This window comes from Ascaphus truei, unplaced genomic scaffold, assembly GCF_040206685.1.
Source record: "Ascaphus truei isolate aAscTru1 unplaced genomic scaffold, aAscTru1.hap1 HAP1_SCAFFOLD_513, whole genome shotgun sequence".
NCBI classification, from domain to species: domain Eukaryota; kingdom Metazoa; phylum Chordata; class Amphibia; order Anura; family Ascaphidae; genus Ascaphus; species Ascaphus truei.
In genome coordinates, this window is record NW_027456844.1 from 1,614 (window position 1) to 73,702 (window position 72,089).

At 43.3% G+C, this 72,089-nt stretch overlaps 1 protein-coding gene across 1 annotated transcript; it reads right to left on the minus strand.

The window, feature by feature from the left end:
• Nucleotides 1–17,549: 17,549 nt before the first annotated feature.
• Nucleotides 17,550–55,715, minus strand: LOC142485022 (cytochrome P450 2K1-like). Its single transcript, XM_075584252.1, has 5 exons — nucleotides 52,857–55,715; nucleotides 50,777–50,918; nucleotides 37,777–37,961; nucleotides 36,249–36,390; nucleotides 17,550–18,927 (listed from the first exon to the last, which is right to left on the minus strand). The coding sequence occupies exons 1-5, from the start codon at nucleotides 53,079–53,081 to the stop codon at nucleotides 18,746–18,748; spliced, it is 876 nt and encodes a 291-aa protein (XP_075440367.1). The 5' UTR covers nucleotides 53,082–55,715; the 3' UTR covers nucleotides 17,550–18,745.
• Between the last annotated feature and the right edge of the window lie 16,374 nt (nucleotides 55,716–72,089).

Below are 72,089 nucleotides of genomic sequence, written 5' to 3' on the forward strand. Positions count from 1 at the left end.
ACGCCCAAGTACTGCATGGGAGCCCCAGAGTACTCTAGCCATTCCAGATCACTTACCGAAGGGAGCACAGACTGGGAGGAAGGAGATACAGTAGACACTGAGAGAGTGAGCCTAGCCTGAGGTAGTGCAAAAACGAGTTAGACGTATGTTAGGTACACGAGGTGGTGCACAAGGCATGTTTATTGTACGGATGTGGTAGCTGCCCCGCAGAGCGGAGCTCCATGTACAGTAATCCAGTATACCGTGAGCAAGAAGCGACCGTCGGAATGGAGGATCTGCAAAGAGCAGAAGGTCCAGGATGCCGGGACGAGGAAGGAGAACAAGCTACAGGAGAGACTCTTGTGTGTTTGTTATGGAATGGCGTGAAAGCCGTGGCTGCCCCGTGTTTGTCATGCCTATGTTCTCGGGATGATACCCCTGAGAATAGTGAGGACGATAGCCTTGCGAGATGGGAGGAACGAAATGGACTTTGTTACACACCAATTAACAATCAGCCAGACGCTACCTCAAATACAAAGAAGGACAGTGCTTACCAAAATGGCGGTTCCCACATTCCCGGGACACCGCGTGGGCCAGCTGCAGAAAGTCTTGCAACTCTGCGATTTGCAAATTGTTGGCCGGGATTGGCGGCAACGAGGAGACTCCACCCAGTTGGGGAGTTTGGCGCGAAAGCTGGAGCCGCGCCCTCATGGACTATGACTCACTCTGCCCCTGTGCTGGGTCAGCCTACAAAGCGGTGAGACTTCCCCCTAGTTTCAACCAGGGGGAGTGGTCTAAAGTTCCACCGGATGTCGATGGAGGAAGTGGGGGGAAGAACAGCGCAACCCTCCTCTGCACTTCAGTTGCGAAGAGCCATTGATCAATACAGACCGCTCGGACGAGTGCTTCCGTTGGTGACCATGGCTGAGCAAACGGAGAAAATGGAACAGAGTCCCTTGATCTCTACCCATCCCTATTTGGCTCCAGGAGGCTTCCTGATTATCCGAGTAGAGGGTGTGGAGACAGTGGTCTGTCTCTGCATGCAGTGCAGACTGCCTGGCGGAGCTGTGGGCAGTGAGGCTCGATGCCCTCATTGTGGACTGCAATATATGTGGCCCATGACCACCTTTGTGCCGGTACAAGCTGGGGGGATGAGAAATCCTACCCCGACGTTGGCAGCGGATATTCCGGGTGCACTGTGGAATGCAAGTGCAGGTCCCGCGGAGCCGGAGTCAAGCCGACTTCTCAAGCAGGAGAAGCCCAGTCATCGGAGAGGTGACCGGAAAGGAGCCCATAGACGGTCCCCTACTGGAATACCCCGACCGAACTGTAAATTAGAGTCCTCGGACGAGGAGTGTGCCAGGCTGGCAGACGCACAGTACTTGTTAGAGGAGTACCATACTACTGGTATTCCGTGGCGAGATGCTATTCCTCGTGGTGTGGAGACACGGAGTCGAGTGTCTCCAGTGCCGCGACAACCCGATCGCTGGAGTCCCACTGCCGTGGTGACTAGTGGGTCGGAAGGAGGTCGATCCACCCCGACCCTGTGGAGCAGTAGGTTAACCCCGTGCTCACCGCAGATCCCGGTGGTGGAGGTGAGCGAAGAGCGGAACCAGGGTCAAGCTGGACCGCACAGCAGAAGGGCGTTGCCGGATATCCTCGTGGAGGAAGAGGTCTCGCTTGGGGACCCAACCCAAGATGGCGTCGCAGCACTTGCGGATCCAGAGGCAGTTCCGGACGACCTGAGCGGTGTCGAGTGGGAGGCGATTGTGCCTCTACGGTCGAGCAGTGGGAGTCGATCCTCTACGGACAGCCGACGGAGTGGGCGCTCGAGTCGGAGAACGAGAGGACCCACTACCGAAGGACAGAGCGAACATTGTGGCGAACGTGAGTCAGTTGTTGCGGAGGAGCAGGCCGTGACCCTGCTGAAACCTACCGTCCAGTCCCGTCCCCCAACCCTGTTCATCCCCAAAGTTAGCCCCAAGGCCCTAGTTCAATCCCCTGTCCCTGTCACTTGTTCCTTCGGGTCTACTTCTAGTTTGGGTGTGTCAGGGGATTCCCGGGGTCCTACCACAGAACGGACTGGAAGCCTGGACTGGGGAGCTTCAGATGATGGATCGGAGGGTGGAGGGAGGATTTCTCGACGAGGGTCGATAATTAGTGAAAGCTATAGTGCGCTGAGCATTGAGGGCGGACACTGGTCGCAGCGCAAGGAAAGGGTTGCGCGATCTGAGGGTACTTCAGGGGTATCCTCGGGCGGGCCTGATGATGAGGAGGAGCCCCTAGAACCTAACTCAGAGGAGGTACGGGAAACTAGGTGGTGGGCACCCTTATATGAGGGATATGTCGCTTGGATAGACTGCACCCGTTTCATTCTAGAGAGGGATGGGTTGGTTGACCATTGGTGGGCTCCTGGGGATTTTGACGATGAGGCCTATCTCAAGGAGCTACGAGTACGGTGGGACCGAATACAAGTAGGTCTTATTATCCCAAAGGGATCTGAAGGGTTAGATGATCCGGTGGAGTCAGATGAGCCCCAGTCATGGGTGTTGCCGGGAAAGGCTGGGCAAACTAAGTTGACCCGGGCCTGCCGAGCTGAACGGGCTATTGCAGCTAAATATAAAAGGTCACACGGCTGGAATACCCATATGTCCCTGAACCTCTGATGAGGGAAATAGAGGACAATAGAGAAAGGTGGCTTCGTAATGATATCGAATACTATATCATTAATAAGGGAGGAGCCATTAAGGGAGTTCAGGCTGAGCAGAGGGTCTCCCAACTCATGCGGGTCTGGAAGATAGGGCGCAGCGTGTATATGCACAAGGTGGTGTATTGCAATGAGCGAGGATTGCCCCGAGAGTTTAGTGTAACTGTCCATGATGCAGCGGGCGGGAGGTGAAGAAACCAGACCCTCGACACTACTATTAGGTCCGTCTACTATTGGTCTGCCTTTTCATTTGCTGCTTACTGCTGGTCAGTGAGCGTATGTTCCGTCATTATTATGTAAAGTGATAATGTTTAAACGTTAAGTTTGTGTGTTCTTTTTCAGTGTTTCCTGGAGCAAGGTACACCAAATTTAGGACCCAGCCGGGACAGTGGGGATTCACCAGGGGGAGTATATAGCCATGCATATAATGGTATATTGCTTTCCTCTCTGTTGGCAGTAAGTCCTGGTAAGAACAGGTATGCCAGCAGTAGTTATGGAGGTTTTCCCTCATCCAATGGTGATGTGCCCTATGTATGGAGGGGAGTGGCTGTATGCTCTGGGTCCCTGGATAGTGACATCAGGGATGCGCCTGCCTCCTGAAGTATATAAGGCACAACACAGTTAGTTATGTGTGTGTTCTAGCAGCAGTGGAAAGCTGTTAGGAAGTTGTATTGTCCTGCATAAGGGATTGTAGAAACACATTGTGACCCTAGTGACGTAACTAGCGGTCCAGGTTGACCAATCAGCCTGTCTAAGACACTCTGTGTCCAGGGACCTGGCACAGAGAGGATCTCCCTAGGAGAAGAGGGGATCCCACTCCAATTTGGGAGGGCGTACCTGGCGAAGGGACAGCACGGAGAGATGTGCGGCTAGAGCCGGCAGCGGCATGGGGCAGTCTGCTACATCAACGTCTACAATAAAGATGACCTTGTTAACGATACCCCCACTGTGTGAGTGTGAAATTACTCCACAGTGGATGGCACCACCAAGAAGGAGTTCCTCACCAGGACCATCTCCCTGCGGAAGCATAGACCCTGATGAGGTGGAGGCGCTGCACATGATGTAAGTTGAACTCGCACCCACTACCTCAGCTACCTGTTCTGTTGGATATCCCCTACTAACATCAAGCGGGAGACTCAGGAGTTCTGTTGCCTACAGGTGCACCACCAAACACACACGTAATGGGGGTTGGTTATTAAAGTACCCGGGCCAATGTGAGATTGGGTAGGGGGAAACCCGTTACATACACATAATATTATACCCCCCAACAAAACACAATATAATACTCCCCCACAATCCCACAGTACACTACCCCCCCTCACAATACACACAATATAATATGCCCCCCCAATTCACACAATACCCCCTCACAATAATACCCCCTCCACACACAATACAAACAACGATAGTACACAAACACTTACCTTGCTAAAGTTGGACCCAGCTTCTGGCACACACCTTTGGGAGAGGGGAGGCCATAGAGAGGCCTGCAGCAACTTGGGAAAACTGGGGCCCTGTGACAGAAGCCCGGCAGCCAGAAGGAGAAGTTGGGCCTGACCTTCTCCAACAGGATGGCCTGCCACAGCCGCCTGGCCCAGGACAAGCTCTTATCTGCTGTTGACAGCGCTGCTTCTGACTAACCTGTCTCTCTCAATGCTATCTGCATCTCACTGTGTGATTTCTGTGCCGCCCTCTGTTTCCCTACTGTCTTTCAGCTTCCACGTACTGCATCTCCCCACAGAGACGGCTCTGATCAGTGAGGTAGGCTTCCCTAATATGAACATATCCATATATGAACATATCCATATTAAGGCATTTACGTCACTGACCAAACCATATTCTGTTCGAGAGATACACGGAGATGCAGGGAGATAAGGAAACACAGAGACAGCAGGGGGATGGAGAGAGAGGCAGGGAAGCACGAAGAGCAGGGAGACCGAGGGAGAGGCCGGAAAGCATGGAGACAGCAGGGAGATATAGAGAGGGGCATGGAGGCACAGAGATAGCAAGGAGATTGATATGGAGAAAGGGAGGAATGGAGATACCAGGAAGATGGAGAGAGAGGCAGGAAGGCACGTAAACAGCACGGAGATGAAGAGAGAGGAAGGGAGGCATAGTGACAACAGGGAGATGTATGAAGAGAGAGTCAGGAAGATAGGCATGGAGAGAGACAGGTTAGTTCACTTTAGTTTTACATTCCCAATAATTCATATTGGTATGCAATACCGGCACATATTGTTTTACCGGTAGTGCGGACCTGACCAGCCTACTTTCAGCACTGCTTATGCCAATAATCATATCTCTGACTGTCCATGAAATATCGATAAACTGAATTGAATGTGTATAACTTATGTTCATTTAATGCAAACATTTATCACTATATATATGTTTTTTTTAATGTCTGTCTCTTGTCTAACAAAATAATTGTATTTAATTGTAGTTGTTCCCAAACTGACTGTAAAGAATTGTGATGCCCACTTAAGTGGAGGCCAGTATTTAACTTAAAAAAGATGATGATGATGATGAGAGTAGATGCCTCCAGCTGTCAATGAGTAGTAATTTTTTTTTTAAAGCAGCAATATGGGTTCATTTTTATATATATATATATATATATATATATATATATATATATATATATATATATATATATATATATATATCTATATATATATATATATATATCGCTATAGAAACACAGAAAAAACAGGCGCACTCATAGCGTAAAAAGGTAGAACAATATTTATGGAGTAAAGGATTTAAAATGCACACTCACAAACATAGCTTAATAAAAAGCAATTTTGAGTATAACTCAGCCATCCCGACACAGGAACCCGGTACCAGATGACTTCAGTGTCCGGTGTAGATTCACTGCAGCAGCCTCTATGGACGCCTCCGCAGCCCGGAGAACACGAGGGACGCCACCTTCCTCTCAATCCGGCGTCACACAGTGAGTTCTCAGCTCCAGGTATCGCGAGAACTCAGTGACGTCAGTGGATATAGCCGGAACAAGTTCACATACGTGTATTCAGTGGACGGCTGAGATAAATGTTTCCAAAGAAACAACAAATGCTATAGCTGGCTTGTGAGTGAATAATTATTAAAAATGGAACAATACACCTCCACCAAACACTCTCTACGCGTTTCGTCTCAAAAGAGACTTCATCAGGAGTAACAGTACAGATGAGGAACATAGTACATTGTAGGCTTAAGCTTGCTGCATGGTCACAGGTGGTTTTCGGGGCATGCACCTTAACCCTGGCTGTGCTCAAAGCTGTGACCATAAAGCAAGCTTAAGCCTATAGGGAACCATGTTAAAAATGGTTTTTGAGGCAAAAAGTGGCACTGTGTGCTCATTTGCATGTCATTTCCCAGAATCCCTTGTTGCAGTGGAAGTGCTGTATGCTGGGTGATAATGGTGAAAGGTGGGGTTGCAGACCTGCCTAAGACATGCAGATGAGCATACAGTTGTATTTGCATATATATAAATATATATATATATATATTTATATTTATATAGATATATATATCATTTAGCTGTAAACAGCACAGGCTATACATATCTTCCTCCTATTGTGGTAAGTCCTGTTAAGGAAAAGCACCAGTAGTAATCATGGGTTTTCCCCCCTTCCCCTGCCCTGAGTGATAGATGCAGGCCCCTGACTCTGTGGAAGGCATGAGACAGAGGGGCGGTCCTGCTGACATCATGGGGGTGAGGCTGAGACTATTTAGCAGCCCATTTCTGTATGTGACAGTTAGTCTACTTCTGAAAGTCTATCCTGGGAGTTGGAAGAGAGAGGAATACTGTAGGTCAAGCTCTCTCCTGGGAGCAGGAGAGACACTAAGAGGCATATGATCTTGCATATCTGGCATATTATAGTCAGCGAGTGAGCAGAGCTCCGGTGGAACCAATGCCCCTAACCCTGATGAGGGGGTGATGGGGGATGATCTACCCCCGCCCAGAGGGGACCCTCTGAGGTGGGCACTGGGGTATTGAGGCCCCGCACAGACCATCCTGTGGAGTACCATCTGGAGGATAGGAGAGGAGGGGTGAAAGGCTGTGTACCTTGGGATTACTGCTGTGTGCTGCTACTACTGCTGTTGTTGTTGCGGCTGTCAGCTGCAAGGCTGCTGTGTACAATAAAGAGAGACACTGCTGATCATAAGAGAGACTGTTGTGTGATTCTGGAGCATCTACCCTGGGACCAGGGGTCACTTCTTCTATACGGGTCCTACCCCATACCCTGGGAAGGTATAGAGGATGGAGGCGCTGCACCACAACTAAAAGAATGAGGCAACTACCCCAGAAGCCTGGTCCTGTCTCCCCCACAACATCGCGGGAAGCTCAGGCCCTCCTGTTACCGGCAGGTATGCACCACTCATACACGTGTAGCCAGCCCTCACACACCCTAGAGAAAGCATCTGTGTCTGGGGGGGGGGGGAAACAAGGGTTACATTTGGAGGCGAGCTGCTGAGATCCAGAACAGGCCAGGCTTACAGCAAGGCAGAGCAGAAAGAGTGATGTGCACTCTCCGGTCAAGTGCTGAAGGAAGTAGGGCGCAATTGCATACCGGGGGAAGTCAGGGGAGCGTGGACCTCCGCTCCCACACAGTACGCCCTGGGCGCCTTAAGCTGGGTGCATAGCTATAGCTAGCCTAGTCCCTTAAGGCAAATAGTGTGAGGCAACTCGGGGGGTCAGCCTGCTAACGTGTCCAGGGAGCATGGCCCAGGACCCGCACTATGAGTGGCCAAAAGAGGGATGCCCGTACCTAGGGAGATGCCAGGTACACTAGCTAGCACCCACATAAAACACACCCACAGAGCACTTGCCGGAATAGTCATCGAGTTCAGTGCACAAGAAGGAGTTCTGCCTAGCCTGGGGAATGCCACCTCATATTATTGGGTACCAGATTGAGCATGCAGAAAGAAGCAGAAAGTGTCAGTGGGTACAGTCAGTGTCTAGGTTCGAGTTACACCTTAGACACTGAGAGTAGTGTACAATTACATGTAGTGGGCGCATCGAAGATGGCGGCCGTCTCCACATGTGCTCCGAGGAGCAAAGAAGAAGAACTAAAAATGACGACAAAAGCGCCATCCATGGCCCAGCAGATAGCAGCCGACCTAAAATTGCGTTTCCCACCACTCCTGGAGCGAGCACGTGAATCGGGCAAAAAGACTGTACGAGGAAATGTGCAGGGATTTGGTGCCAAACCCATATTCCCTGCAGAGGAGCGGAGCGGCGTGAAAGCAGAAAGCCCACCCACCTGTGCTGTGACTGGTCAACAAACCAGGTCGCGTCACACTGAAAGAAGAAGGGCCCCGCCTCTGGATTCCACCAGAGGGAGGGGGCACAAGGAGAGCCAATCAGGAGAGCCTTCCCCAGAAAAGGGAGGGACAGGAAGCGAGAGCGAAGAGCTTCACTTCTGTCTGGCATTCGAGGAGCAAGGAGCTGAAACACTGAACTGTTCCACCCCTGAGCTAACAATGTCTGAGATGAGCACCACAATCTACCAGCTACCGGGAGGCCTACTGGTAGTGGAGAAGGCGGAGCACGAATACCTACGGTGTTTGTGTGTACACTGCGGGATACCTGGAGCGGTTCCAAGCACCAAGGCACGATGCCCTCAATGCGGCACGTTCTACCTGTGGTCTAACGAGCCATGGCCTCTAATCGAGACCCCGAGGGGTGCCTCTCCGGGAACATTAACGGAGGTGGCGGAAAGTAAAGGCAAGACTGCCCTGGTTCCCCGTTGCAACCAAACGGGGAGAACCAAGGCCCAGCCCGCTACAGAACCGAGCGAGCTGTCGACGGAGAAGAGCGCGACCGCAGTAGAGGTACCGGAGTGAGACCGTTTCGTACCCATACCCACTGGTTGTATCGCAGAAGAACCCGGTGACTCCCTTGAAGAGGATCCGATCGTGATCTCCTCGGAGGAAGAGGTTGGCATACCATCGGTGGCGATGCGCCTACCGGCGAACCACCCCAGCGGTGACAAAGAGAAGCAGTCGTGTCCGGACACCTTCCGACGGCGAGCGCTGGTGCGGCCGGAGGCCCGTAGAAGTCCCACGGCCATGGTGACTGCCAGTGCGGCGGAGATGGCATCAGAGACGATCGAGGAGGACACCCAGATAACCAAAAAGCAGCGGAGCAGTAAGGAGACACCGGATGCTCTGCCAACGCCCATGCCGGTCCTCGATGCACTTCCGGTGCGTGATCACGGAGCGCATGGAGATTCTGCGGGCACCGGTGATGACGTCACTTCCGGGCCCGACGGAAAGAGAGGCCCCGGAGCGCTGTTCTCCTCACGGAGAGTAGCCATGGCCACTGCAATGGCCACCCTGAAGAGCAAAGGCCCATTGAGAGAGGCGCGAAGTATGGCGGAGAAAGTGCCCAGGAAAGCGTCCCTTGGTCGTGGTATTATCCGCTTGCTGGACACTGACTTGAACATTGCCCCTGCCCCAATCTCTAGCTCCATTGCCCCTGCCCCGTCACGAGTGTTGTCACTGGGACATAGTGGGGATAAACTGAGCAAATATCCCAAATACTCCAGAGACTTGCGGGACTGGGAATTGAGCGATGAGGGGGCTGATGGGGAAATACCATATGACAGTGTGATACCTGTGCCTAACCTTGTGCCGTTTTCTCCTACAGCTAGAGGGAGAGCCCGAGGGTCCCTGTGACGATCGTGAGGGTTTGGCCTGGGAATAACGGGGTTACCCCCCCATTTGGCCACCCTTTAACCTCGCCAGGGAGACAAGGGGTTAACTGGGCTGAGGCCCAGAAATGTGATTTAACCCTTGTTATAACATGAAAATGCTTATTCCCCTGTTCCCCCATGTTTTATTGTTTCTGGTTTAATCAGTGTCTGCCTAACACACCCACTGGGACTTAAGGGGTTAATATTATATGCAGTGCTGAATAAACGGTTCCCTGAAAACTGGTAATTTGGGAACGGAGTGCGCCAGCTCCCTGAATCTGGGGGTGCAGCCTCTGGGGAACCCCCCAAGTACACACATATTAAAAATATAACTTTGTCATAAGGGGAACATATATTTTTGATAAAGTGCCTTTCTGGGGCAGTTTTTGAAATGTACAGGCAGAATGCTAATGGTGTGCTAATGCTAATGTACAGGCAGAATGCCTGCCCTTTTGTAGTGCATGAGGAACCAAATGGTCTTGACACCTTAAAGCTGGGTTACCTCTGTATGCTAGATAGGACATCTTGCTAGAATTTACATAAGCCCTGATCAAGGGGTAATTACCTAATTGTTTATGCGGGAGGCAGGCACAAGGAATAGTTAAAGTGTAACAATTCACACTTACAATGGAAGCCAAAAGCCTGCTTCAAAAGGTTTTATTGATGGGGCCAGGGTGGTATCCACCCAAGCAGGATATCTGAATGGGTGTCCTTATTAAATATAAGAACATTATGAGATGTCCTTGGCTGAAAATGTTAAGAATTACATATTTGTATCCGTGGGATTTAGCATATCTTTTTGAGTCTAAACACTGTGTATTTAACCGCTAAGAAATGCCAGATATTAATATCTCTTTTAATTTTCATATTACCCTGTAATGTTTGGTCTCTCTGCGAGCGTCAGGTGTGACGGAATGTATTAATATATCTCACCCGCTTGTATGTATTACAGAACGGGAGTTAGGCAATGATTTGCAGTAAATATGAAATTTTGGTTGAGTTCTGAAAGACTGCACCCCCCCCCCCCATGTTATGATAATGAGCAGGGAAGAGGATGTTTTCTGTAAACGTGGTAACTCACACTTACACACCAAGGTTTCCTGCAGGAGTGAACATGACAAATGTCCTCCCTGCTTCAAAGGGTTTATTGATGGGGGCGCTACCCCAAGCTTGAAGTCCAAAATGAGCTTCAAAAGCTTCAAAGGGACTTTTGCTAGACGGCACGGCGCCGTATCTGGGAAAGAGGGGGTTAAAATGATATATAAGTCAGAACCACCTTTTACCCATTGTTCTTCATGTTCTTCATGCAAATGTTCTTCATGCAAATGTCTTCATGCATGTGTCCTGCATGTATTGCTGTGATGTCAACTGAAATATGGGAGAAGTGGCCAGTCTGTATCCTGATGGCCTTCTGTCCTAATCTTTAAGTAAGTGTCTATATTTTGCTGTTATTTGTACATATCTGTTGTGTTCACCTATCCTAAGGAATAAATACAATTTGTTATATCTAAGTCTCGTCCCAGTTCAAACCCAGGTTTATATATATTTATATATAGTTTTGGTGTAAATTACAGCCTGTCACAAGCTACCGTGACAAGCTTGTAATTAACTGGTGGCAGCTGGCGGGACTGAACTGGACCTGGATTACAGTATTCTGCGGGGTACTTTGATCCAGTGGGAACTTGATGGTAATTGCAAGTTCCTGGGACTAAAGATATTGAACACACAGTGTACAACATATAACACAAGATATGGCACCTCCTCACTGTTCCCCTACTTTAGAGAAGCATTGCCTCCAGAACCAAAGTGCCGGCCATCCGTCTGACTGGAGCTGGGCACTGAGACCGGAGGAGTGCATCAAGTCGGCGTGGGGACCAGCAGCCAGCAAGGCTGAGAGAGAGACAGCAATCGGTGAGCATGAAACCCGGCAGGCTGAGCAAAGATCCACAGCTGCAGCTGCTGTAACCATCACACCGCCCGGAGAGCAGGGAAGGGACCCAGCTCCGGATCGGCAGAGACTTGTGGAGGGAGCGGGTAGTCTCGGAGACCATGGAAGTCTTGCACCAGGAGAGATATTGGCCGTTGCAGCGGCCAGTCCATTTTATCCAGAATTGCTGGCCCTGATGTTTGCGCAGGGAGAGATGTCCCCGGCAGAGCGGCTCGAGCAGCTGAAGCTGGCAATGATCCGACCCGCTTATCCCCTCCCAGAGCCCGGCGCTCCAGTAACTCCGCTCTGGACTCCGTTGCCCCTTGCTGGGGTTAGTCCACCGGCGGCGGAGAAGCTCTGGAAGGAGCCCGGCGCTCAGGCAACTCCGCTCTTGACTCCGTTGCCCCTTGCTGGGGTTAGTCCACCGGTGGCGGAGAAGCACCGGCAGCTGCTGTGGCACTGCCAACAAATGGGCCACATTAATGCACAGTGCCCTGACCGTGCACGGTCAGGCGAAGAAGCCCCTCAGGGCCAACGCTCACGAGCTGCGGAAAAGATGACCCAGTTAGCGGCATCCTCTGATGGCTCCCGCCCAGCCGGGGCGACAACCCTCCTCGGGACGTCTCCTGGAGAACCTGGACGGGCTGCATCAGCAACAGCGGCGGAGAGCAGCGGTCATCCACCTGAGCCTGCTTCAAAAGGTTTTATTGATGGTGCCAGGGCGGTAAATCCCAAGCAGGATATCTGAATGGGTGTCCTTCTAAATATAAGAATATTATGAGATGTCCTTGGCTGAAAATGATAAGAATTACATATTTGTATCCGTGGGATTTAGCATATCTTTTTGAGTCTAAACACTGTGTATTTAACCGCTAAGAAATGCCAGATATTAATATCTCTATTAATTTTCATATTACCCTGTAATGTTTGGTCTCTCTGCGAGCGTCAGGTGTGACGGAATGTATTAATATATCTCACCTGCTTGTATGTATTACGGAACGGGAGTTAGGCAATGATTTGCAGTAAATATGACATTTTGGTTGAGTTCTGAAAGACTGCAACCCCCCCTGTTATGATAATGAGCAGGGAAGAGGATGTTTTCTGTAAACGTGGTAACTCACACTTACACACCAAGGTTTCCTGCAGGAGTGAACATGACAAATGTCCTCCCTGCTTCAAAGGGTTTATTGATGGGGGGGCTACCACAAGCTTGAAGTCCAAAATGAGCTTCAAAAGCTTCAAAGGGACTTTTGCTAGACGGCACGGCGCCGTATCTGGGAAAGAGGGGTTTAAAATGATATATAAGTCAGAACCACCTTTTACCCATTGTTCTTCATGTTCTTCATGCAAATGTTCTTCATGCAAATGTCTTCATGCATTTGTCCTGCATGTATTGCTGTGATGTCAACTGAAATATGGGAGAAGTGGCCAGTCTGTATCCTGATGGCCTTCTGTCCTAATCTTTAAGTAAGTGTCTATATTTTGCTGTTATTTGTACATATCTGTTGTGTTCACCTATCCTAAGGAATAAATACAATTTGTTATATCCAAGTCTCGTCCCAGTTCAAACCCAGGTATATATATATTTATATATAGTTTTGGTGTAAATTACAGCCTGTCACAAGCTACTGTGACATTCCCACACTCCAGCAGAGGCTGGGTCAGTCAGTACGGGGGTTTCCAAGATGAACCCTACCAGGTACATAAATGCCAAAAGGAGGAGAGATTGCTCGCGCTCTACAGAGGCGGGGACGTCCGGTGTCTCATCACAAGCGGAGTCAGAGGTAGAGCACACTAGTCATTCCACAGAGTACGAGCATCGTGATAAATGGTGGGCACCCCTGTTCACTGGGTACCACACAGGTATGGACCGTACGCGGTTCCTGCTCATTAAGAACAACATAGTGGATCATTGGTGGGCGGCAGGTGCTTTTACTCCCCAGGAGGTAGAGGATGAGATAGATCATAGGTATCGGGAGATAGAACAGAAACTCATTCAGCCCAAAGGCCCCAGTATATTGTACGATGAGGTTGCTCTTGTAGAACCAGAGTTTTGGGTACTGCCAAGCAGGGTGGGTCACCGTAAGCTCACTAAGTTGAGCCGAGCCGACAGCGCCATAGTGGCTAGGTATAGGCAGTCACATGGATATGAATACCCCTATATGCCTATGCCCATCATGAGGGAAATAGAGGAGAGCAGAGACAGTTGGCTCCGAGAAGCCGTGCAGGAGTACCTTCGGACCAAGTTTGGTAAAGCTGGGTATCATAACGAGGACCGTATAAGCGAGTTGGTTAGGATATGGAGCATAGGACGTTGTATATACATGCACAGCATAATCTATCGACCGGAGCATGGGTCGGTCCAATCCTTCTTTGTGACCGTTACGGATCACAATGGCAGGAATCCGGATCCGAGCCATTATTACTAGGTTCTCCATGTTGAGAGTAACCGTGTGTTATTAGTACCTCATAGAGCATATGTTATGTCTATCCAACTGCATGACGTGTGTTTGTTTCCAAGGTTGTTTGCCGCAGGATGGTGCTGCTAGAGCTAGGTCCAAGTAGGGACCATTGGATTCCACCAGAGGGAGAGTGTAGCCCCCTGTAAACAGCACATGCTATACATATCTTCCTCCTTCTGTGGTAAGTCCTGTTAAGGGCAGGCACCAGTAGTAATCATGGGTTTTCCCCACTTCAAGCCCTGCCCTGAGTGATAGATGCAGGCCCCTGACTGTGGAAGGCATGAGACAGAGGGGAGGTCCTGCTGACATCATGGGGGTGGGGCTGAGACTATTTAGCAACCCATTCCTGTAAGTGACAGTTAGTCTACTTCTGAAAGTGTGTCCTGGGAGTTGGAAGAGAGAGGAATAGGTCGAGCTCTCTCCTGGGAGCAGGAGAGATACTAAGAGGACTCTGGCATATGATAGTCAGCGAGTGAGCAGAGCTCCGGTGGAGCCAATGCCCCTCACCCTGATGAGGGGGTGATGGGGGATGATCTACCCCCGCCCAGAGGGGACCCTCTGAGGTGGGCACTGGGGTATTGAGGCCTCGCATAGACCATCCTGTGGAGTACCATATGGAGGAAAGGAGAGGAGGGGTGAAAGGCTGTGTACCTTGGGATTACTGCGGTGTGCTGCTACTACTGCTTTTGTTGTTGCGTCTGTCTGCTGCAAGGCTGCTATGTACAATAAAGAGAGACACTGCTGATCTTAAGAGAGACTGTTGTGTGATTCTGGAGCATCCACCCTGGGACCAGGGGTCACTTCTTCTATACGGGTCCTACCCCATACCCTGGGAAGGTATAGAGGATGGAGGTGCTGCACCACCACTAAAAGAATGAGGCAACTACCCCAGAAGCCTGGTCCTGTCTCCCCCACAACATCGCGGGAAGCTCAGGCCCTCCTGTTACCGGCAGGTATGCACCACTCATACACGTGTAGCCAGCCCTCACACACCCTAGAGATAGCATCTGTGTCTGGGGGGGGGGGGGGGGGAACAAGGGTTACATATATATATATATATATATATTATATATATATATATATATATATATATATTTTTTTTTTTTAAATGTATGGGTGGCTTTACTGGCAATGCATCTTAACCCTGGCTGTGCTTTAAGCAGTGACCATGCAGCAAGTTTAAGCCTATAGGGAACCATGTTTAAAATGGTTTTGAAGCAAAAAGTAGCATTTGCATGTCATTTCCCAGAATCCCTTGCTGTAGTGGAAGTGCTGTGTGCTGGGTGATAATGGTGAAAGGCGTGGTTGAGACTGCCTAAGACATGCAAATGAGCATACAGTTATAATATATATATATTTATGATAAGCGCCTGATCCTCGTATCCTCGTGTGATACCAAAGTGAACATTTTTAATAAAATCGAACGGACAAATTCAAACTCACAATCTTGCATTCATTATGGCTTGGACTGGGGTGGCACCCGTGATTTACCCTATAGGCACTGTTCACACACTCTTTATATATATATATATATATATATATATATATATATATATATATATATATATTTATTTATTTATTTTATTACAGGTTTGAAGCAAGGAGCTGAACCCATTAATTTCAGCTCTGAAACCCCCTGCATGCGAGATACCTCCATAAGAAATTCTGAGTGAGCATTTTTTTTCTATTTTTGTGTGGCATGATGATGGACAATCTCCTGTGGGGTAAGGTTTGCACTTGTATTATTAATGTAACCAGTTGATTATCATAAGAGATGGCCATCCAGCCTGTTAAGACCCCAGTTTCACCCTTTCATCATATGATACAATAACTTTTGTGATCAGTGTGGGCGATTTCTTTTTTGGGAGGGATGAAGTCTTTGCTGGCACCTCCTGTATAAGCAGTGGTCCAGTGAATGTATTTTTGTTGAGAGAAGAAATAGAAGTTTAAGAGCTTCAGTTACTTAAAAACTTAAGAATAGTAAAGGGGCAACACTTTCTTGCACAATGGTGATTGAGAGCAGCTCTACCTACGTAGCTAGATACTGACTTGGCACTGATTTGATGCAGTGTTCAAAGTTTTAGCACCCTGAAGAGCCCTCTCCTGGCCCTGCTCAGACCTCATGCTCTAGTTATATGCTGGAGTGTTAAGGGGTAGAAACATGGTAATGGAGAGCCTTACCCCGTTCTCTGCAACTGAGCACCAGCCAGATGGACCCACATCACGACTGCTCGGTCAGGCACTTTCACCTATTTGTAAGTCTTGGTGGGGCCTGTGTAGGTTGTACATGTATTGCTTAAAGTCCTGCAGCCCTGCCTCTTTCCTCACATGAATAACCCTCCTTATGAACCCAAAGTCGAAGCACCGCATCACAGCAGCCTCCATTCACCAGCAGACCCCATGTGAGTACCTGGCAGGCCTTGTTTACATGACTAACACTGCCTGGTTCTGTGAGGTTCCTCCAAGATATTACCTGCAGAATGGGGTGTGTCTCCCAGCGAAGGTATCAGACCTTTAATAAGCACATTATAGCATTTAGCAGCTGGATGAGTCCAGATTATGTGGTTCTAACTGGAGCTACAGTACAAGACACAAGACTTTTTTATTTGTCTTTGTTTGGCTGCATCGTGACTCCCAGGCACGCCCCTCTAAGGTCCCAGGTTTAAAGTAGCAGTACAAGCAATTCCCTACATTTGTGTGGTTTTTTAAAAAAAATAAATCAGTTCTGTAGCATTTAAAAAAAAATGTTTTAAAGACATTTGTAATGTTTCTAACATAGGAAACTTTAGCAGTGAACAAATTGTTTCTTGTAACTGCCCAGTCAATCATATTCCAGGACTACATGGCCCGAAATGCTGTGCAAGAACTTAATTAAATTGCCCAGAGCAGGCAATTGATTACAGGAGAACAGTTCGATCTGCAGCTTAGCTAATCACTTTTCAGTGTGAGATTGTAATGATGCACATATTGAATGGGATTTTTTTTTTAAACGGCAGCATGAACTGCACATTAATTCCCATATTTTTTCTTGTTAAAATATTAAGTTTGAAAGTGAGAGCAGTGGGTGATTTGAACTGGATCCTTCAGCCCTTTTAGTTTTGATAAAAACCAATATGGACTAATCTCCTGTTCAAATCAGGAATGTTTGTATGTACAGTATGCAGTTAGTCAGTATCAGTCTACAGCAAGTTGCTGTGCTTCATGCTGCTACAACTAATAATTGTAAGCTGTGTTGTAAGCTACAGTGTCCACTTGTTACAGACCACAGATATCCAACAGTTGATATTAATCTATGTACAATAATATATTTAATGAAAGAGTAAGAATTAAACAAAACATTTGAAGCTATTTATAATGTATTACTCAGCTATTATTTACATGGTACAGTATAAAAAAAATAATCTCATTGGGGTCTATGACCATGGCTTCTTGAAGATGTACAAATGCTCACCCAACTTTGCTTCATTTTTTTCTTGTCACATATCTGTTAGCAATAGATATTTAAACCCCAATATACCTGGTGGTGTTTTTTTCACATGGAATAAAAGCAGACATTTGATGACCCAGATGTAAAATGTAATAGAAACTCTTCTTATTGATTTGTATAACCACTCCCTGCTAATATTATGAAGGTAAAATTAGGAAAAAATGCTCATTACATTTGTACATATTCAAAATACCTCCTACTGTCAATTTTAGGGTAGGATTGGCCTTGATAAATAACCCTCAGTGTTTTGTAGTACCATACTGTATTATAACAAGAAATAATCAAATATAGATATAGTTCATCATTTTTTATTTTTAAATCACAGCAAAACACACCATGATCAGTACTTGATTAATAGTAGATAAATATTATTTGGTCATTCCAGTTTATTAATGCACTCAGAAATAAAGAAATAGTTTGACATTCTTAAATAGTTATATCGTTTTTGTTTATGTGTTCATTTGGGTATATACACAGAAGTTCATTAAATCTGGGCCACTAACTTGACGTTATCTAAATAGGTAACGTCTATTAATTTCCCTGGGTTTAAAGGCTATCCTCAAAGCTAAATACTGTACATACAGAAACAATGGTTGTTAGTTATCACATTAGCATACGCCTAAGGACATGTCAAGTTACCACTTCTTTTCAATAGCTTCAAATAATATGGTGGTAAACAGGTCTTACCCACAGATTGGGGTTACGTCTATCAAGTAACTAAAAAGTTATTTAAAGTAAAAAAAAAAAAAAAGAAGAGAGGGGAGGAAAAGAAGCTGGTAAATAACAATATGATAGTTAAATCATACTTAACAGTAGTCTTACTTATCCAGACCCTGTAAAATACCTACAGTGGTGGCCGAGCTGAGTCTTCAGCGGCCGCCACCACGATGTGGGGGCAGACGTGGCTATTTTTTTTTTACGCAGCGTGCCGCGTGACAGCCGGGCGCCGGTCAGATGCGCCAGGCATCCCGAAGACGCCAGGCATCCCCGAAAGAGGCTGAAGGTAAGGGGGTATGCGAGAAATCCAGCGCATGGAGCGGAGCGGAACAGCCAGGGGGTCGCGAGGAGAAGGGAAGGGGGAGGGGAAGAAGCGGGGAAGATGGGCGGCGCGCGGCCAAGTTCGGCGCCAGCCCGAAAACAGCCGCAGGACAAGATGGGCAAATTCAGCAATGAAGTTGGCCTCAACAGTATTTCAGGGTCTGGATGTAAGTAACACAACCTTTTGCAATTACCTTACATTAAATCCCTGTGTTAACTGTAACAGAGCTCTGAGGATATTCTTTGTTGTAGGGAACACCTCTTTTGAAGATCATTAGCTCGAACGTCCATTATAATAATGCAGGGAGGGGCTCATTATGACTGAAAAGAGCTCTTAACATATTGTTATCGAGCTTTGAAAATCCCTGTTAGCACTTAGCGATATATTAACTGAAGTAAACGTATTGGTAAGTATTTAACAGACTTGATGATCTACCCCATTTTTGTCTCCTAAAAACGGGGTATGGCGCAGATCATATGTGGTAATGGTGTGGTTGAAAGTCCAATTTCTGCGTTTATATTCACATCAGTGACACCAGACGGTGGGCGGAATGTGAATTTCTGCAGCAGAGTTGTGAAAACGATGAAAACCTCCATTCTTGCAAGAGTCTCCCCAGCACAAACTCTAGGACCTGCAAAACAAAACACACAGCAGTGCTTATTAATCCAATAAAGCAATGCATTTTAAACGTATTAGGCAGTCATTATGGTAAATAAGAATGAGAGCTTGATACAGTATGTGTTTAACTCTTCCAGCTTTTCATCAGCAAACAAAAGAAAATGGCTTTTTCTTCAGCAAATCAAACAAAACAGTTTCTCTTTAGCAGACAGTATATATATAAGGTAGCTACCCTTTTTCTATGCAGGGGACAGACAGTTCACAATTCAACTACTATGCTACTCAGACCTTGTTTCAGTAATCTCTTTAGCAGCTTACTCCTCTCTCCTCAACAGCCAGGCTCCATGTGTCTAAAGCCTGGGTTTTAACACACCTTGATTAGGCAGCTTGGATCCAACTAATTGTCCTGAGGTTCCCAGCTGAAGTTAACCTAGTCAGTGCTGCACTACAGACTAGACATAGGTTTTCCAGGCATATAACTGGTGGCTTTTATTTACCCTGTTACAATGAGGTTGAAAAAATCCATCAAGTCCAACCTATGCTAAATTTAGACAACAGATACGTTATCCTATATCTATACTTAGTGTATATTGATCCAGAGGAAGGCAAACAAAAAACCTCAGTGAAATATCATCCAATGATATCTCATAAGGGAAAAATAAAGTCCTTCTTGACACCAAGAATTGGCCATCGGATTACTCCCTCGATCAACATCATTCTCATGTTTACTTATTTGGTATATCCCTGTTTACCTTTCCTTTCTAAAAAGATGTCCAACCTTTTTTTTTTTTTTCAACTTTGATTTTATTGGTTTTTAACATGCATACATTATGCCACAAACCATTGTTCTGTGTCAAATTTTAACCATTTCACTTTCCAACAACACTAAACACCTACATGACATCAACTGGGGGCTACGTACGAACAACGAACAACAAACAAAATGAACTAGACATACCGGACAATGAACAGGGGGGGGAAGGGGGTTGGAGGGAGGGAGGAAGGGAGGGTGTATGGGAGGGCAGCAGTAGATGTGGCGTTCTCGTTTGCGAGTTCTTCTGAGGTTCCTGGTGTTTCTTCCGTTTCTCATAGTACTCTTCACCTTATTCCCTTCTTCCTATCTACAACCCTATCTGGGGTGACTGTCTCGTGGGACCTACCTGTCCGTCTCTATTTGGTCACGGATCCTGCATTATCAAAGGAGAACACACTCGAAACTATCATTGTAATATTGCAGAGACATCTACCCCGGGGATATCTGTCTGCGTCAGCCATGGCGTCCAGACTTTTATGTATACAGAAGAAAAAGGAACCCAGTCTTCAAGCACTCTGTCACAACAAAATGTATAATTGTAATGTTAAAATACTTTATTAATAACAATGAATAAAAAAAAGGGTATTAAAATAAGATTAAATAGTGTGATTCAACAGCACGTGACTGTATCATTGGTAACCCACCTATGGCTAGGTGGGTAGATAGTGAGTAAGGAGATCCCTAATACACTGGCGACACACTTTATTCGAGCTTGGCTAGTCCCACGAATTCGGGTATACCCGGGTGTATTGAGGTTTGTGACTGTTTTCTGCCCGAGTGCATTGAGGTATTTTCTAAGCTGGGATTGAAGCATTTTATTCCCGCTGGCTGCAATACTGCACAGTATATATATATATACTGCATTACAATTCATGAATTTATGCCATCTGGTAGACACGCGAAGCATTGCAGCCTATTAAATCCTAATCATTATCATTTAACAGATCAGCCGCCCGTCAGCCAGGCATGAACCCAGGCTGGGAAGGCAAACACAACGGGGCTTGTCAGAGGTGAGGAGCGGCGTATTCCAGGTTTCTGCCAGGTACATACTGGGTATTTGCTCGAATAAAGTGTGTCGGTGCAGTAGATACTCGGGATCTATCGCTATAATTTTAGCTACCTAAAGATATAGGGAAGGAGCCGTAGAGATCCCACTAGAAAGGTTGTCTCAATGTGGATGTATCAGGGCGTATAATATAACGCACTAAATTGACAAACTTAAAAAAGTGTGTACATTAGCACACTTTGGCATAGTATGCGGTAGGTAAGACCTGTATATTATCTACCCATGAATAATGGTGTAATAGTAGCTAGATAACCTCAATAATACTGTCAAGGCAAGGTATCAATTCTTAAAGGGAGACCCCAGACTGATTCACTTGCCAGGTCTGAGGTAGTGACATATATAGCCCACACTTCAGGAGATAAGTGCAGACTGGTATGACAGATACTCAGGTAAGGTGTGAGATTAATGGCATGATTAAGGCATAGGGTAGAGCCACTTGAACACCTGTACTGCAGATGGTGTCTTGTAAAGAAACACCATGTGCAAAATGTTTAAAAACATATAGGAGTGTTTCAAAAAGTGGCAAATACCAATATAGGCACACCCTCACTTCTATCAGGGAATGTATCAGTGGTATCTATCTATCTATGGCGGCAACTGCACTTGATTCTGTAACCAACAGGTACATGCTGTTTCGGCCACCTACCTACTGCACACGCGGGAAGCTTTTCATTTGAATTTAGCCTTGTATGGATATTGATCCACGCTATTATACAAGCAGCTTCCCTCTGTGTTTATTATTTTGGATTGTGCTTGTATTATCCTATTGCGAGATCCTCCTGCCCTGAGGGGCCATTGAGCAGCTCACTTTAAAGTCAGGCATGTCCTCGAGACACCATCTGCAGTACAGGTGTTCAAGTGGCTCTACCCTATGCCTTAATCATGCCATTAATCTCACACCTTACCTGAGTATCTCTCAAACCAGTCTGCACTTATCTCCTGAAGTGTGGGCTATACAGGTCACTACCTCAGACCTGGCAAGTGAATCAGTCTGGGGTCTCCCTTTAAGATTTGATACCTTGCCTTGACACCATTATTCACGGGTAGATAATATACAGGTCTTATCTACCGCATACCATGCCAAAGTGTGCTAATGTACACACTTTTTTAAGTTTGTCAATTTAGTGCGTTATATTATACGCCCTGATACATCCACATTGAGACAACCTTTCTAGTGGGCTCTCTACGGCTCCTTCCCTATATCTTTAGGTACAGCAGCGGCAGCTCTTATTCGAGCAAAAGCCGCCGGCTGCATGCGTCTGGGAAGCGGGTAGCCGCGGCGCGTGGCGGCACACTGTGACGTCACAGTCACATGCGCGCCCGGCTTCCCCGGCTTCCCCAGGCTTCCCCGACACCCCTGGAGATCAAATTAAGGTAAGCGGGGGTGCGGGGAAGCAGAGGGACAGAGCAGAAGCCGGGTTCGGGGTCCGGAAGGGGGGGTAATTGCGCGCGAAGTGGAGGGGGGGTGCGTGGGGGAAACGCGGCGGTGCGCGTTTTTTACTGGCGGCAGCTGGGGTAGATCCCGGCATGCCGCCGGCATTTGCTTCAATAAAAGATGTCGCTACTGTAGCTAAAATTATAGCGATAGATCCCGAGTATCTATTAGGGATCTCCTTACTCACTATCTACCCACCTAGCCATAGGTGGGTTACCAATGATACAGTCACGTGCTGTTGAATCACACTATTTAATCTTATTTTAATACCCTTTTTTTTATTCATTGTTATTAATAAAGTATTTTAACATTACAATTATACATTTTGTTGTGACAGAGTGCTTGAAGACTGGGTTCCTTTTTCTTCTGTATACAATTACGTCTACATCCAGTCAGCACCTCACCGTGGTTTAACTCTAGCTGTGCGGGTTTTTCTTTACGTGTAGCACGTCCAGACTTTTAGAAAATGTATGCCAGTGTCCTTGACCATACTTGTCAATTGTTCCATCTGACAGACGTGCCAAATCCGATTTCTGATTTTGGGGATTACTGGTAATTCATCCTGTTTCCACAATGCTGCGATCTCGCATGTTGTGGCTATTGCGAAATGCGCGATTAATTTATGCGATGCATTTGACAGACCCGGGATCCGTCTGCCCAATAGGAACACCCATGGGTCCAGGGGGATCTCCAAATTTAGTATCCTTTGTAACCATTCTCTAATTTGTTCCCAAATCGTGACCACTTTTGCACAGGACCACAGCATATGTCGCAAATCTGCTCTCTCCCCGCATTGCTTTGGGCAAAGTGGGGAGTATCCTTTGACAAATTTAGCTAGTTTAATTGGGGTGTAATACCATCGCATTAGGACTTTATATGCGTTCTCCTTTAATATGGTACAGATCGAACTTTTGGCTGCTGCCTGCAGGATCCCATCCCATTCCTCGTCTTCTAATGTCTCCCCTAAGTCTGTCTCCCAGTGTCTCACGTAGCTCAGTTTTATGTCATTAGGTGTCTCAGGACAGATCACTTCCCTGTACATTCTTGATGTAAGTCCCCTTGTGTCCGTTCCTCTGGAACACAGCTGCTCAAAATTTGTTCGTGCTGGTCTGATTGGTGATTTGTTATAGAAATCTCGGATCTGGAGGTATCTAAAGAATTCCTTGTTTGGTATATCCTTTGAGAACTTAATTTGTTCAAATGTTTTTATACATTTTCTCCCCTCCAGATCTTTCAATCGTGTAATACCCGATTGTATCCAAATTAACAAATTATTTCTATTCAGCCATGGAGCGAAATCTGGATTACCGATTATTGGATTCATTAGGGAATGTTTTGAAGTGAGTTTACACCTATTTTTAGTGGACTCCCATATCTTCAAGGAATTGACCATGGCCTGGAGCGGCAATTCCATTCTGTTGACACTGTTCTTGGGTAGCCAAATCAGTTTTTGCAGCTCTACTGGTGCACAGCAATTTTTCTTCAGCTCGACCCATCTCCGTAATTTCGGGTCTGTGTGCCACTGGATAATTTGACCTAATTGAGCCGCTTTATAATAAATTAACAAGCAAGGTACCGCTAATCCCCCTTTCGTTGTAGGCCTCTTCAAGATACCTTTTGCAATTCTAGGGCTTTCTTGTTCCAGATAAATTTCATAATTTGTGACTGTAGGGAGAGGATGTCCGTATTCACTAAAGGTATAAGTAGACTCTGGAACAGATATAACATCCTTGGGAGGATATTCATTTTCACGCTATGTAATCTCCCAATCCAGGAGATGCCACCTTTCATCCATGTCCTGAGATCCTCCCCCAATATCTTAATTAATCTAGGGTAATTTGCTTGATACAATGTTTTGTAGTCCCTTGTGATGTACACCCCTAAATATTTGATAGCGGAGGCTTGCCATTTAAAATTAAAGTTTATGTCTATCAATTTCTCCACCTCTTTGGGCAGATTTAAATTGAGGGCTTCTGATTTGGTCTGATTGATTTTAAATCCCAAAATTTGTTTGAATTTTCCCAGGATCCCGAAAATATTGAGCAATATGAGAAAGGTTTGGACAGTGTTAAAATCACGTTGTCCGCGTATATCGTCACTTTATGTGGCTGATCACCTGTTGGTATTCTTGCTATACAGTATCTGGACTGCGCCTGATGTGCGCCGCCAGGGGCTCTGTTCAGAGGGCGAACAGCAACGGGAACAGGGGACAACACTGTCTAGTTCCGCTACGAATATTAAATTGTTCTGAGGGGAAGCTCTGATGTCTCACCTTTGCCATTGGGCCCTCGTACAGTGCTAAAATGGCTTTTAGCAGGCGTCCTTCAAAACTAAATACACTCGAAGTCTCTTCTAAATAAGGCCAGTCTATCCTATCGAAGGCTTTCTCTGCGTCCAGACTTAACACCAGGGATTGGATGTTTTTCTTTTTGGCCAAATCAATCAAATCTATTATCCTCCTGGTGTTGTCTGCCGCCTGTCTGCCTCCGATAAACCCTACTTGATCCATGTGAATTAATCTGGGAGTCCAACCTTTTTTTGAACAAAACTATTGTATCTGCCATCACAGTCTCCATAGGTGATTTATTCCACATTTTAACTGCCCTTACTGTAAAGAACACTTTCTTTGTTGCTTGTTAAATCTCCTTTCTTCCAACCTTAACGGATGAACCCGACTCCTTTGTACTGTCCTTGGGTTGAATATTTTGAAAGTTCCTTGTACTGTCCCCAAATATATTTGCATATAGTTATCATATCCCCTCTTAGACACCTCTTCTCTTTTTTTGTAACTTAAATCTTTTATTTTCAATCAGCAATTATACAATGTTCCATCCATATAATACGGTACAAATGTCAGAATCCAATGCACTATATCCAGAACACATTTAGTACAAGTAGTTGTACTCACATGTAAACACAAAAAATGTGAGGGTGCTGGGGGGGGGGAGGGGGGGAAGAGGGGGTGAAGTGGGGGGAGGCTTAACTAACACCTCCACTCCAGGTCCACATTGTCCCAAATTTTGGCACGATTGCTCTTTGTGTTAATTTGAATGCTCTAGTAAATCTCTCTGGGTCCTACTAGTTTCTGTCCAAGCATGTGATGAATAAGGGCCTTCCATCAATATTTCCTGAAAGCTACTGAACGAGAACTGATGTAATTCCCCGTGAGCCCTGAGAGGAGACAGCCAGCTCTAGCCACCTGCAGGAGTAAGCAGCGTGTAAGCAAGGGAGCAAGCTGACTGAGGTAAACACCCCAGGAGACGCTCCCCAGCTGAGAAGCAGTAATGACCCGGCATCCATTCGGCAAGCTGAGATCTATCTTTTATCCTCTTAAAGACCACAGGCTCAATCGGAAGATTTGTTACAGACTACACCACTACATCTGGCACATCGGCAACAGTCCTTTAAAAAGCAGACACAACTTTTGATTTTAATTACAGTTCACTCATTCATTCATTGTTTCATTTGTACTGTGTGATTTTTATTTTCCTTTTTTGCATTACCATATAAATAACAATTCCTTTGCTTAACCATTGCGCCTTTTTTTCTTCTTTTTTGGATAAAATTATCGCCTGGAAAGATTTGGTACAATATCAAATACACGACACAGTGGCCGGAATAGTCCGTCAAGCTCTCCAGCAAAATAATCCATTGCTGTTTAAACAGGTCCCAAAAGAAATGGTAGCTCTGTTAATGAAGGAAATTAACAAGTTTGAACTCGATAACTGTCTACTGTATCGGGTAGTGACGTATCACAACCACCCTGATAGACGACAGTTATTCCTACCTAAGATTCTACAATCAATGGTCCTTCGAGCATTGCACGATGATCACGGTCATCTTGGGATCAATTAAACCTTTGGCCTACTACGTGATCGATTCTTCTGGCCCAAGATGAGGGAGTCGGTGGAATTGCACTGTAGGCGGTGTACTCGCTGTATACAATGAAAAACACTACCCACACGGGCTGCACCTATGGCTCATCTGAGAAGCTCAGGACCCATCGATCTGGTGTGCATGGACTTTCTCTGTATTGAATCTGACACTCGAGGTATCGGAAATGTATTGGTAATCACTGATCACTACACTCGATATGCCCAAGCCTTCCCTACTAAAGACCAATGAGCTGTCACTGTAACAAAAGTCTTATAGGAGAAGTATTTCATTCATTATGGTCTGCCAAATAGATTGCATTCGGATAAAGGCCGGGACTTTGAAAGTAATCTCATACGAGAATTGCTTAAGTAGCTGAATATCACCAAGTCCCGGACGACACCTTATTATCCAGAAGGGGACGCTATGCCTGAACGGTTCAACCGAACACTGCTTGATATGTTTGGTACTCTGAAAGACTCCCAGAAGACGGAGTGGAGTAAGCACGTGGAGTCCTTGGTGCACGCTTATAATTGTACCCGTCATGAATCCACTGGGTATACACCTTATTTTCTGATGTTTGGACAGGAAGCTCGGCTACCAGTAGATGTACGTTTGCAGATATCTACCGATGGGGTATCCAATAGGATGCATTTCCAGTATGTGCAAAGGCTACAGGACAGTTTGCAGCAGGCCTATAAATTGGCAGAGAAAGCCTCAGCTCAATTAAACGCGAGTAAAAAGAGACGCTACAATCATAAAGTGCGCCATAAGGAAATTCGGCCGGGGCATGCTGTCCTTCTTCGCAATCTTGGCGTTCCCGTAAAGCATAAACTGGCTGACCGTTGGAGAGATGGAGTATATGAGGTGGAGTCACAGATGCCTGGCCTCCCGGTTTACCATATCAAAGACTCCAGAAGGTCGGGCAAAGGTATTGCATAGGAATCATCTACTCCCTATACCCCAAGTAGGAGATGAAGAACCAGAAAAAGTAGCTGCTTCTCTAGATAGGGGGCCAAACTCAACTGTAGTCCAGAGACTGTAAATAATACCACCTCTGACGACTCTATGGAGGGAATCTCTCAAAGGGCCCTTCCGACCGCAGTGGCATCTCCCGAAGGAGCTAGGTAAAGGGCCCTATGGTCAAAAGTTATATAAGGTGACTTCAGGGAGTCAGCCCTTAGATCCACAGAGCCCATGCTTTGTGCCTCAAAGAGACAGTGTTGAACCATTGAGCCCCTCAAAGGAAGAGACTGAGTTACAAAGTAAGGTCAGTTACTCTCCAGAGGGAGGGACTGAAGAACAGCTCCGCAGAAGTCAACGAGTTGGTCAACCTCTCATGAGAATGACTTATGATCAATTCGGGGCACCCCATTATGAGGCTCAGCAGTGGGCTCACAGTAGAGTGAGATCTGTGATTGGAATGTTCAATGAAATGTATAATCTCATGTAGGGTATACAAGTGATAAATTGTATTCCTATATATGCATTTTTATTGTGTAAATGTGTGTGACATTGGTATACGTTCCCAAGCGGGGTTGTTGGATTAAACCAGGGGGAGGATGTAGCCAGGTCCTCCAGTACCACCCCTTCTTACCCTGGTGCTAGTGGGAGCTGCCGGGGCGGCCACATAGCCAGGGACTCCCGGAGGTATTGGCTCAGGGCGCCACCAAGTTATGCGCGGTCCGCGCATGCGCAGTAGCGTGATAGTTGCAGCAGCCCCTAGAGATGGTTTGCGCAGGTGCAGGACAAAAGCATGCGATGCAGGACAAATCCTGTGCAGGCTCTGAGCTGGGACTACAATTCCCATGAACCTCAGCAGGTTCACAGGGTGCATGGCAGCCAATAGGGCTTGAGAGTAGCTGGAGACAGGAAAGGGAAGCTTGAAGCGGAGACCACGCTAGCCAATGTGTCCTGGGTGAGCAAGGGGAGAAGAGGTGCGTAGTGCAGGGGGTCAGTGACCCACTGCATAGGCCAGGATATTCCCCCTAGGCCCCAGTACAGGCCCTGAGTCACCACCAGCTTGTGGTACTGCAGGGAACAGCCATATATAGGGATTTGACTCGCTTATTGATAGTAGCAGTCAGGGACAATGCACTCTCTTGAGCTACATTGTGTTCTGTATTGTGGGATCAGACTACAGTGCCGAGTCAAGACTCGTGAGAGATCTCTTTGACAGTGAGGGACTACTCGTGAGAGACGACGCTGGATCTGCGGATCCATTTCGAAGTACTGTATCAGCGACCGGCAGGTATTATTATAAGTGCACCAACACGGTACCTGCAGGAACAGATTCCGCCTTGGGGGTGGGTTCTTTGAGGACACTGGGGGTTAAGTGACCAAGGAACTGGTCCAGTACATTGGACACGGTGTGGGGTGCACACGGTGGTGGGAGAGGCACATTACTCCAGGGTGGAGCATGGCCAGAGCCACCAGTACAAGGTTAATCATATATTGTGTGTACTGTATGCAATTCTAATACTGCCAAGGTTATTGATAAGCCATATATTATCTATATCTATATCTATACAGTGGTTGACAAATCACCCAAAAATCTACTCGCCACTTAGTCCCATCCCCAATCCCGCCATGCTTGGGCGGCCATGAGGAGGTCGCCACGTGGTCAAATCCAGTCACCACAGGCCTGTAGGTGAATGGATTTGTCGAACACTGTATATATATATATATATAAAAAAATATACAAAAAAGACTGCACTTTAAGTATCTGTCTGCAATGTATTACCAACTAACTGTATAATCAATGTATAAAGTATATATATAAGAAAAATACATATAAAGGAACCTAATGTATATCAAAAAATGATGCTCTAGCACTATACCAAAAATAAAAATATAAAATAAAAACTAAATCAATAACATAAACTAGTATTACCAATAACTGTTCAAATATAACATATAAACATGCATGTATAAGAAAAAATAAATTTTAAATAAATAAAAAAAAGTGTGCTTGGGGGAGTGAAGGAAAGTTTAAAAATTATGTTAAAACCACAAATGATGAAGTGTATCAGAGTCCACAAAACCATATGATTAAAATATCCTATTGAAAATGGAAGGGTGGTGGCCCTCTATGTGGATGTAGGCAGCTTTCTGAAAGGAACAACGACCTCCCACTGTATCAAGAAGACAAAAAGAGAAGAAATCGCCAGATCCTAGTGTATTATATTAAGATACAAAATGTAATGTTCCATAAAACTCCAAGAAATGCGCACTCACAAACATAAAAAGTATTAAAGCATGTAATGAGTAATACTCATTTGCCAGATGCTGGAAACTGCTGCTCCGCTCACACGTCCTGCTCCCACAAGTTGTATGCACCTCTGAGCTACCATCCAGCAGGAACTCCAGAGAGTGTGCAGCTACTCCTGTTCTCAGCCAGAAACGAGCTGTGGTGAACAGTGGTTCCGGATAGGAGGAAAGGAGAAGGTAGGACGAAGGGAACCAAATCGCTGATGTATCACCATGAGGTGGTGTCCCAAAGTCCCAGCAAACAGCGCATCAGCACGGGGCAGCGTCGCAGAGTCCCAGAGTCTGAATGAAAGTCCCAGATACAGAACAGGTCTGGTGCAATGACCATCACTAGTAAAAACTAGTATCCCTACGCGTTTCTTCACACTTGGGTGATTTCATCAGGGGATAAATGACTGATATACGTCATAGGTATTTATATTTAAATCCACCAATCGGCAGAGGTCAGGGCTAGTTAAATATTTGCATAGATAAATACAAGCAATCAGTTAATTAGTGGCTGTATGTCCCAATAGACCCATACAACAATAACATTATCAAATAGAATTAAATCATTTGAAACATTTGAAATATACATATTTATGACCACAAAAAAACCATGTATAAATTCATGTATAAGTGTGTATATTTTGTTTGCACCTATAATAAGTACATACGTATAAATCAGGCTATATGTTATTTGAGCAGTAAGTAACCATTCATAACAGTTGTGAAAATGAGCCTGTGTTAGATGGATTAATTTACATTATAAATCACTACAACATGACTGTATATACATGTGTATTTTAAAAATGCACAAGTACCAATGTAAACACACTAATAAATCTAAAATTTAAAAAGAAATGGAAGAGCAGGACCAAAAAATAAAAATGTTATAATAATCAATCCAATCATTCAATCCTCCCATAAATTTGAGATGGGTGCTAGCCACTTGACAGTGATCAGCAGCCTCCCAAATGAGAGGAGGATAAATGATTAAGATACATATGATGTGTACTTGAAAGGACAACAAATTAGAAGAAACTCACTCATACGTTACTCTAAATAATCTGTTGATAATTTTTTATATTAATCAGGAATGTCCATGATCATGCTACAGAATGTACGAGTGATAGATAGTATTACAAGGGTATTCAAAAATTGTGATACTGCTATTTATGTTAATAATGAATAATAGATACCCCAGGGTAAATATTTAACCCATAGTATGTTGAAACTATTTTTGTAATTTAATGTATATCTGAAATAATAATGGTGATATATCTTTCAGATAAGGAGAAGAGAAGAGAAAAGAAACATCAAACAAACAGAGGCTTTGTATCCGAGATCACAAATAACGCAAACTGAAAAGAATGCACTATATAGCAAAAAATATATATAATATATCGCTGTCAATTATGGAGGAAATCATTTTAAATGTTCAAAATTGTGAAAATGTATATATTAATGTATATATTCTTATATATCTTAAATCTCTAATATATGTACAATAAAAGAATACAGTGAAATAAGAGAGTACAGGCAGTCCTCGTTTTACAACGCTTCGCTTTACAACGAATGGCTTATCCAACGCTATGCAATGCATACCTATGTTCATTTTTACAACGCCAAAACGGCTTATCCAACGCTCTTATGACGCTTTGCAACATCGTGTATGTGTGTATATATATAATATTATACTATATTTACACTATATATTTACACTATATAATTTATGTGTGTGCTGCATATCTTATTGTCTGCATAAAATATTTTGTGTATTTTAGCATTATTCAGGAACGGAACCGTTCATTTAAACATTGTTCCTATGGGAAAACGTGTTTCGCTTTACAACGTTTCGCTTTACAACGCCATTTTGAGTAACGCATTGTGTCGGATAACCGAGGACTGCCTGTATACCAATGTATATCAATGTATTCTGCCCAATGATAATATGTTCCTATTTAAAGTGATATTAAAGTGTATGCACCTAAAATAAAGTGATACATATTATTACTGTTCTAATAAATGACCTATCTAATAAACAGATATGTGAGAAAGAGACTCCATGAGACAGACACAGAGGGAACATGTCAAGCATGTTCAACCCAGACCTCTATATCATATCATCAAGGGAGAATAGTCCTATCAAACTACAGTACTGATATAAATGCAGTCGTATAAACCAAATGGGCTAAGTGTGTTAAGAACATAAATCCAGTAGGTTTCTCTTAGATTTAACCGTTTATGTCTATCCCCACTTAATACTGTAGAGTGGATTTAATATTTTCTATGCCCATCACTACTAATGTGGCTGGGTCTTTGTTATGTTTCAACTGAATGTGGCGAGATAAACTGTGTGTTTATAGTCCATGTATTATGTTCCTACGATGTTCTAAAAATCGTATACTTAAAGGACGTGCCGTCCTGCCAATATATTGTATACCACAAGGGCACATAATAACATAGACTACAAAGCTGGATAAACAATTCATACAGTATGTCCTTTAACTAGATGTGTAGTTCTGTTGGAATGAGATGAGATAGTGTTTGATGTCTTTAGATGTTTACATGTTATACATCTAGGGCGCCTGCAAAGAAAATTACCATCAACTTCATTTATATCCTTCATGTGCATAACCTCTGAATATTTTAATCTACTTGGTGCCAAGACAGATTTGATGTTTCTTGCCTTTTGAAATACAACTGGTGCTCTAGCTGGTAATTTTTTACCAATAATCGGGTCATTCAACAGGATGTTCCAATGGGAGTTCAGTATCGATTTGATCTTGTAAAATGCATTGTTATATGGAGCCACGTCGTGGAATACTGGTTGCGGTTGCGATCTGGTCTGGACCGAGTCCAGGAAGTTATTCACAAAGTGCACCACCGGGCCCCAACACCAGGGAAGCGCTATCCCCACACACTCACACTCTGAATAAAGTGACACTCTGCGGCTAATACCTTTACACAGTCAGTGGTCAGCACAATAAAAGGGAACCTGTCCCTATTGCCTTAGAGGTGGGAAGGGCATGTTGATATATATATGTGATATGTCTATTTCTATTATTGATTAGTAAAGCTTGTTCAATTGCAACTGTGAGTGGTTCGTATGTATATTGTGTCCGGTAAGAGAATACTCCCATCTCTCCGGGACCACTTATCGGTGGAGGCGCTGCACTGTGAAGATAAGTATATACCCCAGGTTCCCAGTGGTGGAAGCTCAGCCCTCCTGGTTGCCAAACAGGTAAAGCACCACGCTGAGGAAAGGAGAGGCCCCTTCGTTAGAAGACTTGCTGGATGAAGTGAAGAGTCATGAGGCTTACACTAGGTTACATACTCCAAAGAAGACCCAGGACTCCCGCAAGGATGAGACCAAGGGGCCCACTACACAGGGGGTGAAGAAGGAGAAGGACGCACCCACCTCTGGAATGTCTGGGTCCTCTACCAGGTCCCCTGGCTGTTAAAGCTCTCGACCAGACTATCGCTGTTTCAACTGCAGGGAACCAGGCAATGTCGCTAGGAGCTGCCCACACCCCAAGAAATTCCTCCCGGGAACCAAATTCTTCATGGTGCAAGTACCCCAATGCTCACTACCTTTCCGGCACTGCCTGCAGAGGAGTCCGAAGAATTGGGGTCCCTCGGAGAAGATACTGTAGTCTTCCCCTAGACGCCTACAGTCGAGTGGAACCCACGGCCCTCATTTGAGTCCTTGTGGAAGACATCTATGCTTCAGCCTTACTGGACACTGGGTCCCATGTGACCATTATCTATCGGGGGTTCTATGACCAACACCTCCGCCATCTGCCCTTACAGTCGGCCGAGAAGCTGAAGTTGTGGGGCCTTAGTAAGGAGGACTACCCCATCGACGGAGTAATAACGGTAAAGATCGACATATCCCAATTGAATACCAATCGGATGCATCCCATGATGGTGGAAGCCCTAGTCTGCCCCGAGCTCCAAGAACAACTGAGTGCACCTATTATATTGGGAACTAATGCTGACATCGTACGGTCGGAGATTCGCGCCTATCTTCAGGAGACCGGTGAACTACCCCTGTCTCGACACATAGCGGCCGTGGTCAAATATTGGGGCCGAGATACAGCCAACACTTGTTTCTCTCTGGAGACTACCTCTGAAGAGGATATCAAAAAAGGCTATAAGATGGTGCCAGAAGTCAGGGAATGGACTTCGGTCATTCCTGAGAAAATCACGGTGTCCATTCAGAATATATCTCCACATCCGGTGCCTTTGGAGTTTGGACAGGGACTGGGCCGAATATATCCGGTGACGACGGTTGAATCAGTAGTACACGTCAAGGTCGCCGTCGATAAGTAGTCTGATAAGTAGTCAGATACGTGAAAACAGACAGGATAGGGGGAGCGAGGGATTAGAATATATACAATCCAATAAAACGTAGACTCTAAACAGCTGCAAAATAGTGATATAACCTAATATGGTGGACAAGGGCCAGGGAATAACAGGATATATATGTATACTTACACGGCCTTGTGTAAGCACAATCAGAAATGGGTATCTTTGAGATATATCCTAGCCCGTCCACAAGCAGGTATGAGGGGATCAATGGAGTATAACAATAAATATATACTCACACGGCCCAGTGTGAGTAAAGATGATGGGTAGGTGTCTTTGGGGTTAAGTTAACCCGTCCAGGGTAGTTGCAGACAGGTCACAAAAGATTGTTCCCAAGCAGGGCTATGACGGAAGACACTCCTCTGTTGCTTGTAATCAAGCAGTTTACCTCTCCTGTCTGCTGGTCGCTTTCCTTTCACGTCACTGCCTCTTCCGGTCATAGCCCTGCTTGCGAACAATCTTTTGTGACCTGTCTGCAACTACCCATCATCTTTACTCACACTGGGCCGTGTGAGTATATATTTATTGTTATACTCCATTGATCCCTTCATACCTGCTTGTGGATGGGCTAGGATATATCTCAAAGATACCCATTTTTGATTGTGCTTACACAAGGCCGTGTGAGTATACATATATATCCTGTTATTCCTTGCCCCTTGTCCACCATAATAGGTTATATCACTATTTTTCAGCTGTTTAGAGTCTACGTTTTATTGGATTGTATATATTCTAATTCCTCGCTCCCCATATCCTGTCTGTTTTCACGTTTCTATAAGGGCTTTGGATTATCCCTATTCTGGGGTTGAAGCAGAAGGGATCAAAAGATTGTCTCTAAATACCAGAGAGAGATCACAATTGTTGGTTTTATTATTACATACTGAAATCACTTCTGGTCTGTTACTCAAGATAAGTGCCTGGTTTTTCGTTTTTTGTAAGTAGTCAGATACACCTACCCACCCCAATCTCACTTAGGGTGGGGTAAGATGGCTACACATAAATAAGAAAATTGGGAGCCACGCTTGCATCGCGTTATAAGCGGATTCGCGTTGCAACGGATCGCGTTATAATGGGGTTGAGCTGTACTACTATGACTGGACTATATATACAGTTGTTGAAATAAAAAAATAAAAAAACAATATTGTTTGTGTTTTTTTCTTTTGAATCTAAAGTATTAATATAGTGGTTTAAATAATTGTAATTGAGTGTTAATACCTATATATTATTGTGATACATGTGACCATAAATAAAACAATTATAAATGAACTACAGATGTAGCGAGACATACTGTCTCTGAAAAAGTTTAAAGCTGTGGCTCTGGTGATAGTGCTGCAACGTTCGCATGGCAGGGGAGGAAGGGGTGGGGGTGGTTGGAGGGCGTTATGTTTCTTGATAAGACCCCACAGCGATATTCCTCTAGCACTGGGGCACTCATGGTCTCATGGCTTGCCCCATGCCAAAAACAAAGTCTTGCAACTTCTGTATTTGGGAGTTAATGTTTTAAATGATATTGCAACACCCATTGTGACCAAGCACTGCCATCTACAGCACTTACTCCTTCACCTGCTGTTTCTGTAAGTTTCTCACTAAACCTTTTAGATTGTAAGCTCTTCGGGGCAGGGATTTCCTTTCCTATTGTCTGATTTTGCTGCACTTATTGTATATTTATAATTCCCTGTACTGTATTCTTTGTGAAGCGCTGAGTACACTTTTGGCGCTATATAAATAAAGACATACAATACAATACAACAAAAGAATATATTCCACCAGTCCTCAGAATTACTTTGGAAACACTGGGAGCTTCTTCCTCTAGGTTACCCATATAGTCTCAGAGAGATTCACTCACTGTCAGGGCTGCAGACAGATTCCCGGGGCCCAGGACTACTGTAGAGTTACGACTGGTTCCCTCCCCCCTCCCCATGTTGGCAGTCTTGCGAGCCCCCCCCCCCCATTTCCCACATCACAATCCCCCTCTATCTCCCCGCTCTTCCCATGTATTTAATTCCCCTCTGTCTCACTCCCTCTCTTCCTCACCCTCCCTCTCTACTCTCCTCTAATTCTTCCCCCTCCATCAATTACTCCACTCTCACACAATCCCTTTCTCCTCACATGTATTTCTCTCCCATTTGTCGCACTCTTACTCCCTCTTTTCCTCACTCTCTCCAGCTCACTCCCGCCATCAATTAGCCTACTCTCACTCAATCCCCCATCCTCACACTCATTCCTTCCCCTGACACAGACAATCCCCACCATAAAAAAACCCCATCCATCAAATACATATTTAAAAAAAAAATATATATAAAAGAAGCCCCCCCCCCAAATCTTCATATAATTTACGACAAAAAAATGTGCATTAAAGAAGATGCCCCAGAAAATGTTATATATCAAATGTAATACAATATTACTCTGCATGCCAGAATGATTCAAAATATTCACACTAAAAAACACTACTTTGGAAAGCTCCTAAAGTATAAATTTTCTTTCAAAATAAAGGACTATTCTATTTCACACACTAAGCTCAGGTACCTGCAGAAAATGGCATAAAAGCTGCTTTCTTTATGAAATTGCCATCTGAATCAAGGAAATGATTTGGATTGAATTGCTCTGGATCTTCAAATTGTGTCTTGTCGTTCAGGACAGATGTGAGCAATGGGATAATAAATGTCCCCTGGAAATGAAAAAAAAGGTGGATTAGCTTAAATAAATGGTTTAAAAAATGGAAACATTCACACTCCCTTCCTTCACTTATCCTATACTGTATAGAGGACAATTTACACTAAAAATAATATTCATTTTTTTTAAATGCTATTACACATAATAACATAATATTTAATAATTTTACTAATTATTTCTTGGAGTCAATGGAAAATCACATTGTTCATAAAAATCCCAGAAAGTGATGAGTTTCTTTTACTTTGAAAGATGTTATTTAATAAATAACAATATCCTGTAAACTATGCTTTATGTCCCAAATACCAGAAGGCTCGCTTCGCACATGCCTGGAGATAAAGTATATTAACCAGACAATTTCAACCACAATTTGAAGATAGAGACCCTGAAAACACACATTTTAAATTAAAGCTCAGCAATGAAGCATTTTCATACAGTAGTTCTCTAATGTGACTAAATGACTCACTGCATATAATACTGTATGTACTGTACTTACCCTTTTGATCATGCCTTCCAAATGTTGCACTTCCATGCAGTGCTTCTGCTTGCCATCGTACATAAACTGTTTTGGGTTAGAGACTCCTTGCTTTTAAATGTAATGCACATATCCTCATTTGTATTATTTCCCCCTGTATTATTTACTAGAGAACACTGCACTGAGTGCACGTTGTCACTACATAAATAAAAATAGAATGTACAGCGCACTAAAACCCTGACACAAAGAGTACAAATCAGTTGTTGTATAAGTATGTACTTGAGGACTAAATAAAGAAATTGCAAGGAATCTGCTCGATTCGTGCCGGGTTTTGCTGCCAATTCAGGTTTTCCAGACTGCTTGCCCTTTCTGCCTGCAATATAAGGCTCCAGTTCCTGATGGGAGTCACCAAGCAAAGTTCATACGTTTGCAGCTCTTGTTTGTCTTTACAGTCGCGCTTTACCCTTTTGCCTATTTTGATTCCCCTGTTTCTGACCCCGGACCGTGACCCCGACCTCACTGTTTTCTGTCTGCCCTGACCTCTGCCTGTCTCATGGACTTTGCAACTCTGCTGCCAGCCCTGAAGCCTTCCTGCTTACTGACCACGGCTACTCTTACAGGACTCTGTCCATGGCCTCGGTCGGTTTATTTACATCCCTGCCTAAGCCCTGCGGTTCCGCTTTCTGATTTGAGACGAGTGCCGTCACAGAAATGTACAAATGTTGATTTCTTAGGCCTACAGTATGTAACTTATAAGTGCCAGAGGACGAGAATAGATGCAGGTTTCAGCTAAAGCCGGCAGCAGGGTTGAGCAATAATAACACAATTATTGTCAGGTAATTAGATCCCAACAGTATTGTCTAAACAACAAATGTTAGCTTTAGTTTGGAATGCAAATAATAGACTTACTTTTGGAATAAAATATCCTTTAAAGTTGACATCTTTAGTAGTTTCATGTGGCAAGCCCAATGGAGCGACGACAGCAAATCTCTGGGTTTCATGTATAACTGCATTTGTGAAAGGCATTTGTGTATGGTGATTATAGTTAGGTTGTGCTGATCCTATCACTCTTGTGATCTCTTCCTGTACCTTTTCTGAACATAAGAAAAAAAGAATGTATACATACAGTATATAAATATATATATATATATATATATATATATATATATATATATATATATATATATATATATATATATTTATATATATATATATATATATATATATATATGCAAGGAATGTAGGTCTATCAAAACATCAAAGACATTCCAAAATTGGGACAAAACAAGAAATTTCGATATCAGGCGATTTATTAATTGTAAATCATCAGGTGTGCTATACATGGCCTTCTGTAATTGCCAAAATAAATACGTGGGTAAAACTAGAAGACCATTAAGACACCGCGTGTTAGAACATTTCGGCACCATACGTAATCAAATGACACACCAGTGGCCAGACATGTCCAGGAATGCCAAACGGGCACAGCAGTGTCCTTACATTTATTGGTATTGACCAATTTTCACTTGGACTGAGAAAAGGAGGCTGGGATGAGATTCTTTTGCAAAAAGAATCCAGATTGATTTATACGCTCTCACCTCAGGATTTAAATGAGGGTTTTGTTTTCCACCCATTCATTTAACATATTTTGAGACTTTGACAATACAGTATGTCATTTATTTGCTGCTCTTATGCTTACCAGCAACCATTATCATGTTTGACCACTGGATGCCCCCAGAGACTAAGGTCTCATAGGTCCCTGCTGTGTTTTTTCATCTAACAGCAAACACTATCACTTTTGACCACCAGATGCCCTCAGAGGCCAACAGGAATTGACTAGTGATTGGCCAACCAATAGGAAACCTTCTTATTGCCTTTAAATATCCAGGGTTGCAGGAAGTTCTTCCAGCCTTGACAAAGCCAGTAGCGAAACGTACGTAGGCAATTGGATGTGCTGACATCATTGTGAGAGGTGCAGAGACTGCCTGCCCTCCACCTATAGCACTGCTGTAACTTTTTTGGGGGATTGTAACAGGGGAGTTATCCCTGTTCAGGTAATGTACTTCTAATCCAGCAGTGTGGTGGTTAACTGCTGGTAGTCAATTAACAAACACCACCTGCCTGATTAGATGGCTTAGAAAAGCCTGTCTTTTGAGACAGGAAGGGAGACTCCTTAGCTCACACCTGAGCTGAACTTGGAGATACTTGTCTTGAGCCCTGCCAGAAGAAACAGCAGAGCTGCTTTCAAGACACAGGGGAAACTTCAAAACCTGAATGCTGACAAACCCTGAAGAAAAGGTAGCAACCAGGGACAGAGAAGATTTCCCCTCCAAACCACAAGGAACAGATAAGACTTTCATTTATGAGACTTTCTATATCTGCTTATTTCATGCTATATGTTTGGGGCGGGGAGACATGCTTATCTAAGGGAGTTGTGAACTGCATAGTATTTCTCTAGAAATACTCCCAAGTGAATAGAAGCTTTGTTTACCCCTTGTTTGGATGGTTTCCTGATGTTAAGGAAACAGGCGCAATAAAAGGCTTATTTAATTTCACTATAATCAGTCTCCCTTGCATACGTCTGTGAGCGTCCGCCTACATATGTGTCAGAAGTGGGACGAGAGGTGGTCTTTGAAGTTAGAAAGGACTGGAGATTTTTTCTGTGAATTTTTTTTATGCTTTTTGCCTACAAACAGTCTGAGCAACATAAAAAAAAATAAAAAAATCTCATGCAGCAGAGATCAGAGTTAAAGTGATACACACTACTGCACTGAAACTTACAAAACCACAGATGGACTCTTTTCCCCAATCCCAAGAGGAGAGAGAGAGAGATTGCTCAAGCAGGTAAAACCTTATTTGCCTATCACAATAAAGTGTAATATGGTCATTGAAATAGAGGGTTTGCCTTCAAGCCATAGTCAGGGTTCAAGAAGTGAGTTAGCCATTAAAAGGATAGGCGTTTGTTGTTTTCAAATGTTTAGCTGAAGCAGTGAATACAAATGGTGACCCATGAGCGGTACTGATTCTGCAAGTAAAGGCTGCCACACCGCATAGGACTACCAGTTGTGAATGGAGTATATGCAGAAAAATGTGAAAATTGATGCAAGACTGTGCTGAAGCAGGGGAATTTTCAGTAAACAAGTGCTGAGGGTAAAATTGCCTACTAGAAAAAAGGAATTGCTGAACTGTGTAAACGGTTTCCCAAAGTGTGAAGAGTGGATGTCATAATACCCAAAGTTGAGACTGAACTCAAGCAGAAAATCACATTATTTGGCTGAAACAGAGAGATTGGGCTTAGCAAGTAAATGGTGTAAAGAAAACAGAAGTTTTTACCTAGCAACTACACATTCAGCATACCTAATGAGAGATTTACCTAGCAAGTAAATGGTGTAAAGCAAATAGACGTTTTTACCTAGCAACTGCACATCTGTATACCTGATGAGAGAAAATGCATGCACCGTACTGCTGATATTCTAAAACTTACCCAAGAAAGAAAAAGTCTACAGAGATGCCTGTGAGAGCTACGACCTCTACAAGCAAATATGCCCACCTGTAGGACTACCACAATTGGGGGTTCTAGCAAATACAGTGGCAACAGCGACAATAGCGCCTCCTGAGGTCAGGAAGAAAATTACACCTGATAGCCTAAAAATGGAGGACAAGATGCAGCGTTCCTGTAATGAACCCGACCCCACGGAAGAGTGGCCCTTCCAGTACAATTAGGAGGAAGACATCCCTTACGGGGAACCCGAACCGAGTCACATCCACAAAACACCCCAAGAATGGTGGGGGTGCCTGAACTCGGCACGAACAGAAAAGACCGCTCTCTATGATGACGAATATGGTCGACAAGAGAAAGAGCGGGAGCAGCAGATCACCCAATATTTCTGTCAGCTAAAGCAACTGCAAGAAAAGCCTGACATATATAATGAAGCTGCTAAAGTATCAAATAAAAAGGAGACCCCAGTATTCAAGATGGGACGGAGTCATCCAAAACAAAAAGGCGGAAAAAGAAAAAGAAAAGCGGTTCTTCACTTACCGGGGAAGGAACAGACACGTCCGCAGATCCTCTGGAGGAAAAGGGGGACCGAGATGCCCTGCAGCCTAGAGAAAATGGAGATTTCGTCCCGCGGTTAACCGAATATCTAGAGGGCCCAAGGCAGAAGTCGTGTACCCCAACGAAGTGTCTGTCCGGTGCCAACAGTGAGGAATCCTCAACCAACCATCCCAGGGAAGTGGAGCCGGAACCAGTGAGTGATGATCCCTTGACCAGCCCTGAAGATGCCCTGAAAAATGCCAGGCATGACGGTGATATGCTCCGTGAACAATTGAAACAAAAGAAAGATGATTACGCGGAGCTACTGAAAAATAACGTGAAGCTACATGAATATGTTCTCGCAATGTACTCTGCAGCCAGGACAGAATTGGACGATCTCAAGACTGAGCTAGATACTGCAAACGCTACTATTTCCGCCATGGATGAAAAGCAAAGCCAATCTGATAAAATGATGACTAAGCTGAAGCGGAAGTATGAGGAGGCACTATAGCAGATGACAGTCTTTCAGCAAGAGGTTCACACTCTTCGCGTAGAGCTGAATGCCTCACAACAGGTGGTCAACAATGTCCGGACAGAGGTGGACGTATCTCAGAAAGAGCTTCAGACACTCCGCAGAACACTGGATGCCTCATATCATGAGACCAACAGCTGCCGCACAGACCTGGAAGTCTCCAGAAAGGAACTACACAGTCTCATTGAGGAGCTGGCATATCTAAAGAAACTATTGTCAATCTTGATACAGATCTCAAAGTCTCTCAGAAGGAGCTTCAGACCCTCAACCAAGAGAAGGAAGTCTCATGCAGGAGACTGTCATTCTCAAAGCCGATGTGCGTAAATGGAAGGAGGACAGCAAGGAGGCTCTGAATAGTACAGAGACTGAAAAGGAGAAAATTCAAGATTAAAAAGAGAAAACTTAAAACTGAAAGAAGAACATTTTCAGTTGACAGACGAAGTCAAGGAAAAGAATGAAAAGCTACATGAGCTTAAGAAAATAAATAGACTTTTGGAAGGTGAGAAGTTTGAAGCAGAGCATCGACTGCAGAACCAACTGCAAGGTCTACGTACGCACCTCGAGAAGGCCGAGGAGAAGCAGCGAACTCTGCAGGAAGAAAATCTGCAGGCTGTTAAAGAAATTCAAGTGCTGCAGGAACGTCTGATGACCCAGTATTTCCCCGCAAAGCAGCATGAGAAACTGAAGGCTACCCTGAGCATCACCAAAGCATCGCTAGAGGCCAAGCTTAGAACCCAGGTGACCCGGCACAAAAGGGAGCACAAGAAGGTCCAGAAACTAAAACAAGTAACTGTGGCCCAATCAAAGAAATTCATAGTGCTTCACAATGCAATAAAAATGTGGAAGCAAGCTCAGAGAAAGTAAAGCATGCAGATAAATTCCCTGAGAAGAGACTTTCAAGACGCACTCAAAAACCAGGGATCTCTCGCGGATGAGATTACAGTCCTACAAGGACAAGTATTGACCCTGACTAAGCGTCAGTACACCACAGCCTCAAAAACCTATGAAGTCAAGGGTACAGTGAGAGCTGGGAATACCGCTCATCTGAAAGACAAGGTTGCAAAATTTGAACCACCTAAACAAGCACTTGCAAAACCTTCAGCCACCCAACAGGCAACAAAAGAAGGTACACGTGCTGAATCAATACCAGAGGAATACTTAGCTGTTGAAGCTGAAAAGATGGGACATTCTGTGGAAGTGGGTGTGGAATTGCAACTTAACCCCAAATAGGCTGAACTAGCAACCCCATTGAGTGGGAAAAGGGCAAAGAGACAGCTTCAAGAGCGGAAAACTCAAAGGGCTGTTTTTAAATGCTCTGTAACTTCTGCCATACAGTATGCCTACAATAAGACGAGCACCCGACGCGAGGGAAATCTCATGACCGCGCACGTAGCAAAAAGACTATACTTAGAAAAAGTCCTCCTCGAGCAACTGAGGAGTGCTGATCTCAAGCACCTTCAGGAGGAGACACGAATAAACTGGAGAAATGGCTCCAATCCCAGCAGGACTGAGGTTCTCTTCCTCCATCCACTCTCATTCAAGTCACAGAGATATCTAGAATGAGAGTGGAAGGATGGGCTTTGGCCGTGGCAAGCCCGAGCTTCCCACAAACAGGTGAGGTATGTAACAGGGGAGTTATCCCTGTTCAGGTAATTACCTCTAATCCAGCAGTGTGGTGGTTAACTGCTGGTAGTCAATTAACAAACACCACCTGCCTGATTAGATGGCTTAGAAAAGCCTGTCTTTTGAGACAGGAAGGGAGACTCCCTAGCTCACACCTGAGCTGAACTTGGAGACACTTGTCTTGAGCCCTGCCAGAAGAAACAGCAGAGCTGCTTTCAAGACACAGGGGAAGCTTCTAAACCTGAATGCTGACAAACCCTGAAGAAAAGGTAGCAACCAGGGACAGAGAAGATTTTCCCTCCAAACCACAAGGAACGGATAAGACTTTCATTTATGAGACTTTCTATATCTGCTTATTTCATGCTATATGTTTGGGGCGGGGAGACATGCTTATCTAAGGGAGTTGTGAACTGCATAGTATTTCACTAGAAATACTCCCAAGTGAATAGAAGCTTTGTTTACCCCTTGTTTGGATGGTTTCCTGATGTTAAGGAAACAGGCGCAATAAAAGGCTTATTTAATTTCACTATAATCAGTCTCCCTTGCATACCTCTGTGAGCGTCCGCCTACAGGGATGTTTTCCGTATGTCACGCACTTTGCCGCGTTCAGCCGCATTCATGGCTAGACAGCGCTAATAGCGCTAAACAATGAAACCGCCCGCGGCGCCTAAAATGGCCAAAACATGCCACATCTGCCCGGGGTTTTAAATAACGCGTTGAAACGGCCGCATGAGGATGAAGGCGGCTGCCACTGTATGAGTTTGTTGCTACACCATAGTTACCACCGTGACATGGAGACATTGTGTCAGACATTACTAGTCTGTCACCTGTCCAGTCACACATTTTTTGCAAGCTACCTAATTTGTGCAAGAATCTAGAGCTTTTATCTGGATATATTCTATATATGGGTTAACTTAGAGACATTTTGTCAGACATATTCAGCCTGTCATTTTGTCCATGTTACCCAGCTTTGAAACTGATAAAAACTGAGCTAATTGGTTACATGGAATATACTGCTATGTACCTGTGAGGGTTATTGTATCATACCTCCCAATTTTAATTGGTTTGATTGTTACACCACAAGGAGACACCACAAGGAGACACTGCATCAGACACTACAAGTCTGTCTCTCTGTCCAGTCATATATTCTCTGTTAACTACCAAGTTTATGCAGCAGTCAAAAGCTTTTATCTGGATATATTTACTATATTGGCTAAATAAGAGACATTTTGTCAGACATATTGAGTCTGTCATTCTGTCCAGCTATATAGCTTTGAGACTGAAATATGTCTTTACATGAGGTTTAAATTGCACAGGAGCTAAAATGTTTCATCATCTGTGTGATACTATATGAGGTTAACTACAACGAATGTTTACACTATGAGTGATATTAACTCTCCAACATATATGTTCATTTAACAAGGATCTAGGTGTTTATTGAAGTGTGCACTAAAGTGTTCACACTACACTGCACTACCTGCTAGGTGGGGGGCCAGAACTGATGTACAGTAAGTGTTATATATTGATATTCATTTACATATTTGGCCACAGGCATTGCATCCCCACAGTGCAGCAATCACTGAGACTCTCTATGACAGTAGATCCTTTTATTTCTCTGTATAGGGTACTCATTAACCATTCAGAGTCTGGTATTTAGCTACACTTATTTAGATGTGATGTTGCATCTAAACGTGATGGTTTTATATTCCTACTTAAACGTTAAATTGGGACATCATACCCCAGTCTATACCCACTCCATTTTCAATTCACACTTTAGATTAGGCAAGCCTCAGAGGAGGCATAGGTTCACTTACCTGCAATATTTTAATTTTGAGGTATCTCCTAATAAAGATTATTTTAAATAATTCATCAATTCATTACATCATTAGATTCCTCTTGTGTCATCATTGTACATATCTGTTTAGAGTGCTCTAATTATACAGTAGGGGGTTTACTTTTCTATTGTTGCTATATATTTATCTCTCTCTCTCTCTCTCTCTCTCTCTCTCTCTCTCTCTCTCTCTCTCTCTCTCTCTCTCTCTCTCTCTCTCTCTCTCTCTCTCTCTCTCTCTCTCTCTCTCTCCTCTCTCTCTCTCTCTCTCTCTCTCTCTCTCTCTCTCTCTCTATATATATATATATATATATATATATAGTCAGTGGAGAGTAGTTGTCACTCACGTACACTGGCGACACACTTTATTCGAGCTTGGCTAGTCCCACGAATTCGGGTATACCCGGGTGTATTGAGGTTTGTGACTGTTTTCTGCCCGAGTGCATTGAGTTATTTTCCAAGCAGGGATTGAAGCATTTTATTCCCGCTGGCTGCAATACTGCACAGTATATATATATATACTGCATTACAATACATGAATTTATGCCATCTGGTAGACACGCGAAGCATTGCAGCCTATTAAATCCTAATCATTATCATTTAACAGATCAGCCGCCCATCAGCCAGGCATGAACCCAGGCTGGGAAGGCAAATGCAACGGGGCTTGTCAGAGGTGAGGAGTGGCGCATTCCAGGTATCTGCCAGGTACATACCGGGTATTTGCTCGAATAAAGTGTGTCGGTGCAGTATACAGAGGCGGCACACTTTATTTGACTGCGGCTCATTCCGCAAGCCGGGATATGTCCCGGCTTGCGAGCCGCATCCCCTCGGCGTGCCGCGCATCACCGATGCGCGGTCACACGTCATCGGGGGCCTGCGCCCCTGCACGCGTGCACAGGCTCCCCGAGGGAGCCCTGGTGTCCCGCGATGTGGGGGACGGCGGTGGGGGGTTCCGGGGGACCCGGCGGACCCGGAGAGGGGAAGGGGAAGCCCCGATCGGAGCATACAGTACACTGAATAGAGTCTCGCGTGAACTCGATGATGTCATCGAGTTCACGCGAGACTCTATTCAGTGTATGCTCTGTGTAGCACCGGAGAGAGGGGAAGGCGGCGTCCCTCGTGGCTTTCGGTCCCTGCCAGAACCTAGAGGGGCTATTGTGGCAAGACACACCGCGGACATCACACCGAAGTCCTCCTCCTTGGGTTCCTGCGTCTGAACGGGCTGAGTTGTACTCAAAAACGCATTTTTTTCAGCTTTGTTTGTGAGTGTGCATTTTTATCCCTTACTCCATAAATTTATTGTTATACAATTTTACGCTATGAGTGTGCCTGTTTTTTCTGTGTTTTTGTATATATATATATATATATATATATATATATATATATATATATATATATACACACACATATATATATATATATATATACACACATATATATATATATATATAGATACAGATATATACTGTATATATATATATATATATATATATATATATATATACAGATACATATATATATATATATATATATATATATATATATATATATATATATATATATATATATAGATATAGATACAGATAAATATATATATATCTATATCTATATATATATCTATATCTATATATATAATCAAAAAATAAATAGATGATACCGTTCAGTGGCTAACGAAATGCTTTTATTTGTGCAAGCTTTTGAGATACACTGATCTCTTCTTCCGGCGATGTTACAATGAATGAAGCAAGTAAAAGCTATACAATAAACAGTGTCTATTGGAATGTTATCTGTGCTGGTCCTTCCCCCGGTGTGGATGTGTTTTATGGCTGGAGGTGTCAAAAGGTTCCTGAAAGCAAGTGATGAAAGAGTGTGTATGTGTATCAGTGTGATACCTCTACATGTGTATGTATGTATATATATATATATATATATATATATATATATGTATGTATCTATCTACAGGCCCGACACAGTTTATTCTACCATTTGCCCGTTTTGTGCCCCTTATGAACGGGGCTTATTCCGGCTGGTGCCAAAACGGAGCCGCGAGCGAGCCGCATCTTGCCGCATCTTCCCCTTCCCGCACGTTTAATTAAAATGCCCCCTTCCCCTCCCCTTCCCCGAACCCCTGGCTGCTCCCCCTGGCTTGCGCAAAGCTGCGCGCAGCATCCCCCTTACCCCTGCTGCCTCTGCAGCCTTCGGGGATGCCGGGGAACGCTGGACCGTGTGACCGGCGCCAGAGTGACGCGCGGCACGCACCAGGGAAAGCCCCAAACGAGGCGCCGGCTTGCCGTCGGTTTCCCCACACCGCGGCTACGGCCGAGCTCAAATAAACTCTGCCGCCACTGTATAAATATATATATCTATATCTATATCTCTATATCTATATATATATATTTATATATATATACCATAATACTGAGTTAAGTTATGGTGAGTAAAAAAAGTGACAAAAACCCTCCACAGGAAAGCAAATATGCAAATACAACTGTATGCTCATCTGGATGTCTTAGGCAGGTCTGCAACCCCGCCTTTCCCCATTATCACCCAGCATATAGCACTTCCACTGCAGCAAGGGATTCTGGGAAATGACATGCAAATGAGCACACAGTGTCACTTTTTGCCTCAAAAAACGTTTTTAACATGGTTCCCTATAGGCTTAAGCTTGCTGCATGATCACAGCTTTGAGCACAGCCAGGGTTAAGGTGCATACCCAGAAAACCACCCACAGACAGCTGTTTCGACCTTGATGGGTCTCATCAGTGTGGGGTTGATTCTAACTGGGTATGCAAAGAGGCTATGGGATAGGCTATACCATAATACTGAGTTAAGTTATGGTGAGTAAAAAAAGTGACAAAAACCCTCCACAGGAAAGCAAATATGCAAATACAACTGAATGCTCATCTGCATGTCTTAGGCAGGTCTGCAACCCCGCCTTTCCCCACTAGTGGAAGTGCTGTATGCTGGGTGATAATATATCTGTATATATCTATATATATATATATATATATATATATATATATATATATATATAAAACATAATACTGAGTTAAGTTATGGTGAGGAGCCTATAGGGAACCATGTTAAAAATGGTTATTGAGGCAAAAAGTGACACTGTGTGCTCATTTGCATGTCATTTCCCAGAATCCCTTGCTGCAGTGGAAGTGCTGTATGCTGGGTGATAATGGGGAAAGGCGGGGTTGCAGACCTGCCTAAGACATGAAGATGAGCATACAGCTATATTTGTATATATATATATATATATATATATATATATATATATATATAATATCTGTATCTGTGTGTAACCCTCCCTGCTCGGCTCCTTAGGAGTTTATATCAAATGGCTCTTAACTTAGCTTGCTAAGTCTTTGTCTTAATGCAATGGTGGGTGTCAGGAACTTTATTTATATGAACAGCAGCTTTTTAATCATCGTCGATAAAGTCTCATTTACATTGTACACATTATTTTGTGTACAGTCTCATCACTGTTTTCTGTTTGTGCTGTCTGTATCCTCTGCCCTAGCTGCTCCCAATCTCGACCTGCTGGGAAGGTACTGAGGCTTTACTAACTCCTGTTACCTAAGGAATCCCTCTACTGTGGATCGTCGAAAATGCTACCCCTCCTTTGGGCCCTTGCCGAGATTTGTACTACTCTCTCTCTCTCTGTCTGTTGTCAGTATCCCCATCTCGGGTACTGAATGCCATCATGTGGCCTGAGTAAGAGTTTGCTAAGGACCCTCCGATGGGGCTGGTCCTCGGGGCATAGGTTGCCTCTATGTGAATTATTAGAGTAGTGGAATTATTAGAGTAGTGGAATTATTAGGGTAGTGTGGAGCTATTTATGGGGGCGCTATCTAAACAGGGTACTGTCCCTAACTAGAAAATAATAAAGGGATCCTTAACATATACTAAGCATATATAGATTATTAACACTATTCACAGTGAGGTCTCTCACATGCAACGCTGGCAGCAACTGGACCATCTATAACCTTCTCCCTCCTATATATTTTGTGCTATTATATCACTATCACTAGGCACAAGTGGACAGAGTTATAATTCTGCCTATTCACTCTGCGCCATGTGATAGGGAAAAGTAAGTTATTCTGTGTGGGTCCAAAATGTTAAACCTCTAAGCCAATAATAATCACAAAGGGGGGTTACATATGTAATACAATTACAGTATATGTTGCTCTGCTGTACAGTATATTATATTTCCCTTCAGAGAGGTTAAATTGACAATCAATGTTTAAAGATGCCTACATACCATATAATATTGAATGTATACAAAACTATCAACAATATATTCAGTCAGTAATATATCTGGAAACTGTGATCTAGCTATTATAGGCAGAAGTTCTAAACCAAGGAAATGCAAATGGTAATGAATAACCCCATTATATCTGCTCAAAAAGACATAACATGGTACAGTACACCCAGCTGTGAGGAAGCCTTTGCTTTGGTGGTTTAGAGAATTATCTCCTAAACGTATGATTAATGGTTAGATTGTACTACATTTGAAGCAGGAACACCATTCTCTCAGTGTTTACTTTGTATTCACCTATTCCCATGTTAGTGCATATTTGCTGCATTAAGCTTATCATTGTAGAGCCCTTCAGTGGCTTTATAAATGAAAATTTACAATGGTACGTACAATAAATGAAACCTTAAACAATTGTAAATACCCAACCCAATTGAGACAGCTGAATTTACTAGATAATGTCTTCCTAAAGTAAATATTGTAGCAATCAATGCAATCAAATATTATTATATGATCAAAGCACAAGATCACAAGATCTGAGAAGAACCTGTGTAAGCAAACAAACCCATAAGTTATTTTTAAATAGTATTTAGTATACAATACTTTAGTAGGTAATCATTAAACCCATATATGTTTAAGCTTGGTCAACTGGAGAGTCTCCATGTGATTTTCTGTTTTGCATCGTATGTTCTGCGGGGCTTAAGTTAGTCCCTTTATGTGTGTGGGCTAAAATTCCACCTTCCTTTAAGGTCAGTTTTTGTTGCTTGTATATTTCATGAGAATATATTAAACAGTGTTCATTCCAAAAATATTAGAGAGCAAAATAGGGGTGGCACCCGCTCAACCTAGTGTGACCGCTAGGTTGACTGAATCAGACTGGTGCAATAGGGCAAGGAGACTAATCAAAACACAGAGAACACTGTATGATGCAAAGACACAATGCATACAGATAAGGCCCTATTAATGCACTCAAAATCTGAGTGGTAGGTCACCCTAGTAAAAAAGCAACAACACAGGAATAATCTGAACCAAACCTATTAATAGTATTAAAGTATGCTTTATGAAAGTTGGTTAAAAAATGGTACCAGAATAAATGGTGAATGGAATGAACCGAATACAGTAAGTGCTATTGGGGCATTTGGCCAGATTATCTGGCCAATTGCCTCAATAGCACTTACTGTATTCGGTTCATTCCATTCACCATTTATTCTGGTACCATTTTTTAACCAACTTTAATAAAGCATACTTTAATACTATTTATAGGTTTGGTTCAGATTATTCCTGTGTTGTTGCTTTTTTACTAGGGTGACCTACCCCTCAGATTTTGAGTGCATTAATAGGGCCTTATCTGTATGCATTGTGTCTTTGCATCATACAGTGTTCTCTGTGTTTCCAAAAATCTTACACAGAGGAAAACTAAATGTTAAGAGTAGTACCAGTGTCATTCTGCTAGTAGACATTAAAAAACATTGCATTTTGCAAAAACTTCTTAACAAGAACTCACATAGTACAATATATTGAAGTCACTACTAAAAGTAAGTAACCATAATTTCAGCATCATAGCCAAATAGATGAAGTACCAGATTCTGGAATGCACAGTTCATTTGGTTACGGATCAATAAGAATTACCTTGAATATCTGGGTATTTCATCATCAGAAGAAGAACCCAGCGAAGGGTGGTAGTTGTTGTCTCCATTCCTGCAGAAAGAACATTTCTTATAACACTGGTCAGGCTTTCATGATGGAAATATGATTGAGGGTTTCTTTCCTCCTGAAAATTAGAAGATAAGTAATGCATTGTTACAGTATTTATTTCCAGTTTATGTCATGTGACTGAAGACTCTGTGCCCAAATAGAAAGTGAAATACAGAAGGTGTATTTCTTACAAAATGTCAAGCCGTGGCAGGAAGGTTTAGTGTGTCAGGCAAACACATTTAGAAGTTAATAGTATTGTGTGATAAATCAATCTGTTGTCCAATTAAGTGTTTGAAGCAATTTGAGTAATAATTAAATACATTATTTAATAATGGAGGGTCTGATGAAAAAGATTGCCAAGGTAACAAACCCTGAGGTTATGTTAAATGTATGGAAGGAACCTCAGATCCATGGTTTCAGGCTCAGGATTATGTGACCACGCCAATAATGGAAAAACACCTTTCCAAATCAAAGTGAAAGAATGCACGATTTTGCTTCCCGCTGGATAGCGGAACAGTATACATTCATAAGTGTGCAAAAACAGAAGTTAGAAGATAAAGGGAATGGTTCAAAAAAAATAATTGACATTCTTAAAATCACTGAAAACACTGCTGATGCCGCAGTGGGAGTAGGAAAACAGCTAACACAGTTGAAAAACAGGGAACTTTGCATAGATAATAAACAGCTTGTGCAAAGGATGAAATATAACTAGGAGACAATTAGGTCTCCTGTCTTCCAGCTATACAGAAGCTGAGTATTCACACTGTATAAAAGAAAAAAATAATTTAAAGAACAGTGTTATGATAATATCATGAGATTTTAAATCTTTTAACCAATCTGGTCCTTAAGGGGTTAATATAGCTACTGTTTAATTTAAAAAATACAATATATTGGGTTTCTGACAGGTCAAGACTCTTCCTGGGTTTCTCCAGAGCTTCAAATAAGACTTTATTGGTGGGTTATCACTTATGGCCCACAAAAAGTACAAGATGTGTTGTATGGAGCAAATAGAGTCTCAAGAGGGCATTTGTTTTTTTCCAGAGATGGGATTAAAATATGGCTCTCTTGATAACTATAACTTTATAATCAGGACCCTTTCGAGGTACTTTCAAAGGCATTCTCTAGTGAGTTCTGCAATGATCAGGGTGCGTGGCAAATACAATTTTGAACCAAAGAGTTTCTTTATTAACAATGAGAATATCATGTGATGTCATCTATTCTGCATGATAACAGTTAAATCTCTGCAATCATTGCAAAAAGTCAAACCTAATCATAGCTATGATTTCAATTGAGTAAGGGGTTAATATTAACTCATTGAATGTACCTTACATAGGAGAAAGTTGAGTTGGCAAGAGTAGCCATGTGTTTTAACCCTGGTTGCATATCTAAGTCCCGTGATCACTTGTGTGCTACTTGTGACAGATGGTATATTGGGACTGATGGAAGGGAGATATTGTTAATTTGAGGGACCTTTGCGATGGTAAATAGTGGACCAGCTTGCAAGCTGTGTATTAACCCTTGTCTCGAATACAGGTCACATGCTCACAGGTGTGCCATATGTGACAAACAGTTAGGAAATAGGAATAGTTAGGAAAGAGGAATGCTGCTGTGGCTGCTTTTAATGTGCCTCAAATTGAGGAAAGAGATATTTATGATATGGATTGGGATGTTATAGAAAACGTATTGGTGATTGCGAGACAGAGTATGACCATGGGTTGTCAGTTGAAATAGGGGCCATTCTAACAAAGTGCTAGATGGATGCACAGGGACTTACAATTTCAGAAGCCACTGTATGTCGTTCACCCTCTAGGTGGGAAACTGTATGAAAATGAGGCTGGTGTTTTTGTGTGTGCTTAAGGCATTATGGGCCACACCTTCCCAGACTGCTACATGTGTCAAATGAAATGTCAAATTGATGATGAAAAAATTTATAAGTAAGACTAAATTTACTTTGACGATAGATAATTTCAAGTTGCGGTGATATGTATGAAAGTACTTTATATAAGACACTTACCTCCTTTTGCCGCACAAGGAATGCATCAATGAAGTTCCTCTGATCATTTTTGTCTAAATCCTGTATATGTCTGACATATATACTTTTAATTAAAGCATCTAGTTCTTTCGCCTTGTTTAGAACAGATTTGTGACTGCCAGGAAGAAATCCAAGAACTGGGCAGAAATTATACAGCTGGAAAACGGAAATAAAGCAGTAAAAACAATGAAAACTAGTGTAATACATTACATTTTCATAGAGTAAAGATTTTATTTGTCTCTGCCTCAAGCACTAAGAGTTCAGGGTTAAACAAGAAGAAAAAATGACTTTGCATGAGAAGATGAGGAGCTCTGAATGAACCCTGGCCTTATCCAGTGTGTGTTACTGCACTGTTATAAGACTGTTTAGATTAAGAAGACGTTTAAAGCTAGGTTTAACCTATGGTTAAATATGGTTCAGGTTAACCTCTTTATCGTTAAGCTAAAAGTAATCTCAGTTAGAGTCTGAAGAGGATCTGCATCAAAGAAAGGAGGACTGAGACTTCTGGAGATTCCAGATCTACAACTTCATGGTTCCAGATCTACAACTTCAGGACTGTTTCCAGGAAACACGGATATTCATGTGAGTCACAGGAAGGATTCCTGCACCTTCTATTTAATTAGTTAGGGAATTTAGTGGGTAAATCTACAGTATGAAGGTGTGTAACAAAGTTTGGGACCCCATGCACAAGAGGAATCCCTTATTGCCCTATGGACTGTGTAACTACACCCTCTAAATTGTAAGCTATCAGTGGCAGGGCTTTAATTACCACTTTGTATCTGTTTGTTCATGTTATCCTCACTTATAACTGTATATTTTTTTGCAATTCATAACTCTGTACCCCATTGTAGCGCGCTGTGGATTACGTTGGAGCTTCGCAAATAATCAATAATAATGTTAAAATAGTAGCACCAGGGATACTTTAAGCACTGCGCATAAATAAATTAAGGTCTAAAAGAGTTTATCATATTAAATTACCTCGGGACTCAAATACTTAATTATTTTTCTGGATACAAGGTTTAATATTATTTTATATATTCTGCGTACAGTCAGAAGCATTAACTGACACTATTGTATACTTTAAAAATGTTAATGAAAAAATTTGTAATCTATGGTGATAAAACTGATAACCATAACATTGCATTCTGTACAGTACATGTCAGAGGAAGATGTTTACTTCATCCTACTAATTCTTACTTAATACTTTCTATAGTATTTGCTTAAGTAAAACATATCTGCAACATTTAAAGTACCGAAGTTACAGAATTGTTTTAATGTAACTTCTTATGGAATGCTGCAAAGTATTAAAATGTTTAAGTCTGAAACAATTTAAATTGTCTCCATTATTCATACCATTGTTTCCAACAAATTTGAAAGAAATTCAGTAATCGCGTGGACAGGGATAGGAGCAAAACTTTGGTCAAAATGTTAAATATTACACGTTTTTAGTTTATGCTGGTGTTGTAATTCTTCTGTATGTGACTACTCCAGCCATTCAAGCACCCATGGCAGTATTACTTGAATTTGAGTGAGTTCTCCATTCTGACTCCTGTAGCAACAAATTCTGAATCCGTGCAATAAATGTATCTTTTTACATAACACTGGTGTGGAAGCTCTGAAATAGCGAGTTTATCAAAGATAAATGGAATCTGAGAGCAGGACTTAGAAAGAAAATTGCATTTTTCCTGCATTGGATTGATGCTGGGAGTCTCCGGAGCTGATACACATTAATACCAGCTCCGGAGACCCCCGGCTTCAATTCTATGCAACAAAAATACATTGTCGGTAGCGGGGTGGGTGAAGGGGGTATTTGTCCCATCGTGGGTGTTTAGGCATTGCGGGGGTTGTTGAGGGAGTTAATCCCTTCATTACCTTAGCAGTTTCTACTGGCAGCACCCATGATAAGGGTTCAGCAAGGCCTACAGGGTCCTGTAACCTGTCTGGTCCTTGGGATACACCACCCCTGAACTGATGTCATACCACCTCAATCTCAGTTCCTCCTGACGAGCTTCCTCCATGAATTCTCCTGGTGCCCACCAGTAATCCACAATCCTATCTTGTCTTAAGTTAAACCTGGTACGATCTAGCCAGGCCTCATATCCCTCAAACTTGGGGGCCCACCACCTGGTTTCCTTAACCTCCTCTGGTACCGCTACGGGACCCTCGCCTTCCTCTAACTCTCCCCCGGAGGATATCCCTGAGGTACCCGTTGATCTCGAGTGGGTACCCAGCCTTTTGGGCCTACTGGTAACCTTGACACTGATAGAGCTGGGGCAATCACTCGAAACAGATACCTGTCGCGTATTCCTTCCCCTACCTGACCCGTCATCGGACGTGAAACATTCCCCAGAGTCCAAGTTCTCCCCAGTCCTTTCATCGGAGGTGGTTCGGTACTCCCCAGACAACCCTTGGCTCGATGGTGACCCGTAGGAAAAGGTAATAGGGGTCAGGGTTTTAACTGTGGCCGGGGGTTGGGCATATGGGAATACGGCAGGTATCCGCGGGGCTACGACCCGCATCTCTTCGCTACCTGGCCTGGTGCCATCGGACTGGCCATGCGGTTCTCCCGTCTCACTGCTCCCAGGCATCCGCAGGGCCTGCCAGCTCTTCCCTGATCCAAGCGATCTGTTACAGCTACTCGGTCGTGAGGACGCCGCCATCTTCCATCCGACTCCGCTGTGCCCACCGGAAGTGATGTCCTGGATCTTGCGGGACTCGCCACCGCCATCTTGCGTTGGGTTTCCAACCGGAACCTCTTCCTCCAGAATGACATCCGCCGCCGGAAGTGATGGTTCTGCTCTCCGCTCCGCCATTTTGGACCTTCCGCGCCGCGCGGATCCTCCATGCTTGCGGTCGCCATGTGGTTTCGTTTTTTGCGGTTATTGTACATGGAGCTCCTCTCTGCGGGGCAACTGCCATACCGATACAATAAAGATTGCCCGATGCACCACCTTGTGTACCTAATGTAGGTCTGACTCGTGTTGCACTACCTCAGGCTAGGCTCACTCTCTCTGTGTATGCTTTCTCTCTTCTTTCTCTCCAGTCTGTGCTCTCAGCGGTAAGTGATCTGGAATGGGCTAGAGTACTCTGGCTTCTCCATGCAGTACTTGGACATCTACCTACTCTTGGTCAGTCTAGCGCTTCCTGACCTCTGTTAAAAGGCTATCCCTTTAGGCATCCTACCAACTAGCTCTACTTCAAGGTGACTAGAACAGCTATAGCCCCTCTCCAGACCCACTAACTCCTTCTAGGCTCCCAGGTCATCCCTTCGGTCTGACAACTCCATCAGGCCCCCTGACTACCCCTGGGTTCCGTCCCAACACAGCACTGACTGGCAGCATACACTCTCCTGTTTCCCAGTGTGCCTAGCAAAAGTCTGTCCTGTTGACAGGTATCTCAGCAGCGCTTCCAAATGTAATGGTGTTTCTGACCTGGCTGACCCCACCAATCTCACATTGGCCCCTGTGTTCTAACCAGTCCCCATTACATGGTCGTGTCTGGTGGTGCACCTGTTGGCAACAGGACTCCTGAGTCTCCAGCATGATGGTGTTATGGGGATGTCAACCCAGACAGGCAGCTGAGGTAGTGTGCTAGAGTCCTACCTACATACAGTGCAGCGCCTTCACCTCATCAGGATCTCTGCGTCCGCAAGGAGATGGTTCTGATGAGGAACTCCTTCTTGGTGGTGCCTTCCACTGTGGAGTAATTTCACACTCACACAGGGGGGTTGTTGTGAACAAGGGCATCTTTATTGATGTTGGTATAGGCAGACTGCCCCTCGCAGCAGACAGCTTAGCCGCTCATCTTCTTCTGTGCTCTCCTTTCAGAAGATCTATCTGCCCTCCCAATGGAGTTGGATTACCTCTCCCCTCAGGGAGATCACCACCTGTGCCAGGTCCCTGGACACAGTGTAGACCCTGCCAGCCTTACTGCTGCGGGTCAGACTAATTGCTGCAGAGTCCCTTTAACTTATCGCTCTTGACCTTGAACATAGACTTGCAAACTAACTTTGGGCAGTGCTGTGCCTTATATACCAAGGAAATGGCTCCACCTCCTCTGTCACTAACAATGGACACCAGGTCTGTTACCACTCCCCTCATGTACATATGACACCTCACCAGGATGTGAGGGCAAACCTCCATGATTGATGCTGGCAATCCTGTATACTTACCAGGTTTACTGCCAGCATGAGAGAGAACTGTATACCATTTTTACCACATGGCTACATATATAATATGGGCATGATTAGCCACTATGGTAGTCAATGGGTAATCTAAAAAAAAATACAGCACCAAAAAGACACAACAATAAAAAATCAAACACACTAACATAATAATAAAAAAACAAGCACCTAAATAAACCAATAACCTAAACAACACAATAATTAAATAAAAAACAAGCCCCACAAATACATAACAATTAACTAAAAACAAGAAACAAAAATACAAAACATAACAATTAAAAATAAGCATTTGCCATAAAAATACATTGCCTGTCACTGTATTTAGCTAAAGTCCGAATGGGCATAGATAAACACATTTGCAGTCAATGGGCAACCTAGAAAAAAACCAAGCATAAAAAACACATTTAGAAAAAACTAGCATGAAAAAAGCAGAATTAGAAAAAACAAGAATCCAGAAAACAGAATAAAAAAAAGCTGTGTGTGCTGTGCACGCGCATAGTAAGTGAAACTTCTTTGACTTTTGTCACAGAAATTGTATTTGTATTGGTGATGTTTTAATTAAAAATCAAAATACAATTTCATTGACAAAACGCAAATAAATTTGACTTAGAACGTGCGTACACATCCCTTGTATTTGCACTAAGCGTGAATTCCTCGTGTGACTGTGTTACTGTGCGTGTGACTGTGCGTGTTATTGTGTGACTGTGTGTGACTGTGCGCGTGACTGTGTTACTGTGCGTGTGACTGTGCGTGTTACTGTGTGACTGTGTGTGACTGTGCGCGTGACAGTGCGTGTGCGCGTGACAGTGCACGGTGCACGTGACAGTGCGTGTGCGCGCGACTGACTGTGTGCGCGACTGACTGTGTGCGCGACTGTGTGCGTGACTGACTGTGTACGCGACTGACTGTGTGTGCGACTGACTGTGTGTGTGCGTGTGACTGTGTGTGTGTGCGTGTGACTGTGCGTGTGTGCGTGACCATGTGCGTGTGTGTGACCGTGTGCGTGCGTGTGACCGTGTGACGTATGCGCAGCTCCCCTGCACCTCACACATCCCCCTAACCTATTCACAGTTAGTGTGTGTGTGTATGTGTCAGTCAGTGTGTGTGTGTGTGTGTGTGTGTCAGTCAGTGTGTGTGTATGTGTCAGTGTGTGTGCATGTGTGTCAGTCAGTGTGTGTGTATGTGTGTCAGTCAGTGTGTGTGTGTGTGTATGTGTTTTTCTCAAACATCCAGGGGGAGCATATGGGGAAAGAAATACAAATTTAAGTGCAGACGTTTCTTTAAAGTGGAATGATATATTCTTGGCTCGTATGAATGTACTACTCACAAGATGTATGTGTTAATCAGGCAATTGGCAAATTGGGTTGCCACCCATCTGTATTCTGGACCCCCCTTGTTAGAGATACCGTCAGCAGGATGGTGTATATATAATAGAGAGAGAACTACATAGTGCGATCAAAAAGGTACAACTTTATAATTTAAAAAACGGGTCAATAAAATGCGCACTTACAATGTGCCAGTAAAAATCATGCATGTATCTCACAAATGGAGAAAATAGAAGCTCCCCGAACTGCTCACCGCCTCCCTCGGGTGTTTGGCTGGCTTTCTCTCGCGGATCTGTGTGCCGGTTCAGAGCCTCCCTCACGGCGCCCGTCCAGGAAGATGACGTCACGGCTGCAGAGTTGGTCAGCTACGGGTCGCGTTAGAATCCAAAATTGGTACACTCTACGCGTTTCGCCCAGCTTGCTGTAGCTGTTGTCGGCTTCGTCAGGAGTGTGTAAAGGTTGGGTGCAGTTGATACTTATATACCCTATAGATAAGCTAATCCATTCAATTATACAATTAAACAATTGAACAACCTGATCTAGGACTATTATTGTGGGAGTGAACTTGGAACTTACAAGTGATATAATCAATTGCTGCGCATAGATTAATATGTGAGTACAACTGACAATACATTAATAAAACAACCAGAGAACAGACATTATGACCTTATGATGTTTCAAGGTACATATATATATAAAAAATTACAATGAATTCCCAATTTCATTCACAGTAGAGATACTCAACCTTTTGAGTTGTGTCAAGTGGGAGAAACACTTTCTATTGGCAACATGTGACGTTGCTTCACTGTATACAATTATAGAACATACACAGGGTTGCGAATCAGTCAGGCGGGTTTTACAGGAGGATGAGACCTTACCAGCATCACAGGTTGAATTTATTATTGACAGTATAAAGTTCATATTAGAGCACAATTATTTTTGGTATTCACACACTTTTTATTTGCAAAAATGTGGGACGGCGATGGGGACGAGATTCGCTCCAAGCTACGCCAATCTGTTTGTGTCGGATTGGGAGACAGATAACATCTGGTCAGGGAGTGAGCTTGGGGCGAATCTTGTCCTTTATCGCCGCTACATTGATGATGTGTTTTTCATTTGGAGTGGGGGAGAAGACACACTCATCAAATTCATCAATGAGATGAATATGAATTCATATAATTTGAAATTCACCAGTGAATGGAGCAAGGACCAAATCAATTTCCTAGATTTAAATATCTACATCGAAAACGAATCTATTAAAACAAAAACCTATTTCAAAGATATAGATAAAAACAATTTCATCAAGAGAGACAGTTGCCATTTACCACAATGGATGGACAATGTACCAGCTAGCCAGTTCACCAGAATAAGAAGGAACTGCACAGACAAAGAACAATACATCACACAATCTGAAAAAATCAAAAACAGATTTTTGGAGAAAAACTACAAAGAGGAAATAATAGAATCAGGGGAAGGGCAGGGGAACTTCATAGGGCAGGGGAACTTCAGAGAGAGGATCTATTGGTACCCAAGCAAAAGAATTTAAATAGAAACAACAAATATGATTTCGCATTTCTGACGGGATATAGCAGAGATGCAGGAAAAATTAAGAATATCATTCAAAAGCACTGGGATATACTTAAAAATGATCCAGTATTGGGCCCTAGTATCCCCGATAGACCAAATGTGATATTTAAAAAAGCTTCCAATCTTAAAGACAAACTAGCCCCTAGTGCATTAAGGGATTCTAATTCCAAGAACAATAGATGGCTAAATAAGAAAGGTTTTTTTGGCTGCACAAGTTGCAAGGCGTGTGGTTTTAGGTCTTCTGATCACACTAATTTTTGCTCTAATGTCACCAGTGAAGTCTTCAATATTGAAACTTTTATGACTTGCAGGACAGACCATGTAGTATATCTAATGGAATGTTCCTGCAAGTTACAATACATCGGAAAGACTATAAGACCAGTAAGAACTCGAATCATCGAACATCTGAGTGGCATCAAGAGAAAATTAACTAACCACAGTATACCAAACCATTTTTCTGAATGTCACAGTGGGGAACCTACAGGCCTAGTCTTTAAAGCCATCGAACATGTACTACCCCACTGGAGGGGAGGGGATAGGGGGTCAGAACTCCTAAAGAGGGAAACATTTTGGATCCATCGCCTCAAAACATTAGCTCCAAGAGGCCTCAATGCTGAGATAGATCTTGCTCCTTTTTTGAAATAGAATATGCTCAAAATCATGGTACTAATATGATCCTTTTTTGTTCCTTTGTCTCTTTGTCTTTGTATTAGCTTTTCCTATCTTATTTTTCAGGATTTCATCCAGGAATCTACAACTGTACATACTATATATATATGTTGATATTTTGATCCTGTGTCCATACATTGTAAATGAAATGTCATTATAGTTGATTGATAGAGTTTTTTATAGCACCCAAATATTATATATTTTCATTTTTATTTTTATTTTTATTTTTTCTTCTTCACTCCGTCTTTTTCCATATGAAATTAGCCCCCCTGTCAACGTAACCCTAGTGAAAGCCTCTAGAATTTTGTTTGACATATTAATTATGATAAATTGAATCTGTATACCTTTTTTACAGCCATTATATATATATATATTCATCCATTAGTGTATATACAACAAACAAATAGTTTGGACCACTAAGACACACTCAGAGTAAGATGCCATTAAACTTCCATTAGGAATAAACACCCTGCCACATCCTCATGACTAACTAGCTCCCAGATATGTGTTAGTGCAGAAGATTGCACCCTACTAAAGACTGCACATATATACTAACTCCTAACAATATCAATCCAATAGACCCACTGTTTGCAATTTGAACATTATCGCAAGAACCTTTGGGAGTAAAAGACCCATCGAAGAAGCAAGAATAAAATGTTGTGAACAGTCCTATACTGAGCACAGAGTTTACCCCTCAAACTCCATCTCCCCAATCTATTTTTATATAAGTTGATCCTTGAGGATCATAGAAAGGAAGAAAATCCACATATGCCATTTAAAAAACTAATTGTCTAATGACATTTCATATTGCCCAAATTGGGAATTCATTGTAATTTTTTATATATATATGTACCTTGAAACATCATAAGGTCATAATGTCTGTTCTCTGGTTGTTTTATTAATGTATTGTCGGTTGTACACTGGCGACACACTTTATTCGAGCACGGCTAGTCCCGCGAATTCGGGTATACTCGGGTGTATTCAGGTTTCTGATATTTTTCAGCCAGAGTGCATTGCGTTATTTTCCGGCAGGAATTTAAGCTTTTTATTCCGGCTGGTTACAATACTGCAATGCCGTCAAAATACACATGGTGGCGCTTGCGAGCTATTCTCTGTGAAGCCGTCCCCTATAATGAATTGTAATGCAGTATATATATATATATATATACTGTATATATACTGTATAACAACAACCCCTGTAAGCCCTAACATACAGTACTGTACTGTACTGTATATGCACATACATAAATGATACTACAGTACTGTATGGGCGGCGGGGGCGAGATGTGTTTGCAGCAGAGAGAGATCCGCTGCTCTCTCTCTGCGCAAACATCCACACATTAAAAATTATTTGAAATACATTTTTATTGATAGTGTAGGTGTGCAGGGGGTCTCCGGAGCTGAACCGCGTTGGTTTTAGGTCTGGGGACCCCGTGCCCCCCGAGATACAGGCCCCTTTAGGGGGTGCCGGTATCCAGCTCTGCGTTAAAAGCCCCGATCACGTGACCGCGGCCTGTAAACCAAGCAGAGCAGAGGGATACCGGCACCCCCTAAAGGGGCCTGTATCTCGGGGGGCACGGGGTCCCCAGACCTGAAACCTGTGCGCTTCTGCTCTGGAGACCCTCTGCACATGTACACTATCAATAAAACACATACAATATACAGTATAAATAAACACTCGTTCTTTACCTTAGCGTCTATGCGCTATGGTAAAGAAGCATTATTTTAATAATATTGTAAAGTGAGCAGGGGGTTCCCTGAGCCAGAAATTAATGATTAATGCTCAGGGAACCCCCCCCCCCCCCCCCCTGCTCCTGATCAATATTATTAAAAATACGGAAAATGCTGCGTCATTACCATAGCGGATAGCCGCTAAGGCAATGAAGGGGTTAACCCACCGTGCCCGCTTTATTGTGTGTAGTGGGGATGGGTGAGGGGGGTATTTGGCCCTTGGTGTGAGTTTAGGACTTGCGGGAGGGGGGGGGGTTGCGGGTGCACTTAACCCCTTCACGATCGTAGCAGTTAATACCGCTACGGTCATGAAGGGGTTAAGCCCTCCCGCTACCACACCCCCCCCCCCCCCGCAAGCCCTCCCCAACCATCGTTGGGGCGAATACCCCATTCACCCACCCTCCCGCTACCCACAATAAAAAAATACACACACACAGCAGCCGCCAAAAAATAAATAAATAAATGACAATAAATACATTGGAAATACATTTTTATTGATAGTGTAGATGTGCAGGGGGTCTCCGGAGCTGAACCGCGGTGGTTTTAGGTCTGGGGACCCCGTGCCCCCCGAGATACAGGCCCCTTTAGGGGGTGCCGGTAGCCCTCTGCTTGGTTTAAAGGTCCGATCACGTGATCGCGGCCTGTAAACCAAGCAGAGCAGAGGGATACCGGCACCCCCTAAAGGGGCCTGTATCTCGGGGGGCACGGGGTCCCCAGACCTGAAACCTGTGCGCTTCAGCTCCGGAGACCCCCTGCACATGTACACTATCAATAAAAATGTATTTCAAATGTATTTATTGTCATTTATTTATTTATTTATTTATATTTATTTATTAATTGTGCTGCTGCTGCTGCTGCAAGTCGTAAACTCACACCAAGGGCCAAACACCCCCCTCACCCCCAATAAAAAAAATTCACGCACAGCAGCCCCACAATTAATAAATAAATCAAAATAAATAAATAAATAAAATCTATGTAAAACCCCCTCCCCCTATTCTCGCTTTTAAAACGCCCTGCCTTCTCTCTAATCTATGTAAAAAAAACCTCCCCCTATCCCCCTATCCCCCTATTGTGTGTGTGCGTTAAGCTTCCCTGCAAGCTATGTAAAAAAAACCTCCCCCTATTGTGTGTGTGTTTAAATCTGGCTGGCCTGTGTTTCTGAGTGCTGAGTGCTCTGCGTTTAAAGGTCCCGATCACGTGATCGCGGCCTGTAAACCAAGCAGAGCAGAGGGATACCGGCACCCCCTAAAGGGGCCTGTATCTCGGGGGGCACGGGGTCCCCAGACCTGAAACCTGTGCGCTTCAGCTCCGGAGACCCCCTGCACATGTACACTATCAATAAAAATGTATTTCAAATGTATTTATTGTCATTTATTTATTTATTTATTTATATTTATTTATTAATTGTGCTGCTGCTGCTGCTGCAAGTCGTAAACTCACACCAAGGGCCAAACACCCCCCTCACCCCCAATAAAAAAAATTCACGCACAGCAGCCCCACAATTAATAAATAAATCAAAATAAATAAATAAATAAAATCTATGTAAAACCCCCTCCCCCTATTCTCGCTTTTAAAACGCCCTGCCTTCTCTCTAATCTATGTAAAAAAAACCTCCCCCTATCCCCCTATCCCCCTATTGTGTGTGTGCGTTAAGCTTCCCTGCAAGCTATGTAAAAAAAACCTCCCCCTATTGTGTGTGTGTTTAAATCTGGCTGGCCTGTGTTTCTGAGTGCTGAGTGCTCTGCGTTTAAAGGTCCCGATCACGTGATCGCGGCCTGTAAACCAAGCAGAGCAGAGGGATACCGGCACCCCCTAAAGGGGCCTGTATCTCGGGGGGCACGGGGTCCCCAGACCTGAAACCTGTGCGCTTCAGCTCCGGAGACCCCCTGCACATGTACACTATCAATAAAAATGTATTTCAAATGTATTTATTGTCATTTATTTATTTATATTTATTTATTAATTGTGCTGCTGCTGCTGCAAGTCGTAAACTCACACCAAGGGCCAAACACCCCCCTCACCCCCAATAAAAAAAATTCACGCACAGCAGCCCCACAATTAATAAATAAATCTAAATAAATAAATAAATAAATAAAGACATGAAGAGAAATAAATATATACTGTACAGTATATACACTGTATATATATATATATATATATATATATATATATATATATATATATATATATATACATACTGTATGTGAGTGAAAAGAGAAAAAAGTAACCCGTATGGGAGCACTCAGGTATGCAATTGATATATTTGTTTATTTATTTGACACAGTGCAAAAAGGGATGAATAAACAGTACATGATTTAAAAACACTTAAAAAAGAGGCATGGACCCTTAAACACTAATGAACAGCACTAGGGAACGACACACACTGTCAACCCTAAACATGAAAAGGATAGTGACTCAAAAAACACTAGGGAGAATCAAAGTGAATCACAATACAGTAGGTTACTGGGTTTAAAGGCACCTACAGTATACAACGCTAAGGATAATGCACACTACAATACCAAAAAGTATTTTAACCAAGCAAGTAAACCAAAATCAATATATACTGTAAGTAACAACCAGAAAAGACAATTTAAAACCAAACTAACCCTTACAATACCAAGGATTACATCTATCTAATTGTAAAAAACCTTATACATTATACACAGCATTGTTTAAAAACCCCTTCCCCCCTAATGTTTGTGTTAAGCAGATTACACTGAAGGGAGAGAGATATAAAGGCCTAAAGCCCCTTCCCCCCCTAATGTTTCTGTTAAGTAGATTACACTGAAGGGAGAGAGATATAAAGGCCTAAAGCCCCTTCCCCCCTAATGTTTGTGTTAAGCAGATTACACTGAAGGGAGAGAGATATAAAGGCCTAAAGCCCCTTCCCCCCCTAATGTTTCTGTTAAGTAGATTACACTGAAGGGAGAGAGATATAAAGGCCTAAAGCCTTACCTGCATTGGTAAACCCTCCCTGCATTGGTAAACCCTCCCTGCATTGATGTCGTGTAGTGTACAGTATGTAAATGTGGGGAGGAGGGGGGCCCAATGTGCATAATGTACTGTGAGGTCTAACCACCCTCACCCCCTACCCACATACTGTACCGTTACCCCCCCCCCCCCCCCCCATCCTGGCCATGGCCCCTCACGCACAGCAGCTCCACAATTAATAAATAAATCTAAATAAATACATGAAGAGAAATAAATATATACTTTATATATAAATGTGAGTTTATAACTAAAATAAAGAATATTATTTCTAGGGGCCCTAGAACAGAAGTTCCCACGCCAATTTCGCGCTCATTGCTCTTTTTTTTGCTCTTTTTTTACAATGTTGCTGGTCTTGCGGCTTTGCAGGATGCAAGCAAAAAGCGCAGTGTATGAAGTCTGGGTGAGCGCTTTCCACATTTGATGCCTACGGCACCTTCCCATTTCTACACACTTCAATACCTGCACAGTTGGTAGCGCTTTCCATCCCAGCTACCATTCTGGATTTTCACCTCTCACAGGCCATTCTTGCCCGAGTCTGTCCTATCAGACAGGGGCATTAACCTGTATCCACACCACCTGGACAATTTCTCTCTGTCAGAGACTTGTGCTATTTATTTTATATATTTTTGTGTAATTATTCATGCAAATTTATGCTCATTTCATATGTGGTTTTCAACATAAAGTGGCTGCTGGGCCTGATCCTAACTCATACAGTATACAGTAGCGCTTCCCTGTTTGTTTGTTTATTGCAAGCAAAAAGCAGTTTGTAGTACTGAGTGTGAGATAAATTACTGTATTTATCAGTGTTGATCAAAGAGAGTTGATCAGAAGGATTCCCCTTATATACAGTACGTAGAATTAATAAAATTGTATTATTTTCCGATATCCGCAGTGATTCTGGTCAACCTGACAGATTTTTAGTAATACAGTATACTGTACTGCAAGACCATGTGTTGTCTACCTTTTACTACAGTATACTGTACTGTATGAATGACAATAGAGTGCTGTATACTTTATAAGGGGAATCCTTCTGATCAATTCTCTTTGATCAATACTGATAAATACAGTATCATATTTATACCCCTTTAGCACCTGTCGTTCCATCCTATGCACCCATTTACTGTACAATGGTGATTGCGGTCGTATTCACGTACTTTATGTGAGATAAATTAACCAGTTCTTTTATTGCTGAAGTCGCCACAAAATACTTTTATTTACAAATACAGTACAATACAATGGTGAAACTTTTCAAGTTAACAGCAATTCAAAACATCAACACACAATAATACATACTTTACAGTACTGTACAGTATACTGTACTAGTATATTTGGGCCTTGTCTTTGGGGGTTTATTCATGCAATTATTAGGGTGACCTGGCGTTGGAAATACTGACACAGTACAATCCTACAGCTACACCACCCACCCCCTCCCTTAGAGTTTTTAATCCCTCCCTGGCCAAGCATCAATCGTCTGGCTAATCCAATCCAAGCCATTGTTTTGTTAATCTGGCCCTGGGCTGTTCAGAACAGCCACTGCTTCTAAATTACTGAAAATATACAGGATAAATATACAGTGATGTGAAATAATCCTTTCTGTGTGTCTGAGAGTGTTGAAAGTCACCAGGTCCTCATCTAGTAGAGTACATTCTCGAATACCTTTAGAATAAAAATACAGTATATATAAATATACAGTATAAATATTGCACAGTATACTGTAATGTTAAATAACCCATCCTGTTCTTTTTCCCTTCATACTGTAACAGTATCCTCATTGTGTCTGCGGTACAGTAGTTCATTGAGAGAGGAGAGGTTTTGTGTACATCATTACTGCTGTTTATATACTGTACATTTGACTGCACAAGCAGATTTGACGAACACAAGGCCCCCCCTCCCCTCTGGTGCACCCTTTTTCCTGGAACGACAAGAAAACAAAAACTTTGTTCAGTTACTGTACTGTACTGTATGTGCGTACTGTATTATGGTAGACCTACTGTACAGTAGGTGGCTGGTGCAGCTTTCTCTGGAAAGAAAAAATGGAGCAGTTAGTAGGCAGTTACTGTAGTATGTCAAACTAGTCTACTGTACTGTATACTGGAACTACTGTAAACTCTGACTATTGGGAAAGCTAAAATCTGTGCCATACTTACCTGTATCATAGTGTACCTACTGTACAATACTACAGCACTGTACTACTTTCCTGATGCTTGTCCATTGCGCGCGATGACAATGGGCAACACAGTGGCAATATGGTCTATATATTTATTGCATCGTTCCTCGGTGAGTACATCGTTCCAAAAACTCATTATGGCTGTATACAACTCGTCCTTCTTGGAGGGTTTCGCCACTTTACGGATGTGGTCCTTCAGCTGATGCCAGACCATTTCGATCGGATTGAAGTCTGGTGATCTGTGATTGGAAAGAAAGGACAATTAGTTTAAGAGATAGAGTACACAGTAAAAACAGTGGGGAACATATAAATGGGACACGGTCTACTACACTTACTCCGCTGGCGTCTTCACCCAGTTGATGCCGCGCTCAAGGATATGCGCCGTCGACGCGGTGTGCTTGGGATCATTGTCCTGGTAAAAGCGATGACCATTGGGAAAGTCTTGTGTGATGTATCGCACTATCACGGGCACAATGTTGTCTTGGAAGAAATCTTTATTCATGATTCCTATAGCAAGAAAAGAAAAGTGCTCAATAGTACAGTACAGTGCATACGGTAAGGCAACACTAGTCAAGTACAGTGCATTAGGCGGCATTATATTTGAGAAATTGTACCTTCAAAGACGACAATGCATCCCGGTCCACGCCTAGAGATGGCACCCCACACATGCAGCTTCACAGGGTGTTTTGGCCGTGGCTTCAAAGTTATGCGGCCTTTTTTGTGGAACGCAAATCTTGCAAATCTCTCCAGCGACACAGTAGACTCATCAGTGAAGATGCAATCCTGGAAAGTCTCACCGCTGTCGATCCATGCCTGGGCCTGGAGCACTCTTTTGATTTTGTTTGCGTCCCGTATCATGGGGTACGCTCTGTAATGACAATGAATAAAAAATGTTAGCGTCACAGCGCAGTACAGTTTGCAAAACAACATTTTTACTTTACAGTACAGTACCTCCTGTACTGTCCACTACTAACCTCACACGTCCATATTTCCATCCAATTCTGCGTCTCATCTTCTTTATGCTGCTCTCGGATTCAGTCAGATTGTGGTTTTCCTGAAGAGTGTTTTTAACCCTTAATGCGCTCCTCTCATCATTCTCCTCACTTATTCTGTCCACCAGAAGAGTAGTCTCCCTACAATGCAAAGAAATTATATTGTGTTATTAATATGCAGCAATATAAAATGTATATTGTATACTGTACATGTAATGTTGTAATATACAGTAAATATAAATATACAAAAAATGTATACTGCTGTACTATAAATATAAATAGACAAAATATACAGTATACAGTACTGTTGTAATATAATAAATATACTATATAAATACGGTATACTGTTGTTATATCATAATAAATACACATCATATACTGTATATTTCGTTGTAAGATGAATTGCAATATACCAAAAGTGTATACTGCTGCACAAAAAATATAAATTGACCACACATACAGTACACTACAGTATATACTGTTGTACTATATAAATACGGTATACTGTTGTTATATCATAATAAATACACATCATATACTGTATATTCCGTTGTAAGATGAATTGCAATATACCAAAAGTGTATACTGCTGCACAAAAAATATAAATTGACCACACATACAGTACACTACAGTATATACTGTTGTAATATAATAAATATACTATATAAATACGGTATACTGTTGTTATATCATAATAAATACACATCATATACTGTATATTCCGTTGTAAGATGAATTGCAATATACCAAAAGTGTATACTGCTGCACAAAAAATATAAATTGACCACACATACTGTACAGTACACTACAGTATATACTGTTGTAATATAATAAATATACTATATAAATACGGTATACTGTTGTTATATCATAATAAATACACATCATATACTGTATATTCCGTTGTAAGATGAATTGCAATATACCAAAAGTGTATACTGCTGCACAAAAAATATAAATTGACCACACATACAGTACACTACAGTATATACTGTTGTACTATATAAATACGGTATACTGTTGTTATATCATAATAAATACACATCATATACTGTATATTCCGTTGTAAGATGAATTGCAATATACCAAAAGTGTATACTGCTGCACAAAAAATATAAATTGACCACACATACAGTACACTACAGTATATACTGTTGTAATATAATAAATATACTATATAAATACGGTATACTGTAGATGTACACTACAGTTTTCTATATTTTTTTTGGTTAAGTTTTATAAATACAGTATACAGTACTTACGCATTTGTTACCCTTGGTGCCTTTTTGCGGTCTCTGTTTTTTCCTTGTGCATGATAGCACACAGTGCTTGATGGCACAACGAGGCCAGAAGCAGTTAACCAGCGCTGGATATCTGCAATTCGTTGTCCGCTCGTGTACATCTCCTTCATTCTCATGCTGAGATCCTTTGAAATCTTCTTAACAGGCATTGCTGCGAGTACTGTAGAAAGAAATACAAACACAAGAATGTGTATTCGATGTTTAGTCGATGTGTATTCAATGTGCAGTGAATCCACAAAATGGATGGTGTATTTATATGTTAATGACTCACATAACAGACCACCCACTTTCAACACCTGTACCTGGCCACCATGCATAAAAGGTTGTACACGTTGCATAGCCCACCACTTGCTGATCTTTATCTGAGGCATTGTCCAGATACTGCATTGTGCCTCCCGCTTACATGGAGCATCCCCGGTTCTATGGACGAAAGAATCATCTCACCTCTGCTGTGCCTGCCACACTGAAAAAGAGAAAGGCAGTTACCGTTCCCAAGCCAAAGGCAAAGCGACAGGCTAAGGCCAACAAAGAAAACCTTCTGCTGACCCCAAAGGCTAAGGCTTTTAAAACACGTCAGCCTTATTATGTGAAGAAGAAATACGGTACTGTGCTCGGTTCGCAAGACGCATGGCAGCCAACTCACCGAATCCGCAGACCACTTGCTCCCATATGCTTCGACGACTCTGCTGTAGCTGTCCCGGAAATCTTCAGCCCGGCTTCTCCACCCCCATCTTCTCCGGTTCCATCTGAAGATGCTGCTGCCTCTGAAATCAACGGGTCACTGTCTCCTTTGCTCTTGGACGACTCTGCTTCTCTCCCGGAAATCCAGCGGTCACCTTCTCCATCCCTCTTCCACCACGCTGCAGCTTCTCCTGTACCGGGCATCCCCAGGTCACCTCTTCCACTCTCCATCGATGCCGCTTCTCTCCAGGGAACCCCCATCTCATCCTCCGTTGCACCCATCCCCCCAGATCTCCAGATGCCATGCACAAGCAGCTCGTTGGACCGGATCCTGAATGGGCTAAGTGTGGATCTCCCCGGGAATTCTAGTGTGCTGGCAAAGCTAGATCTGCTTCTGGAGTCGGTGCTACATATGGAGCAACGGCTGGATCAACGGATGCTACATATGGAGCAACGGATGGATCAACGGATGGACAAGATAGAGGCAGACATAGCGGGCATACATTATTTGCTCGGTGTTAATGCCCCTGTTTCCCCGACGCTGGAGCAGGGGGGTGACATGGATGTGATGCATGGTACCTTCGACCCCCTTCCATCACCAAGCACACCCCCTCCACCAGAAGATACAGTGTACTATGCTATTGAGGAGGACATGACAACCCCATCTAGACCACGCCAGGAGACAACCCGGCGACCACTACCGGAGGAAAGCTTCCTCCCAGACACCCTACCATTGCCCATCGCCTCAAGTACACCCGCTCCCAAAAGACTTCCTACACCCGCTCGCATACAAACAGTGCCCGACATCTCCCTGTGCGATCTGACACCGGCTCTGAGGGAGAAGTATAGGGTGAGGAGTGCTGGTATACCACACAAGTATGCCTTGATCATATTTAAACACCATGTTCCCTACACATTGTACTGCGAGTGGGTGTTCAAAGTGAACTATGATGGGAATCGCCAAAAAAATGCCCTTCCTGCCAATTTAAGGAAAAAGATTGTGGAAGAAATGCAGCGCTATTACCCTGTTACAGATCCTGTAATGAGAGGCGTTAGAGACTGCATTAATGGCGTTTTGCGCCATGCAAGGCATCGGCCATGGCTGGAAAATGGGGAGGACTTTCAGTGAGACCATACTGTAATGTTGTGCTGTACTGTACAGTACATGTTTTACCCTATAGTACCTGCTGTACTTAAACAAAGGATACTGAATGTTGTTGTGTGTTGCACGGTTTTTGTACTGTATTTGTAAATAAAAGTTTTTAGTGGCGACTTCAGCAATAAAAGAACTGGTTACTTTATCTCACACACAGTACTACAAACTGCTTTTTGCTGCCAGACTGCAAACCCGCAAGACCAGCAACATTGTAACAAAAGAGCAATGAGCGCGCAATTGGCGTGGGAACTTCTGTTCTAAGGCCCCTATAAATAATATTCTTTATTTTATTTATAAACTCACATTTATAAACCCCGTCACCCACCCCCGCTAAACACAATAAAAAATAATCACACACAGCATCCCCGCAATAAATAAATAAATAAATACAAATAAATACATTTGAAATACATTTTTATTGATAGTGTAGAT

What these genes read in the sequence shown, in the direction of transcription:
- LOC142485022 (XM_075584252.1), bottom strand. Translation starts at nt 53,081, where the DNA reads ATGTATTACACTAGTTTTCATTGTTTTTACTGCTTTATTTCCGTTTTC. An exon ending in TCCTTGTGCGGCAAAAGGAG is followed by an intron (nt 50,919 to 52,856) that starts GTAAGTGTCTTA and finishes TCTAATTTTCAG; the next exon opens with GAGGAAAGAAACCCTCAATC. An exon ending in TTTTATGCCATTTTCTGCAG is followed by an intron (nt 18,928 to 36,248) that starts GTACCTGAGCTT and finishes TTTGTTTTGCAG; the next exon opens with GTCCTAGAGTTTGTGCTGGG.